Source organism: Protopterus annectens, chromosome 3.part0, assembly GCF_019279795.1.
Source record: "Protopterus annectens isolate FY-2018-M chromosome 3.part0, PAN1.0, whole genome shotgun sequence".
Taxonomy (NCBI): Eukaryota; Metazoa; Chordata; order Ceratodontiformes; family Protopteridae; genus Protopterus; species Protopterus annectens.
The window spans coordinates 751,017,832-751,089,920 of NC_056731.1; the positions used below are offsets into that span (position 1 = coordinate 751,017,832).

Below are 72,089 nucleotides of genomic sequence, written 5' to 3' on the forward strand. Positions count from 1 at the left end.
AAGATCTTTAATCAGTTCAACGTCAAGGAAAGAAATTCTGTCAGTTTTGAATTCCCACGTAAATTCTAAAAAGTTTGTGAATTTGGTGATATGCTCAACAAATAAATGGGCTGAAAGTTTATCACCCTTCCAAAGGATGAAAATATTTTCCAAATAATGAGTGTACCATGCAGCCCTCTTTTGGAAAACATGGTCCTTAAAAAGGAATTGTTTCCCCCAATAGGCCATCACAGTATTGGCATAAGTGGCCTCACAGGGAGAGCCCATGGCAACACCTGATTTCTGTAGATAAAAGTCTTTATTAAACAAAAAATAGTTGTTATTAAGCACCAGCTCCAACAGATAAATCACTAAATCAATACAGGAGCCATCCACACGTTGTTCAAGCAAAAAATCTCTAATCCATTCACAACCGGTGTCCTGAGGAATAACCGTATATAAATCACGGGCATCGATTGTGAGAAAGTTAAAGTTCTCAGAAAAAGGAAGATCATTCATAGCCCCTAAAAATGCCCATGAATCTTTACAGATCTGGGTTTCATTTCTCATAGCTTCTTTAAGCTTAGTGTTCACAAATTTAGCACATCCATATGTAATGGATTTTTAAGGGCTATGAATGATCTTCCTTTTTCTGAGAACTTTAACTTTCTCACAGTCGATGTCCGTGATTTATATACGGTTATTCCTCAGGACACACCGGTTGTGAATGGATTAGAGATTTTTTGCTTGAACAACATGTAGATGGCTCCTGTATTGATTTAGTGATTTATCTGTTGGAGCTGCTGCTTAATAACAACTATTTTTTGTTTAATAAAGACTTTTATCTACAGAAATTGGGTGTAGCCATGGGCTCTCCCTGTGGGGTCACTTTTGCCAATACTGTGATGGCCTATTGGGAGAAACAATTCTTTTTTAAAGACCATATTTTCCAGGAGAGGGCCGCAAGGTACACTCGTTATTTGGATGATATTTCCATCCTTTGGAAGGGTGATAAACTTTCAGCCCATTTATTTGCTGAGCATATCAACAAATTCACACATTTTTTAGAATTTACGTGGGAATTCAAAACTGATAAAATTTCTTTCCTTGACATTGAACTGAGATCTTTCTTTGAATAGGTACATTTCGAAGATTTTTAGAAAATCTACTTATTTGAATTTCCTTCATTTTTCCAGTTGCCATCCTTTCTCCTAGAAGAGAGGGGTGGTCAAGGGCCAACTTGTCTGGGCTGCAAGGATGGTTTCTTTGGAATGTGATTTTATGGATGAATGCAACCTACTGAAGGAAATGTTTATTAAACGGGGATATCCCAGCAAATAAGTGGATGATCTTATTGATGAAGTCCTTTTTAAAAGATCAAAGGGTTTTTTTAAACCTTTATTGGCCTGTAGTGATGGTTTTAGCACTGTTGAATTAGTTGATGTTCATTTGAATATTAACACTGACCATTTAGATAATAAGTGTGATGAACAAACAACAAGTTCTAACAGTTTAGTACCTGACTCTAACCAACTGTATGCTTTCTCTGATGCTGATATAGCGAAATTGAGTTTTATTACTACATTTTCTGTTGATGCCCCTTTATTGAGATCAATTATTTCTAAGAATTGGTGCTTTCTGTTAGATGACAATTCGATTAGAAATAGTGTGGATGATTCTCCTTTTGTGGTATTTAGGAAAGGTAGGAACCTGAAGGCCTTTCTTGAAAATGGAACTTTAAAATGCCACTTACCGCATTGTGGCATATTTAAATGTGAGGCTTGTCACTGGTGCAAATATATTAATGTTGTCAATTCCTTTGTCATAAATGGCAAAAAATATTACATCAAAGGCAAATGCAATTGTAATACTAGAGGGGTTGTTTATTTGAGTTCCTGTCTGAATTGCCCTGCTTTTTATTTGGGTAGAATGGAAAGACCCCCCCTCAAAAATAGAATTTATGAACATATGTATGCATTTGAAAAAATGAATTTGAATAATGCCTTGGCTATACACATTAATGTCTTTCCTAAGCATGAGTTTAGGTTTCTTGTCATTGAAAAAATATTGGACAATATTAGGGGTGGGCCAATAGATTGGAAGTTAGATGAAAAAGATCTCATTTGGCAACTGAAATTGAATAACTTAGTACCCCCGGGCTTGAATGATTCTGTTTCTATCAAAAGTATCCTTAAATTGAGGGCTCTGATTAGATAAAATATGTTTTCATACATTTTTATATGTTTTCATACATTTATATAATATATTTATTAATTGATGTTTTTTATTATTTAAATATATATTTTTTTTGAATAGAGTGTGTATACTTGTATTGTACTATGCATGTGCTTTTAGCACTTTAATTTGAGGCTTGGTTTATGTATTTAATTAGGAAATTATGTCATGACTTGAAAGCCTATATAAGGGTGTTTGTATTTTCTTGATTTGTCTGATGAAGTTTGCTAATTTCAGTAAACAAAAGCGATTACTTTTATTTTTGGATTCAGTGTGTTTTTTCTCCTTTTACATCCGTATACTGAAAAAGATAATGAGACATTGCAGGGGGAGGCGTATGATAATTAGCCATGTGCCAGCAGTAAGTACTTAGCACAGTTGATCGACTCATAGAAGCATTTCACTGCATAAATCCATACTGCTGGCTTTGGTAATTAATTAATTTGGCCACAAACTTAAGGTAAATCCATTACTTTCAATGGGGAGGTTGTATTAGAGGTAAGCGTTAGGGAGTTTAGCAGGTAGATAGTGTTGGGGGGTTGTATACATGTGTATGTGTGTGTGTGTGTGTGTGTGTGTGTGTGTGTGTGTGTGTGTGTGTGTGTGTGTGTGTGTGTGTGTGTGTGTGACTGCCACATGTGTGCCTGCTTGGGTGGTTGTACTAGGGGGGATTAGTGAGGAGATAGACATGCTAGTGGTGTGTGTGTGTGTGTGTGTGTGTGTGTGTGTGTGTGTGTGTGTGTGTGTGTGTGTGTGTGTGTATGAGTGTGATCCTATGAGGTGGGATTCAATGTAAGGTGAGTTTTTGTGCATGCGTATGTGCATCTCTGCTATACCTAAACTCCCCTTGACTAAAGAGTAAATCATGAAGTACTGGGAGACACAAGACACCAGGGACTGTTAAAGAAATCTCTAAGTTACTTCAAAAATTAATAGAACAACTGGTTGTACAGTATAAAAACTGTATGGAGGGGACACTAGACACCAGGGTCAGTCTTGAATATGACCCTAATCTACTTACAAAGGTAATATAGCATGGACTTTGTGGCACAATGCATGGAATAACAAGAGGGTTGTTAATTCACAAATATTCCGTATAAAGCTGAGGAAGTGCTAGATGACATCAGGATGTCTTTTTCAATATTACTTTAATCCACTTAAAGAGTTAAAAGAGCAACAGGTCTTGCCTCGCAGTGCATTTGCTAAGGTGACTTATCATTTGTGACATATGAGGAGTGTGGAAATATAAGAGGCCACATCAGGGATGTTCTTTAAATCTGATACAGGTAAGAGGTATGTTGGTATGTCCATATGTGTGTTAGTCTGTGTCTGTGTTTGAATATATGTACGTATGTATGTATTGGGTGGAATGAATGAGGGGGTGCTTGTGTAACATGATGCACTGGCCACCATTGTAAATGCATGCATATGTGTATGTATGGGGCGGAATGAATGAGGGGGTACCTGTGTAACATGATGAACTAGCCACCATTTTGAATGCATGTATATATGCATGTATTGGGTGGAATGAATGAAGGGGTACCTGTGTAACATGATGCACCAGCCACCAGCTGTGATTATTGTAAAGACAGCAGAAAAGCGCCTGCCAATTTTTGCAGTAATAACCAAGCAATTCATAGACATGCAAGTTAGCTGATGAGGTCTTTCCTCATTGTGGCTAATTTTTTTTTTTTTTTTGTGATCAAGCAAATAGGGCCTTTTTGCCACAACTTTACTGCTCAAAGCAAGGTTTGTTTCTTTCTGATTCCTGGCTTTAATGATGACTGGAAATTTGGCTAGGGATATTACACATATGAAGCCTTGTATAATTCTGAAATCAAACCAGGCCTAATGAATGAATTGTAGTGGAATGTGAATGCTATGTAGACATACATATTAGGAATAAATCAAGAATAAAGAGAAGCTAACTTCAATTTGTAGGAAAAGAATAGACAGCAGGGGAGATAAAACATGGTATAATTGAAATTGGTAGACATGGTTATGGGAGATGAAGGACTATCAATTGTAGAAGTTTCCAGTATTGTATAGTAGCCATACCTCTTAACCTCTTAGAGCAAGAAATCTGTACAAAGCCATAAATAAAAGTGGGACAAAGCCCCCAAAATAGGGACCATCTTTAAATATTACTCTTACTAACTTAGAAAGTTGATAGAAAAATAGGTTTTGCATTAGTATGAATTTTCTGAAGGGTATGAATTTTCTGAAGGATATGAAGTATGAAACTCAACTGTCTGTCATTATTTTCTAACTTCACTCTTTTATGATTTACCACTAATTTGCCAGAAAACCACAATTTTATGAAAAGCAGACCAAAAATATATGGCCAAAATCTGGACATTCTGTGAAAGTCTGTACAGCTGAAAGGTATAGTAACACTGTGGTATTCACAACATAAAATCTGGGTGATGCAAGGGCCAATGCTTTCTATATGGATATTTGTAGAACTGTGCTACCTCTTGGAAAAATGGCCTTGGTCAGATGAGATGCTTAATGCATCTCTTATTCAAACATAACCACAGAGTGTTATTATGTGACTACCCAAGGAAGCAAAAAATATGTTTACTTAATTATTCATGTCTGTAGTGATGCCTGTATTATTCGGTACATTTCCTAGTATAGCTCTGTTCGTAACATTGCAGTTTCAAAACCAAGAGAAGACCCAAATCAGTCCCAAGTATCTACTGAGTACCAAATGATAAACCATTTCATGATTTCATGTTCTTTCAGTTTGGTTGGTTCTAAATCACAGATTTTTTTTTTGTAGTCCTAGTAATACACTCGATTTTAAATGTTTTCATTATTCTTTATTCCTTTTACAATAAACGTAAATTAGTTTTTTTTTATAGCAATAATGTAAACAAAGCTACTGAATAGCCACTGTTTGAAATGTATTGGTAGTTCTTGTAACTCAAATAACCACTGATTTTGGCAGTGGGTATGCCCTTGGTAATAATGTCATCATGTGAGCACCAGTACAATTTCTGAAGACTAAAAACATTTCCACATCCCAGAAAATCCCAAAAATTGATCAGAAAATGATGACATTAAATTACAGAATATGACAGTATTCAGAATTCATCGTGTACTTTTTGTTTTTAGGAAGTATACCTGAGTGCACTCATCTAAAACTTAAAAGCCTGCATAAGCCAACTGTAATGACGATGACTTATGAGAATAAGTACATTTTCTGAAGACAAATCATTTTCATTTGACACAAATCTGGAAGTGATTAAAATTACAGAATATAATAAAAATCATGATTTCTTTTGTGTATCTGTTGAGTTTTATAATAGAGCTCAGTCCTTAAAAAAGAAAAGTGCATAATCTTGATCGTAAGTGCAGCATCCAGGAAATAACAGAGCTGATCGTTAGTATAACGATATTATAATTGGCACCCATTAATAATTTTGAGTTTGTGTATGTAGTGATACACTGTTCTAAAAAGGTACAAAGGACAGGACAACATTTCAGTCAGCTTATCATAAGTGATATCTTACCTGCATTTGCACGCATAAAATGACATACTGCTCAACAACATATACTCATCAGACTTATGGATTATTCTAATTTAAATAAAAGCAGGTCTGAACGCATTCATTAAAGATGGGACCCATGTTACAATTCATAGGAAACTTTTCATCAGTTTTATGTGAAGACAGATGTCTGTGTCTCTTTTGTCAAATCACATGGCTGTGGCACTCTTCAGCCTATATCATTAAAATGATGAGGTACAGAATTCTTCACAAGATGTCTTTGTTTCAAAGCGGTTCTCATTGCCACCACAACCTCCATACCAGAACCTTTTGCACTGAATTTGGTACCTATCATAGTACCACATTAAGCTGTATTCTTGGCAGGGCCCTTCATCAAGATCCATCTGGCAGATATCTTGAAGGAGAAAGAGAAGAATAGAGAAGAGAATTATTAACTAGCAAAATGCCACATTTTATAAACAAATTACAGATTCTGAACTAACGTGCAACAGTAGTCGTACACAATTAGAACAACAGCTGAACTAACAGGATCTTATCCACACCCACCTTCCACCTTTGCTGTATGATACTCTGGATATCAAACTATAAATGAAAACAGATGAAAAACATTATGTTGGAATCTAACCATACAACAGCCCTGGATAAACTATGATTTCCCTGTAATGCCCACTCTGTCAGGCATTATTGATTGACTGATTGATTACATTCTGTGCTAATCTCTAGGCTTTTCTTGTTACATATATAGGATCCAGTGCACATAAAAATGCAACTGCATTGCAGCCCACAGAATTACTAATGAGGAGCACATCTGTCTGTGACATTTCTGAACACAATATCCATTTCTTAAACACATCTGTGCATAACTTAGTATAAAATAATACAGTCTACCACTGCTGATATTCGAAAGTTCTGTTTACTCCAGACAGATTTAGGCATAGTCCTGACTTGCAAATGACAACACTGAATGCAGGAAACAGCAGTTTAACTGTAGCTCCATGCAATGAATGGAAGTTAATATGCTAACAAGGGCTCTAAGCATGGTCAGTAAGGGCCAAGAGAGGCAGGCTGGAAGTCTGCAAGGCAAAGACAGAAAGGTAAAGAAGATAGTCATCAGACACCCTTCATAATGGATGTCAGTAATAACCTGCTCACCAGTACACGGGACATCAAAGCCAGATGGAACGAGTACTTTTAGCAGCTTCTGGATGATGAAAACCTCACAGACAATGTACTGACCCAGACACAGCCTATGATGAAAGAAGGGAAGCCCAATCTAGAAAAACAATGAACAGCACTAAGGAAAATGAAAGCAGCAGGTTCAGATGAAGTCATGGCAGATATGATCAAGATGTGGGGTAAGATAAGGGAGAAATGGCTCTTAAGGATACTCATAGGAGTATGAAGAGAGAGGCTTATCCTGGACGACTGGAGAGCCAATGTACATGACAAAAAGTTGCCATTCACAACTGTGGACAATATAGAAGTATCAAACGTCTCTTACACTGCATGAAAGTTCAGAAGAGGTTGATTGATAAATAAATACACAGAGTAGTAGAAAGTACGAAGGGAGATGAGCAGTTCAGATTCAGATCAGGATGCAGCACAACCACACCTTTATTTGCAGTGAGACAGATAGATGAAAAGAAGCTAGAGATGAGGAATGAGACCATCTGAGCATTCATAGACATGAAGAAAGCATATGATAAGCAGCCACGACACATGACTTGGACAGACTGGTGATGGTTTAAAGTCTAGGAAACACTGGTAGAATTAGTGCAAACTACATAAAATAAACAAAAGTCTAAACAGTGTTTGGCCTCACAGAGGGATTCCCAGTGGGTATACATCAGGATTCATCTCAGAAGCCACTGCTACTCTTACTGGTGAAGGGCTACATTAACAAACAGGTCAGGGGGGACAGTTCAACAAAGCTGCTGTGCAGATGATGTGGCAGTACAGGCAGACTTTGAACAAGAATGTCTGTAAATGATGCAGGAAGAGAATGCAAAACTAAAGGCCCATGGGATGAAAGTGAGGACATTAAGACAGTTGTCATGGCAGCAAAAGAGAGAAATCAGAAGATGAAAAATGGATGGAAAACTAGTGGAAGAATTTAACAGCTTCAGGTATCTGGGAGGGGTGGTTGAAGAAGGGAAATCTAAATGAGGAGGTCAAAAGTAGAATCAGAAGGCACATGCCCAACACTAATGGAAGCAAACATGGCAGACTGTTACTGTAAAATATTACATCTGATAGCTATGCATAAACATTTTGTAACCAAGTCCCCAATGCTGCTACTTAGCAGAAATTCAGAGAATTACACTAATGCACTGAAGAGTGTTATTCTACTATTAAGGACTTAAATACAACTAATTGCTAAACTTAGTAACATCGCTTTGCCAATGTGAATATAGAGGGTTATAATGATGGAATCTTTGTGATAGCAAAAGCTTCCATATTCAGAAGTATGTATGCCTTTTTAATTCTTATGTCATGGCAAAAGATGCAGATATATTCCAGACATGTTCTGCATCTTCCACCACAAACAGAAATTCTGTACCAATCAGTAATGGAAGACCAGCATGGTGCCATATTCCAAAATCTTACTGCCTAATGCCTGTAAAATCCCGCATTTAGTAGCTATACATAAAAGACCAATTCCCTGCCAGAAATATGAGACCCATACAACATAAAACAAACTTATTTATAAGCAGAAACTGAGATAGTAGAAATTTGCTGTGACTCAACATCATTAAGACATTTTGTGAGCTAGGGAAGACATGATGGAGTGGTCCATCCAACAACCCTTGAGATATAGATATATGGGATTGCTTGATTTTTATTGAGTGTGTGAGTGGTCAAGAACTGTTTGGTTGATGCATACAGTTGACTAAGCAGATGATTGATATGGTTGGGAGACTGCACAATTCCTAGGATTGAGGAATATGCCCTTACCTTATATATATATATATATATATATATATATATATATATATATATTAACAGTGGTGTGGGGAACATGGGGAGGGCTTTCCCCTACAAAAAAAAAAAAAAAGAAAAATAATATTTTTTGTGTTTTTTTTAATGAAGATTTTGCATGCACCAAGATTTTGAGGTTGATAGTTTGGCAGCATCTATATCACATTGTCGAATTATAACAATGTCGAATAGCTAAAATGTCGAAAGTGACGTTCATCAAAACTGTTCTTGTGGGGGGCTGTGCACCCCACACCTCCCCCCACTAATTATATATACCAACTCCGAGATCGCACTACAGTGAGGAAAGGGCAAAACTTCTGATCCTCACTGTACCGCGATCCCACAAAAAACTTTTCGCTGAATGGCACTTTCAACATTTTAGCCTTCAACATTGTCATAATTCGACAATGTGATAGGAACCCATTTGGCAATTGACATTTGTGCTTTCAGTTATATATCATACATCCATATATGCACTAATTGGAAGACTGCAGTATAACAGTGTAGGGAAGTACATGAGATACTATAACCTCAGACTTTTTATATATTACTTTGTTCCACACTTACCATCCTGCTATTCTGAGGATCGCAGCTATGATTTTCTTTTCTTTTTTTTTTTTTTTTTTCAAAACAAGTTTATTGTTTTAACATATAAGAGAAATATCATAACAATTTTATACAAATAATTAAAAATAGGTATTATTATAATATTCAACAATACAACTAAAGTATTTACAAAGACATCCACTACAATCAGATCAATTAATTAAACTAAAATACTGTGCTATTGAAATTAGAATTTTTTTAACAAATTTTGTAAATTATCCCATACAATAAAATGTGATGTTTTTCTAGTTGTTCTCATTCTAATTGTGCTTATTTCCATATGACACATTATATTCATAACATTTTTAAATTCATTGAACGAAGGAGGTGTATCTGAAATCCAATTTCTAGTTATTATTTTCCTAGCCACTGCTAGGATAGACCATAACAAGGAAAGCTTGACCTTTTTAACACTTTGAGGTACAGGTGTGTTGAATAATATAAGAGACTTAGAAATAATGAAATTATCTGTAAAAAGAGCCTGCAAAAATTCATTAATTGACTTCCAGTATTCTTTCAACTTCATACAGTCATAAAACATATGAGCCCAGTCAGCATTAATTTCTACATTACATCTCTTACATAGATTATCTTTATTATTAATTTTATTCATCATCAAAGGTGTATAAAAAGATCTATGTAAAAATTTCCATGTATAAAGTCTCCAGACAATGGAAGATGTAGTTCTATAAGCAGATTCCAATATATATTGTTTATCTTGTTGAGTTGGTGGGTCCCCATTAATAGAGGTGAAATAATTCCAGTATGAATCTGCATTGTAAAAAGTTTCTTGTCTGATAATTTTATGTATATATGAAAGTTTACCTTTATCAGAAACTTTATGCAGCTATGATTTTCTGAAGGAGTGTGTTTTAGTTTTCTTCTAGCAGTTCTAAAACATTCTTAGAGTCATTGAGTGTGTGAGTATATATATATATATATATATATGTGTGTGTGTGTGTGTGTGTGTGCTTGTGGGACTACTTTTTTTGTTCGAAATTACATTATTTCGAACAAGAAAAGTACGGCCCCACTTTTGTGAAAGTGCACTTCAGTGAAAGTGCACTTTCGCGAAAGCTGATTCACCGAAGCACGATACGGTGGAGATAAGGAAATATATTCTTTTCCCCACTGTAGTGCGATCGTGGAGTTGGTATATTTAAGTAGCGGGGGTGCAGGGGGGCTTGGGCCCCTGTAAAACATTGTTTTTTGTTTATTTTGTATATTTGTTTACGCAGTTTAGAGGGAGATCAGAGAGAAGAACTGGGTGGACTAAAGCAGAAAGTAGCTAATGTGCTGGATTGATGATCTGGGAAAGTTATTTTTGAGTGGAAGGACTGAAACAAGTCTTGGTGTTCTTGCCACCTTTATATACATATGGATTTTCAAACAAATCACATGGATAAGGGGTCAGGAGGTACGCAAAATGTTTGTGAAAAATACACGTGAAGAAGGTAAAGAGGTAAGACTGGTAAAGGGGGCTAAGGATGCAGTGGCAGGGGAATGGGGAATGCTAGACCTCAGAAAACTATGCAACAGATATTAACATTGCCAGAAAGCTGAGCGGGATAAATAGAGATGGAGATGTGTTAGCTGAGATGGGTATTGTGAGAAGACAGTAGTGCTCACAGTGATGCAAGTAGCTGAAAGTATATGGATAAAGTTGGAAATGTGGGCTCAATAATACAGATAACCTACTCATGTTGTGGGCATGAGACTTTGCCAGGAAGTTTTGGGATGGAATTAGGAACATCTGGGATAAAGTAAATAAGCTTGAAGCCACACAGCTTTTATTTGTCCTTTTAGAGTAAATGAAGACTACTAGAGATGGTTACTACAAAAAGAAGTGAGATAATAGTGAGATGGATGAAGAGGTTAGTAGCAATGGGATGAGAATGTATGGAGATGGAGGAAGCTAGTGTGGCTGAGGCAAAGTGTGGGTAGGGGAAACTTCTAAGAAAATGTTAGATATCAGGGAAAACAAATGAAGAAATGGGGAATGACCATACAGAATGAAAGCTTTAAGTAGGAGAGGGGTTGAAGGAAAATAAGAGAATCCAGGTAGCTATGATGTAATGGGTAAATAGTGATAGAAATGGGTGAGCTTTGTGACCATTACCAGGTGTCACAGCCTAATATAAGCTACAAAGGACTATATGATACACTCATAAAATGCTTTTGTTTGGAAGGGAGAGTAAAGCTCATTTGGCTAAACTTTGCTTTATGAAGATTTAGACAAGATTAGAGATAGAAGTGTCATAAGTGATGGTGCCAGGTATTATAGTTGTGGAGTATCATAGAATAAATTTAATATAACACTGTTCCATATTTATTTATAATCTGTATTTACCTGAGTATGTATTTTCTCCTTTATATTTTATGTTTAAATTACTTATGGCACATCAATAGATTATGCCAAATTCTATTTTGTACAGGGCATATTTTTATTTAATGCATTTAATTTAATTTTTTTTGTATATTATATATTTTATATACTTTGTATATGTTATTTTGTCACCATTAAAAGTGCAACTTATGCTCTAAAAGGAGCTCTTAATGCACCTTATTTTTTTGTGTTGCTGCAATATGTTAATAGGTATGATTTAGAAAAAAAATGCACCTAAGACTGCTAGTTGACCTTTAAGGATTTATATGCAGTTCAACAATGAAGCTGTCCACGCTATACTGTCTTTATCAGTACAGAGAAATCTGATGGAGTCATGTTTCAGTAGAAAATGCCCATATTTAGTAAAATTATGTATTGTTTGCACATCTAATGTAAAGACAAATTTGTACATATTCATTATGGATATACACTCCATTTCCTGGCATGATAAGATGTCATATAGCCAGCCATAATGGAAATTGACTATAATGCAACCATGCATATTTGTTATCTCCATGTAGTTGTTTATTTTCAGCATATATATAGATTAATTTTAGGACCTATCTAGCTTTTTATACTAAAAACTTCTGCTGAACATAATTTGGTAGTGTGATTAAATTTTAATTCCTGGTATAAAATACAGACATACAACCAGAGGTGTAGCCAGCTAGTCTTGTGCCCACTGCAGTCTGTCCACTCAATTTGGCACCCCCAAAACTTTAAGCCAAGGGAAAAAAAAGACTCATCTACTTTTACCCTGAGGCAAACTGTCTGCTACAGTTTATACCACACACTGAGCACTATAGCGCTTCAGTTGTGACCACAAATGTAGTACCAGTACCACACACTGAGCACTACAACGCTTCAGTTGTGACCACAAATGTAGTACCAGTACCACACACTGAGCACAACAACGCTTCAGTTGTGACCACAAATGTAGTACCAGTACTACACACTGAGCACTACAGCGCTTCATTTGTGACCACAAATGTAGTACCAGTACCACACACTGAGCACTACAACGCTTCAGTTGTGACCACAAATGTAGTACCAGTACCACACACTGAGCACAACAGCGCTTCAGTTGTGACCACAAATGTAGTACCAGTACCTTCTCTGTATCTCAGCTATGCTTCAGCTTACAACTCTCTCCAGAAATATATTCCCATTTTGGCCTTGTCAGCAAAGCATTTTTGAATGTCATTCAACGGTAAATATAAATGACAATTATATAACTACACAGTTTTATTTCTTACCAAATTTCAACTAATTTCACATAAGTTCTGTATATATTTATTTATTTATACATAACTTAAAAAGGTGGTGCAGAATTGTCCTTAGTTTAAAATAAACATTATGCACTCATATAAAAACTGCCACACTGTACTGATAAGTCTAAAGCAAATGCTATGAAATGTTTCCAGAAAAGAGCTAGCAATTAATTTTTTCTGAACCAAAATTACTTTGTTCCATATTTAATGACTGTTACTTTATTAATGGAAAATACGGTAATGTGTACATAATACAGCAGAAATATACACATAAATAAATGCTACAGAATTTGTTTAGTTACTCAAAAAAGAGGACTCTGGCATCTCACGTTTTCCGTGCTGTTCTTTGTGGTGGAAATATTGCAGCACTGGCAGTGGTAGTAGTGAGTTTTTGTTGCATGCTCATATGTACTGCTGTTTGTCTTTGTACCTCGGTTGGCACACATACACACACAGCTGAGACCTCGGCAGAGCAAACGTATACATTTTTGTTAGATCCTTTTTCTTAGGAAATGGTGGCAACATAGCTGGAAGGTATCATTAAAAGACAAAGATTTGTATATGCAATGGGCAGATAGCTGTGATCACATGGTACATTTCTTCATTATGAACTACCCGCCTTACTATGTACGGAAGCTACATGTACCACTTTTCTTTTTATAGATCAGAAAGCACTCAATTTTTGATAGACCTGTTAAATTTTGTTTTGAATATAAATGTTTTCTACTACAAGGGGGAATGTTACTTGCAGAAGAGAAATACAGGCATGGGGCTAGTTTTGCCCCTACGTATGCCAATTTAAATATGGGAATTTGAATCCCATGTGGTAAATAATATCCATGTTAATTTATTTTATAACAATATTGTCTACTGGAAATGCTACTGCTGAGTGTGGTGTGGAACTAATGAAGTCCTCAAGGAATTCTGTATGATTCTAAGCAGTAATTGTTTTGGTCTTTCATTAACATGTACTTGCGATTTCTTTACTTGTAACTTCCTTGATGTTACAGTTATGAAATTGTTGGATGGAAGTCATTTAACAAATGTATAAACAGAAAACTTTGTCATAAAAATTTTCTACACAACAGCAGTTGCCACCCTTCCCATATGATTAAAAATATTCCCTTTTGTGAGGCACGTTGTGCACACAGAATTTGTAGTCAGGAAACAGAATTTTGGAAGGAGATGGATGCACTGAATAACATGTTCCTGCATATGGAGCTTTTCTCCATGGCCATCCACAGACAAGATGCTCATGCTAAACCCAGGTAGACTATCCTGGTAAACAAAAGTAAAATAAATAAACTAAATCTGCAGATATTAGCCAGGCAACAGGTAGGGTTAAGACAATGACAAGGTCACAACTTTACTATATAAAAACAGGAGCCACTCAAGTACATTCAATCAGACCCACAGATTTCCTTACTAGATATGACTCAAATACTAGAAGTTTAAAGGTATGTCTTCAGAATTTCTGGCATATTCCTACTAATGATGAGTTTTATGGTAATAATCATGGATGATAAGGTTACTTTTCTTTCATAAAAGGGAAATCTCTCTGACATTTTTCTGGCTATGAGAAAGTAGGAAAACCAATGCAAAACAGAGAAATATTACAGCTAACATTTTAGTAGGATGTTTCCCTTGTGGCCATTGTACCCACTGTCAATCTGCTTGCAAAACATTTTTTTTAACTTTTGTCATTTCAACCAAGCCGTGTGATATATGGTCTTTCATTAACTGCAAGACCAGATGGATTATCCTTGCTGTTTGTGTGGTTCATTTCACTTTGTACAAACATCCATTTAGTTTAAACAGAGTATTTCTCCACATATGAGTGATATTAATGGTAAGAGGGAATGCAGTGCACTCTATAGATACAAAATGGTACATCTGAATGCTATATGCATGAATATTGGAATTAACATCCTTAAGTGTTCTGACTTAGCAAGAAGCATGACATTTTAGATGAAAAGGAAAAAACACTGGATATTCAATCTAAGAGCTATGTATGCCCCAGGTCTGAATTACTATATTTAAAAATAAATTAAATATGTTTTGAGACAGCTGCATCTCTGCTTGTTAGGAACTTTGATTTTATTAAGTCTTTACAATTATTATCCAAGTTGTAGGATGAGTGGGACTAACCAGAACTGACCAATAGAGGTCAGCATTTAAATGGTATTTTTTTCAGCCTTAGCTACAGAGTGAACTGCTGGGAGTTTTGTTTATCCTCCATTTTAAACTGTAATTTAGTGAAGTTACTTGTTTATATTTATGACTTTTTTGATAACTATCTGCACAACAATTTAGTTATAAATTGTTTGCTAGTTTGTATTGATTATTGTTGAGTGCATCTGTTAAGGTTGGGTGAATTCAGTTGATGTATATAATCATTAGGTACATGGGTGAAGTATTAATACTCATGCATGTTTTGTACTAGATAAGCTTTGAAAAAGTCAGCAGGGGTGAAAATGTGCAGTCTGCAGACTCATTCGTGTTCAATAAAGGTTTTTTGGGGGGACAAATTTTATAATTATTTATAAATATGGACATGTTTTTGGTGTTTTATCTGTCTGTCTAGCTATCTGTGTGTGTGTGTATGTGGGGGTGCCACATCCTATGTATGGAAAAATGTAAAGAATGTAAAATATACCTTTAAAATTGGCAGAGATAACTGTGCTTGTAAGAGTTATCACAATTCTATCAGTTGTATTAGTTAGATAATGAGACACCATCTGCATATTCTGTATGGTATAAAAAGAGTTTGTCTATTTGAAGAAAAGGAAATATATTAATCTTACTTTTCACATGGGGTAAACCAGGGGCTTTGCACAAAGGTCAGAGATTTGTGGAATCCAAGCCAATTAGCTAGGCTTAAAAATGGCCTGTAAGGGCAGCTAGTCTACTACTTGCCTATGAATGGAAGTTTGGGGAAGTAAGTTAAAGTTAGTGCTGAAAGTTTTTTTTGCATTTAGTGTGTGTGTGTGTGTGTGTGTGTGTGTGTGTGTGTGTGTGTGTGTGTGTGTGTGTGTGTGTGTGTGTGTGTGTGTGTGAGTCAGACATTAGAATTTTACACACCGTCATTTTACTATTTGTTCAATACCTTTATTAAATTATCAATTAAGGCATAGGCAAACAAAAATTGGCATGTTTCCAGTTATATACATTATATATCACATTCTTTTTCTAACTATAGCCAGTCCAAAATTACAAAAGTTGCTGAATTTTTGACTTCCTTTAAACCTCACTCCTCCTCCTTCTGAACATTGCTCTACAAGTATTGTTTCCACAACTTCTATGTACTTCTTTGTAATTTGCTCCTTCCGTTTTCTAAAGATCCATCTTCCAGTTCTTTTATTTCTGTTAAAATACTGAACAATTCAAATACAATTGGTTTACACACTGATTTCCATCTTCTAGTAACTGATTTTTGGCAGCCACCATAATTAAACTTAATAAGACCTTGCTATGTCTAGGCAATTCAGATCATGTATCCCAGCTCAAAAGAATAATTTCCCTAGTTACTCCAATTTGCTCAACCAATATTTCTGACAGAGTACTCTGTAGGTAACTTTTAAAGTCTGCCAACTCATTAAACTCCCGGAACATATGTTCCCAGTTACTTCCTTTTTTTTTTTCATCACGCCTCCAACATTTCCTTTAACTTAAGGAAAAATTCTTTGGATTCTGCTTAGGGTATAAAAACACCTGCTCCCAGTATCTTATTGATTCTTTTGACAGGTTGTAGCCAATAAATTTCAGCCCCCACTTTCCAATTCTTTGTACCCTAATTGCAGTCATCCTTACTGGCAAAATCTTATTTCTCCATTCTCATGTTGGATTAGTTTAGAATACTTTCTGCTAATTTATGAATGTGATATTCTGTATGGCTGTTATTCTCCTTAAAGATCTGCATCTAAAATCCCAGTGTCTCATTTCTTAAATTTCCCACTGCACATCATTGTCCCTTTCCACTTTGAATTATAGCATTCTGCTTGTGGTATGTAAATGAGCGTTAGTTGTGTAGCTCTAAAATTTCCCTTCAAATCAGGTAATCCTAAACCACCTTGTTCTAATGGAAGGATCACTCTATCCCACTTAACCATTGCCCTTTTCCCATCCAGATAAATTCCTTCAACTCTTTATATTTATTGTCCACACAACATCTCATCTGGTTGATAAAAATATGTCTAATCTGGATATAAAACTAAACAGACTAAAACATTTTCACTGCTTGTTTCTTACTATCCATATCCATAAACATGAACTTCCAATTTCTCAGTTTTTGCATTTCTTTTTGTTTTGTCTCTTCCCGCATATTCTTAGCTGCCATAACAGAAGTGTTTTAAATTCATACTCCTAAGTACTTCTTCTTTTCATGTCCCCATAAATATGGACATTGGTGAACCAATTCATGTGTGGGTACACAATTTACAGTTATAGCCTTTGTTTTTTCATCACCAATTTTGTATCATAAAAAGACTTGAAACTGTCTCAACATATTCCACAACACTAAAATGTCCTTTTATGGATTTAGTAAGTACAAAATAAAATTGTCTGCAAATAAAGCCAGCCTTTCTTGATTACCATACCAAATATATACTTGAATTTCTGAGCCCCTTATTTTCTTTGCAATGACTCTAAAACGCAAACAACAAAGGAGAAAGATAAAACCCCTGCCTGATTCCTCTGTTCAAACACAACTTACTGTATCAGAGAGAAATTGTCCCACTTTAATTCTTTCCTCTGATCTCTCTTATAGCTTCCTAATTAACTTTATTATTTATATCGGGGAATAAAAATACTTCCATAGCCCTACTCATAAAATCCCAGCTTACTCTGTCGAATGATTTCTCTGCATCAAGCCCCACCAACAGCAGCATTATTTTTTATATGCTGCTTCCCTCTGGATCATCATCATTTTATTAATGTTGTCAAAAGTTTGCCTTCTCTCCAGAAAGCCACATTGAGCTACATCAATCAGTTTTGGCAACACCTTTGTCATTTTAAGCTAGTATAGAAATAAACACTTTGCAATCATGGTTTAAAATTAAAATAGGTTTATATGAAGCTGGGCCTTTATCTTTTTTAGGTATTAGAGTCACCACACCATTCTTTCAAGATGTTGGTACTTCTCCTCCTTTAAAAATATTGTTAAACAAAACCTTCCAAATCTTTTATCACTTTCTTCCATCCTAATTTCCAGATTTCCACAGGATTACCATCTTTTCCTGGAGATTTTCCTGCAGATTGATTATGTATCACTATTTTTATCTCATTTCCTCCTATCTTAGCTAACTGTTAAGCCTTATCTACCTCTAACCTTGATATACCTAAGTCTTTCATAAATATTTCCATTTGTGCTCTTTCTTGACTTCCATACTTCTCTGCTTTATACAAATTGTCATAAGATTTCTGAAATATCACTAATACCATAGCAGGATATCTGGTTATAGCCTCTCCAAGTATGGTGACAACACTTTCAACTTTCTGATGCATAAGTTGGTTTGCTAAATGTTTTTGTGCTCTGTAATTGCTTAACAGCAGTCATTCTAAACTCATGCATATTATCCAGATACTCCCTTATCTTCTCTTTAGCACTCTGCAGTTGTGGCTCTTCCTGTTGTATGAGTCTCCCTTTATTGTGCAATACTTTAACTTCTGTCAGTTCTTCTAAATAATTCCTATTAATCCTTAACCATATCAGTTTTTTTATATCTACTCTATTTTTAATCTCTATTTTCACTTTATCCCACTCCGTAGATATAACTTCTGAAGAAATTTCTATTTTCCATAATAATGCTAGAATAATTTCCACTACCCATTCTTTAGCTGAAGTAGAGCAATATTCACAATTTCCTCTGACTTTGAATATTTTGCGCCCCCCCCCCCACCTATTTCTGTCTTTCTCTGGAATTCTTGAGGAAAGAAATTATTGAGAGGTATGATAGGCACATGGTTGTCAGCTATTACTGATATGGGTTATGCTTTGTAAAACTGGAAGTATTCTGGAAAATCTTTAGGACTGCATTCACTGAATGATAGACATTTGAGTTTTAGACTTCATATCCTTCATAAAATGCATGTTAATGCAACGCCTGTTTTTAGCAACTTTCTAAGTTTATAAAAACAATATATCTGAAGTAGTTACTTCATTTGTTCTGCAACCTGTGGGTCTCGGATTTGACCGGCAGCTTTCCAAGCTTCAAGATCCAAGCTCCTAGCTCCTCCCCTCTACCCACAATCCCCTGTCACCACCACACTACCTCAGATCGTTTTTGTCACGGCTTGAATAACAAGCGTCTTGAGAAGAGCTCCTGAGCTTAGACAGGAAAGTGAATAATTTTTTTCAAGAGATTTTCTTAAAACTTTAATAAGTTAAAAAGAATATTTAGTGTGTTTCTCTGCCCTTTTTTGTTTTTGGGATTGCATTTTTATTCAGTTAAACCTTCCCCTAGGTGTTTGGGCATGTGAGTGTGTGAGTTAGCAAAATGGCCGAAGGCCATAAAGCTATTTTTTCAAATTGCACTGGGTGTGGCCATAAGCTTTCCCCAGCTGATGGCCACACTCAGTGCGTTATATGCCTAGGGGTTGTCCATTTTCAGACTGCCAGGTTTGCACAGCCTTCAACCCCCGGGCTGTGAGGGGACAGGAGGAACAGGCTTATTCTGGCGGGATTGCTTCCCCCGGAGGAGACCTCTTCCTCCTCTCCCTCCAAGGTGCAGGCTGCCCAGGTAGCTTCGGCACCCCTGATTCCCTTGAGTATGAAGGAAGTTCAGTCTTCTCCTTCTAGGGAAAAGCACAGGAAGAAGCACAGACACAAGAGGCGAGCCAAGCCTCATCCCTCGGCTCCGCCTTCAAAAATTGTTAAATCACCTCCGAGGGTGTCCGGACCTTCTTCTTCTCGGCTCCGATCTCCTTCTTTCTCACGGAAGCAGGAGGAGGAGCTCCTATCACCCTCGAGGTTGTCAAGGCGGCCCTCCAGGCCTGCCTTTATGACCTCCTTTAGATCTACTAGGTCTCTCTCCGATGCCGATAAGGATAGGATGATGTGTCGGTTTTTGCAGACCCAAATGCAGATGGGGGTGCTCCTGCCCCTCCCTCCACAGGGGGGGAGTGCAGCTTCAATATTTGCCCCGATTTCTCCTTCTTCAACCCGGATCCGGGTTTTGGATTCTTCGGATCCAGACCCTTTCTGAGCCGGGGTTTTGTCGGTGCCGGTGGCCCAAGCCTTCTCGACGCCGACCATACCCTCGAGTATCTCAGATCCGAGCGCTTGGGGCCATGGGCCGGGCGTCGGATCCGTGGGAGCGGGTGCATCTTTGGTGCCACCTATGTTGGAGAGCACCTCCCTTTTGGATCCGATGGCTTCGGCTCCAACCGCAATCCCTATCTCGGAGCCAAGGAGACTGCTCTTGGGGCCGGAAGAGAGTAGTTCTCCCTCAGCATTCGAGGTAGTGGAGAGGGTACTGTCAAGGTCTTCCAGGTCCCTGACTCAGGCTTTGGATCCCTCCGCTCCCCCATTGCATAAGGGTCTAACTTCCATCATCCTTCCATCGGGACAGCCTGCTCAGACCCTCCAGTTGGTTCCCTCGGAGGAACAAGAGGCCATTGACGAGCCCTCTTCTGACAGTCCCACAGAAGAGGTGCCTCATAAACGGACGTGTAAAATGAGGCACATGGACTCCCCCGAGTCCGTCACCGCAGACTTAGAGGAAAGGGAAGGTTCCCCAAGGTCACCCCCCGAGGATGTCTCCTTTGGAGACATCATGGAAATCTTGTGTATTGGGGGGGGGGTGGTCTGCCCAAAAACCTTCCTCGGATGAGTCCGTATTTCTGGAGGCATTTGAAGCGGGCCCATCTACCTCCTGGGTGTCCCCACCAGCAGATCCCCTGGTAGATCTCCTGACTACCAGGGCTTGGCAGGCTCCTGACACCATGGAGCCTATCCCACGCCGACCGGATAAAATCTTTAGCCCCCGTTCAGACAGGCAGGCTTGGGCCAAAGGGTCTCCAGTTGATGCCATGTTGGTGGCTGCTGCCACTAAGAGAGAACTCTCCCAGGAGAGCTCCATGGTCCACCCACCAGACAAGGAGTCCCGGGCACTGGACCGTATAGGGAAGCGGACCTTTGCTTCAGCAACCTTCTCTGTGAGGGCGCTGAATTATATGGCACATGTCATCAGGCTGCAACTGGATTTGATCAAGGAATACACTGCAGCTCCACCTGAGTCCATGTCGGTCGAGGACAAAACCGTGTTCTCGACATGTATGGCCACTCTCAAGTCCATTTCAAATACGTTCATGCGGCTACTGTCTTATGCTATGGAGGGATCCGCAAGGGCCAGCAGGGCAGGTGTTGTCTTGAGACATCACGCCTGGCTCTGTCTTTGTAATTTTGCGGAACCTTTCAAGGTGTCCTTCGCGAATGCACCTTTTGACGGCTCTTTGCTTTTTGGCAAGACCGTACACGATACACTAGTCGAAAGCGAGAAGGATGGGAAGACGCTGTCTGCCATCGGAGTCCGCTTCTCGAGCCCCCAACGTTCCTTCTCAAGGAATTAGAGGGGGCAAAAGAAGCTGTGGTTCCGCAAGTCTCAGCAATCCTATCCAGCTTCAGACTCCGCGCCCTCCAGAGGCAGAGGAGGGCAGGGTGGATGCCGGCCCAGAGGCAGAGGGGGACCGCATAACTTCGGGTCTAGGGAGCCTTTCTCCTAGAGACCCGCTCAGCAGCCCTGAGGGCTTACCCGACTGTCCAGCTCTGGAGGCAGTCGGGGGGGCATTTAACAAAGCACCTGTCAATGTGGGAGTCCATCACAAATGATCGATGGGTGCTCCGAATTATATCAAGAGGCTACAAAATTTCCTTCCTATTAAATCCTCCCTCAGGTGGTCACCTCCCCGATGTCCCACCCAATCAAAGAGAGGCGGCGACCGTAGAGATTTCAAATTTGTTAGAAAAAAGAGCCATCCAGCGGGTCCCCCCAGACCAATCCGGATTGGGCTACTACTCAAGGTTCTTTTTAGTGCCAAAAAAGATGGGGGACCTCAGGCCCATTCTAGACTTGTCCGCCCTGAACATGTTTGTCCCCAAAGAAAAATTCCGGATGGTCACTCTACAATCTATTCTCCCTTTAATGCAGGAGAAAGACTGGATGTGCTCAATAAACCTCAAGGACGCGTACTACCACATCCTAAAGGACAGGTAGTCCAGGAGGTTCCCCTGCTTCCCGCTAGGGGCCAGTCATTACCAGTTCAGGGTCCTTCCGTTCGGACTCACCTCAGCCCCCAGGGTTTTCACCAAAGTCATGGCAGTGGTTGCGGCCCACCTGAGGCTTCAGGGCATAAGGGTCTTTCCGTACCTAGACGACTGGCTCCTCACAGCATCCAACAGGCATCAACTTTTTACCGTGAGAGACTATGTGCTGTCTCTTGCCGACAGCTTGGGCATCTCAGTCAACATACCGAAATCCTTTCTTCATCCTGTGCAAGCATTAGATTTCATAGGAGCCAGGCTAAATTCCCGATCTTCTCGGGCCTTCTTGACCTCGGACAGGCTGTCCAGCCTCTCACTCCAGGTTTTGGCTCTTCTTCGCACCAAAGCTCCACCGGCAGAGTTAGTCCTGAGAGCACTAGGCTCGATGGCAGCGGCTATCGGCCTCTCTCTCCATGCTCTCTTAAGGATGCGTATATTACAGTGGACACTCCAAGTTCAATGGTCACTATTACGCCACCCATTGAACACTCCTATCCCCCTGAGCAGAGTTTGCAGAGAATCCCTCCTTCGGTGGCTTCACTCCCCAGAACTCAGGCAAGGGAGTCCCTTTGTGATCCCCCCCAGCTCATGTTTGGGGGTGTTAATCCCCTATTTACACTTTCTTTGATTTTTTAGCTAAGAGGTTGAAAGGTATAGAGGCGCTGAGTAGTAGATTGCTCAAGAGCTCACATCAACCACATCCATACGCGAAGGCAGTAAATGAGGTCTGAGGTATGTTAGGGGATACAGCATTATGGGTAAGGGAGGGCCTTGAGAGTTATAGTGACCATGAGCTTTAAAAGGCAGCCGAGTCAGATCCAAGGTTCGGATTCGAACCCCAATTGTTGAGGAATGAATGAAAATTGACAACATCAGATCTATTGTTTTCATGAACATACATGAGTAAGGCATAACTGTGTAGCAGATTCAATAAAAAAGTGGTGAAATCACAACATTAGTAAGATATACCATACAGCAGGAAGTACTAGACAGTTTTTAAAAATTACCCTGGTCATATAAAAAACAATTCTAGATTATATAAGGTACACAATTAGTTATGTTTTATATTAAATTATTCATTTCTAACAATGAAATCACCTTGATGTCAAACAATGATTTGAAAAAAATGGTAGTGTTATTTAATCACATCAGAAACTGAAAAGAAAATTTGTAGTAGCACATTATTGACAAACAATGAAATGGTTATCCAGCTGCAAACTACAATGAATAAACCTGCAGAAAAGTTTATTGCAGACTTCACTCTAAGCAAAGACATATGTCAAATGTGCTATAGAGGTAAGCATGGCTATTCTCTGTATAACTACAGATGTTGAAACTGTTGCCATGGGTAAATTAACAAAAAAAAAATAAAAAACTCAAATTCAGTGGGACAAGACAGCAGCATACCTGCTTGTTTCTTATATAAAATTAAGGAACATTTAACAAAACACATATCAATGACATTAAATAAAATGTTAGCATATTGACATGTTGCTCATCTATGGCATTAAGCCATAGTGGTACAGTGGTACCAGTTCATGGGGAGGTGGGTTACACACAATTTGTTTTAAATACTTCCCCCTTATGCCTACCAAGCACTAACCTCTCCTATTGGTCTTTGGCCCATTTTTTTCCCCTGTGAGGTGAGAAACAACCAGATAGGCTATTATCCCAGGTATGCATAAAAGGAGTTTGATCCCTTCACCCAACCAGTATCTGTATTAGATCACTTGCCAAGGTTGCCCTCATCCTAGCAGTCTGAGGGACTGGCTTCATTACTCACAGAAAGGGTCCACCTGCATTTGAAGAAAGATCTTAATTGTCCCCTGTATGAGGAAACATGTGGCAACCCTGGAAACCTATGTTACACACATGGATAATTCTAATTATTATCTAACCAGATCCCTCATGACTCGTGACACACTGCCATGTATATCCCAGTTCCAGCCATAGTGGCGGTCATTGCTTAGTGCACTCATGCACCTGTTATAACCTTATAGAGCAGTGGGTCAATCTTCCTCCCACCATCTGACATATGAGAAAACAACTGCAGATACCCACTCTCATTTTCCTTCTCCTACTACTACAGTGCTCAAGATGCCCCCTTGAACCTGGGTCATATGGGTCATTATCAGGGATTTATCCTTCTATACCACAGAGTCTGCTAGTTAGACCTAAAAAAAAAAGTTAGACCCTTCAGCCTGACTAGAATTCTGTTTAAAACTGTGGAGAATCATAATGAGAGCCAAAATGATAGTAGGGACCTACTTCTCTTAGTTACGGATCACTATGGGTTTATCATGGGGATATTCTGCCCTCCTATAGCCTTACATAGGCCTGTCACATCATCAATGGGACTATCAAACTTAGCAATAATTTTGTTTGATTTAAGCTCCAGTCTTCTTTTATTTTTGCACCCTTAAAATTACCACAGATTGTGCTTCCACTGCTACCGTTGTGATGCAGAGAGGCTCTCCTACTCTACATTAAACTGCACAAAATTGGGATCCACAAGAGCAGCCACCATTTTATGTATTCCTGGGCTCCACAGTGTCTCTACTTACCAGGCCAAAACGTTTACAGGCTAAGCAGCGCAGAATGAATAAACCAGTTATTTCTGAAGCATGGAGTAGCATAAATAATCAGAGAAGGACAAAAGGAAACAAATGAACGGTGACCAGACTTTTTGTATAGAAATTACTGATTTTACTTATTCTAAACCTGGATACTAGTTTAGCTCTTAATCAGTCTGACTTTTAGAGTTTTAGCTTTGCCTCAGGTTAAAAATGGACCTTAAGAGTAATGTCTTAGAAATATACTTCTCATCCTCCATAGCAACTTTATGCAGTTTTTTTCATTCCTTCTATGCCAGTGGCCTTTAAATATGTAAAAACTTTATTTTATTTTATTTATTTATTTATTTTGCTATGTGCTCATAGAGATTCATCATAAGAGAACGGAAACGTACTTTGGGGGAATCCTCAGGAAGTTTCTCTGGGCCCCAAACAAGCCCAAGAGGGGAGTACTGCACACTATAGCATTAGATTTGGGAAACAATTAATTTACTTCCCTTCCCATTAAAGATGAGATTCAAAGACTGTTAATGCACAAAAAAAGAAACAAGATGCTTCCTCTATGCTTTTATTGGGTCTCAGTTCCCTGAAGCTGCAACCACATGAAACAAATCAAAGATTCAGCTGATGAGACAAACAAGACTTCCCTTCTCCTCCACCTCCTGCCTTCCAGGTAGCTGAATTTGATAACTTGTTCTGTTGTTTTGCCTTATATTTCAGGTTTAAGATTCTTCTGACCCCCCCCCCCCATTTTCTGCCATGATCACTGTCTTGCCTGTGCCAAGTTTGATTCCATCTGCTTTCAGTTTTGCATTTCAGCATCATATCATTTGTGGATGTTCCTGTTCAGAGTCTGCTTGCAATGCTGCATCATCTGTATAATGCAACCTTTTTGATCTATCCTCTCTGAGCCATTTGCTAATGTAGTCTGTCACCACTATGAAAAGCAGTGGGCTCATAGATGAGACCTGATGCACACCCACTCCCACCGAGAACCTCTCTGTGAGTCTTATTTAATTGTTAGATCCACGTACATAGCCCGCTCTAATTCTACCAAAGTTTCCAGGACTTCAGACTCTTTCAGGACTGCCCAAATCAGCTTCCTTGAGAGCTTGTCATATGGTTTCTCAAGGACTTGGAATGACCAAACGGATTCCTTCTTTGTTCTCAGCTTCTTCTCCACTATGTATTTCACTGAAAACATCTGGTTGATTGTGTTCCATCCTTATCTGAATCTGAGATGCTTATCTCCCATATTACTTTCTACTCCTCTGCATATTTATCAGTCACCACCTCCAGCACTTACATGCAGTGTAACAGCAGTCTGATACCTCTGCATTGCCTGCACTTGTGAATATCCCATTTGGTCTTGTGTGCTAGCAGTGGGATTCTTATCCTTCAGTCATCTGGATACACATCTCTATCTCCCTATGTACTGTGATGGGGTCCCTCAGGAGCTACTTCTCCACTGCATGTCTTGATCTTATCTGCAGAGACTTTATTTGAGCCTGCTGCTTTCTCTGACTTCATCTACGGTGGTTCTCCTTACTCTTTCAATGCAGACTGTGTAGGTAGCATTTCAGGTTCTGTACAGTTTTCTTGATTCAGAAGCTTGTTGATGTCCTCTGGACTGTTGAGTAGAATGTTACTGGCATCGCCTTTCATAAGCTTTCTTTTAAAATAGACAGTAAGTGTTCTATTTTGTCTCTTTGTGACTAAATTCTAGACCATTTCTAGGTTATGATGGTTGATATTTATGTTCCTGTGTTTTGTTTTGTTGAAACTCAACTATAAAAATAAATATTAAACTACAGAACACTGAAGCCACAAAATATTGTTTACAAAACAATGCAGGGAATACAAATAAATGCAGTTTGCAGCTATAATTAAGGGGCTCCACCCAGGAGCGGCCTTAGGTCAGCTGATACCCTAGGCAAAAGGGCTCTACGGTGCCCCCACCATACCACCTGGTGCTCCCATCCTGGTCTACCTACACCAAATAAATACTGGAAAAGCACCCCTGCTATAGCGGCGCCTTAGGTGGCTGCCTAGTTGGCCTATGCCTAAGGCCTGCTATGGCTCCACCCCATACACTGATCTCTAAATATATTAACTCCGACACTGAACAGACTTGGAGTAAAGAGAACCATTGCTTTAAAAAAAAAACTCAGTTTTTCTCTTTAAGCTGCTTGACCTCACTGACATTAGTCAAAACACAACACAGTATGTGTAACACAACAGGATGTGAAAAATCAGTCATCAACAGTTTCCAGCTTTGCTGAAAATGACTCGGCACATCAAGTGTTAATGAAATGAGTCACAGCATAATTTCAGATTACTGGTTCTAGTATGAGCAAGAGAGGTTTTAAAAGTAATATGAAAAAGTGGTAAACATACCTCTCAACCTCTTAGTGCAAGATATCTGGACAAAACCCAACAAAGTGGGGTACAAAGGACCAAATATAGGGACATATTTTAAATATTGCTCTTATACACTTAGAAAGTTGCTAGCCTGGCAGTGTTTGTTTTAAAGTAAATTTTATGAAAGATTTGAAGTCTGAAACTCAAATGTGTGTCATTATTTAGTGACCTCAATCCTCAGATCATTCCAGTGATTTGCCAGAAAACCACAAATTTTACTAGGAACAGACCAAAAATATGAGCCAAAAATCTGGACATTCTGTGAATATCTGGACAGTTGAGAGGTGTGGTGGTAAACTGGGCATCTCATTATACAGTTACTGAGTAATATATGCATGAATAGGATAGTAAATGAACTTTAATTAGTTTAAGGATAGTACCTTCACAGTATGATTAATTATTAATAACTAACAGTAGTAAGTGAGAAAGGAATAGGAGTAGCTTTAGAAGTTCAGTTAACTTAAATGACACCACTGGGCTTAACTATCAACAGGAAAGGATTGCAGTCGTGTTGAAAATCAGATTTTTTTCATACAGCTATGTTCTTACACACACACACACACACACACACACACACACACACACACACACACACACACACACACATATATATATATATATATTTTTTTTTTTTTTTCAAGAAAACCTTCCGTTAATCCTTGACTATGTGTTTTGAGTCATTTGTAAATCATTTAAATGATGACTTTGCAATGCGTAGGCTGTGTAGACATCTTGCAAGCTGCAGTATACATACTTCTCAACTGTCCAGATTTTTGCAGAATGCCTGGAATTTTGTCTCATATTTTTGGTCTGTCTTTCATACGATTTGTGGTACTTTGGAAAGTCCTGAGAACTGAAGTCACTAATAATGACAAATAGTTGTGCTTCAGACTTGATATCCTTCAGAAAATGAATACTAACAGAAAGCTTGTTATTCTAGCAACTTTCTAAGTTTATGTGAACAATAATTAAAATATGTTCCAGATTTTGGGCCTTTATACACCCATTATTTTTGGTTTTGTCCAGATTTCTTGCACTAGTTGGTTGACAGGTATAATGTCCCCATTCACTCCCTAATTCTAAACCCACTACCTGCCCCATTAACCCTAACCCCCTACTTAAATATCACTCCCAATCATTGCCTGAAATGCTAAGCTACTCTTAGACCCCTTTCTCCTTCCTCTAAGTGCTGGACCGACCTTGTTCAAACTCAGCTACTGCCTTCAGGTAAGGTGCAGCAGCTCTACTCTCTCCCCAAGGCTGCTGCAACTCGTCTGAACACATATTAGAGTCAAGCACAAGGTTCAGCCTGTGTAAACTACAAGAGGCCCACATCCCTGGCTTCAACACAGTGGTGTTTGACCACCTGGGACATCTGGCACTTTATAGTAAACTTTAGGAGACTGCGTAAAATCCAAAACAAGGCACTTTGGAAAGACAATCCAGCACTCGACCAGGTTTAAAACAAACTTTAATTACCAAATAAACAACAACAGAAGATAAACGCATTAACGTATCACAACATTTTCGTCTCCACTTGAGACTTCTTCAGATGAAAAATAGCAGTAGAAAATGCATTCATTTACACAAAAAAGCCCCTACGAGTTACCAATAAAACAACTTTCCCAATTATTCAACAAAAAATAAATCAAGCTTAAATAAACTTTTTTTTAAAATGTATTAAAAAATTGTATATAAATAACTAATACATTTGACCTCATATATATACATAAATATAACTATACACACACACACACACACACACAGGTTTTTATATATATATATATATATATATATATATATATATATATATATATATGTATGTAGGTTCATAGGTAGGTACTAGGTTATCAGCCTTAGGGTCTATACAAGCCTAGCCAAAAAGGTATCATGGCTTTCGCCACCCAAGAAAATTATTTTCCTGTGCCCCTGTCGATCAGAGCCACAGAGGTGATCCCCGGGGTGAATTTCCTATTTCCCATGCAATCATCAAGATTTTTCTTGAAGAGTGCTAATGAGGAGCTTTGTTTGATATAGATAGGTAGTTTGTTCCAGAGTATGGGAAGTCTCTGGGAGAGGAATCTATCCCTCCAGCATGTTCTGTTTATTGTGGTGATAAGGTTAGGTCCCTAGAGCATGTTGCTCGGAGAGATTGGGATTTCTTTAAGTAGAGCATGTCCAACAGCTCTAGGTTTGACATAGCTTTGTATGCTAGGCAGAGATTGCCTCTGAGTAGGCGATATGCGATGGAGTAAAGCTGGAGTTTTTTGAGACAGTCTGCGTAGGGCATCTGTTTGAAGCCAGTAATCCTCTTTGTGAGTTATTTCTGCAGCCTTTCCAGTTGTTGTAGATGTCTTGTGAGGTACATACCAAAAGGGGCATTGTACTCTATAATGGGTCTAATGAGTGATGAGTAGAGGGGAACAATGACCTCTTTTTTCCTGAATGAGAAACCTTTTGTGATGAGGTGTGCCACGTAGAAGGATTTCCTGACTACTGTGGCAATGTGATTATCAAAGGAGAGACTACTGTCCACCTGTGTCCCAAGGTCTCTTATCACACTTTCGGTGTTAAGTAGACTACCACCTATGTGGTAGCTCATGGGTACAGATTTTTTACCAAAGGGGATGACAATGCACTTTTTGGCATTGAGTTTGAGGCCATGACTTTGACACCAGGCATCTGTCTCAGTGAGGCTCTTTTGTAGGATGTTCACATTGTTAGGAGTTTCAATTATGGCTTTTAATTTGCAGTCATCTGCAAACTTCATTAGCTAATGACCTTCTGTGTTAGCCTGTACTTCAGAAAAGTAGATACCAAACAGGAGAGGACCCAGGATTGAACCCTTTGGTACTCCACTTGTCACTGGTCTGAAGTCGGATTTGGAATCTGCTACTTTCACAGTGTGGGTTCTGTCAGTGAGCCAGTTGGCAACTCATCTTGTGACAGGGATTTATACCTAGTTTAGTGAGTTTATCTAGAAATGCAGAGTGGGGGATGGCCTCAAAAGCCTTGGCAAGATCTAGATAGGCTGTGTGAACAACCTTACCCTTATCTACAGCTTTGGTGACGACTTCAAAGAAGTCAGTCGGGTTTAGGAGACATGATCTGCCTTCTACAAACCTGAACTGGGTGGGATCCAAAGTTTGGAGATTACCAATGTCTTTGTTTATAAGTTCCCATGATGATACATTCCATGGCCTTGCAGACCAAGCTCATTAGGCTAATGGGGTGGTAGTTCCCGGGGTCCATGGTGGCTCCCCCTTTGTGGAGTGGGATAACCGTCACTGTGCACCATTCAGTCGGCACAAAGCCTGAGGTGAGGCTATGATTGAATATGGTGCTTAGGTGGGGTGCCAGTTCATTCTGTAGTTCATGTAGAACACAGTCTGGGATATCAGGCCCCATGGATGCTGTGTTCTTGGCTTTGGAGAGTGTGTTTTTTACCTGTGCAGCCGTGATTACAGGAACTTTACATTCTTCTGGTATATAGATATGGGCCCTTTAGGGTGTGAGGGGGGGTAAAGTTAGCACTGAACCTGTCTGCCAGGATGTTGGCAGTATCAGTTGGTTCTGTATATTTAGTGCCATTGTGCTTTATTTCAGAGCAGATCTGAGTGTTGCCACTGAGATTCTTGACATAGCTATAGAATGCTTTGAGGTTGTCTTTAGAATCAGTGGCAATTTTGTTTTCATAACTAGCTTTGGAGGATTTTATGAGGGATCTCAGCTTCTTACTGAGGCTGACTAGGGAGTTCTTCCAGTCATGGTATTTTACTCTTTTTTTTTAAACAGTTTCTTTCTTTTGTTGTTGAATTTGTTTATGGCAGGGGACCACCAGATTGACTTCCTTTTTTTGGAGGCTATCATCTTGGTTCTGTTAGGGATAGCACGATCCATGCACTCATGTCAGTGCTTATAAAGTGCATTTGTGTAGGATTCAGCAGTCATACCTCTATTGTCTGTCTCCATGGGTATTGTGAAGAAGCGTGGAGCTGGCTTTGGAGAAATTTTTTACCGTGGTTTACCTAATGGGTGTGGGATGTGGATGTCTAAGCTGATTAGCTTGTGGTCGGATCTGACCAACGAGGATTTGACCTCTGGTGTGGAACACCGGTTGCCCATGTTGGTAATGACCAGGTCTAGGATATTGCTGCCCCTGGTGGGGGTGTGGATAAATTGATCCAAGGCATTGGAATTTATGAATTCCAGAAAACGTTGAGCAAAAGAGTTGGTACATGAACAGTTTTCCAAGTTAATGGTCGGGTAGTTGAAATTGCCCATTATTAGGGTGTTGGGTTGTACCCTAATGTTTTCCAGTGTATCAGTAAATGAGCAGTGGGAATCCTGGGGTCATGGTGGGGGATCGGTAGAAAGTTACAATTTGGATTGCGGTCTTGCCCAGAGTTAGTTGCACTTGGATAATCTCGGATGCATTATGCTGAGCAACTAGCCTGGAGGTGTGGATGTCCATAATGAATATGGACACGCCTCCACCCTTAGTATTTTGGTCCAGGTTAGGTGGACGAAAGGTGTGGTATGAATTATAGCCTAGTAATGCAGGGTGCTCTCTGGAGCCTTGAACCAGGTGTCTGTCACTGAACAGATGTCGATGTGCTCCATTTTAAGGAGTGCCTCGAGTGAATGCATTTTTAGGTGTAGAATTCTAGCATTGAGTAGCATTACCCTCAGATTTTGCTTGCTTGTACCTGTTACGGTGGTGAATTTGTCATTTAAACCTAGCCTAAAAAGGCACATAGGGGTGGCAAGAGCCTTAGCCAGTATCCAGAATCCCAAGGGTGACAGGTACAGGCCATCTCTGGCAAAGCATTGTATATATATATATATATATATATATATATATATATATATATATATATATATATATATATATATTTCATAATTTTCAAAAATACTTTAAATTATAACATCTAAAACATTCAAAGGTCAAAAGCAAGGCACAAATAGTCCAACTATACTTTGTCTCCATCTAGTGTCCAAACCTATAACAACATCAAATGTTCTAATTCCCATAGGATCTTAGGAGGTTACTAGGCTAATGGCCTTGGGGCCCTTACAAGCCTAGCCAAGAGTATCTCCAAAAGAAACCTTAGTCAGCACCTTTAGCCCCTGTCAATAAGGGACACAGGTGGAACCCTGGGACAAATTTGTGGTTTACCATCCACTAATCAAGGCTGCGCTTGAAGAGTGTCAGCAAGGTGCTCTATTTGACATGTATGAGAGGTCTATTCCAGAGACAGGGCAGCCTCTGGGAAATAAACCTGTGTCTCTAGCAGGTTTTGTTGATGTTGCATATTAGATTCAGGCCTTTCGAGCCGGTAATGCATGAGGAGTTAGACTTACGGATATGAAGCATCTCTAGTAGGGCAGGGTCCATGACTGCCTTGTAAGCAAGACAAATATAAACACGCCTAAAATATAAATTAATCTAAAAAAATGAAACTATCTCATGACGAAGTGACACTATGAAACAAAAAAAATCAACAAAACTATATAAATATAGTGGATAATAAAGGGCAAAAATCATAACCTACCAGGTCTATGTTCCAATATATAAATATAAATATACAAAATGAAAGGCAAAAATCATAACCTAGCAGTTCTAAGTTTCAAAACAGGGGCAAGAGAGACTGTTTCATTTAGTCCTGGTTATGTATTGGCTTCTAAAATAATCTGCCAATACACCTCTTTGTATTCAATTTTAGTCTCCCATGATCCTCATCTAACGTCAACTGGTACTTCTAATATGAAAAATAAAAACTTAGCAAATTCACACACCGGGGTGTATTTAAACAAAGCATTCTTTTGATTCTTAGTTCTTATTTTGTAACTATGCTAATATATTCTTTTTCTAAGTTTCCTTTCTGTCTTACCAACATAAAATGCATCACACAATGCAATATACACAACCTCACTAGCATTACAAGTACTAAAAGTCTTGCCTATGATATATTTGTCTCTACTGTCTACATAAATACCTTCAGCATTAATAACCTAAGGACACTGTGGGCAAGATCCATATTTAAAAGTACCCACTTTTTTCTGCCAATTATGATTAATATCAATCTGATTATGATCTAATAAGTCCTTAATATTAGGACCCTTCCTAAAAATACATTTGAGGGGTTTATCAAAAATAACACCCAAATTAAATAAACTTGCGAATTTTGTCCATTCTTTCTCAATAATGTTCTTAATAATATGTGCATCACCAGTAAAATCTGTCACAAATGCACTTTTTCATCTACTATAAATTATCTTTCTTTATTTACATTAATATTGATAGAAGAATGGGAATAGTTTCAAATATGTTTGCAGATTTTTTCTTCCTACCATTAACCATTTCATGCTGAAATTCATATACAAGTCTTTCAGGGAAGCCTTTCTCCCGAAACATACCTTCCATAAATTCACATTCACATTTAAAATCTAGGTCATCCTACTCACCCTTACATATTGACCCTTAACAGTACTCTTCTTTTGGTGGTAAGGATATGCACTTGTAAAAAATAAAGATATGAATTAGAAAAGGTCTCCTTTTTATAGACCTTAGACCTAAATCTCCCATTGTTCTTATAAATAGTCACATCCAAATTATTCATCCTATCATAATTAATTTCATGTAAATTTCAAAAAGGTAGTAGAATTAGAAATATAATTAAAATAAATCTTTAAATCTCTCTTCAGTATCAACCCAAAACAAACAGATGTCATCCAAAAAAGTTTATATAAATTCCAACAACCTACATATTCTGAATTCAATATATACTTCTATTCCCAAATGGATAAAATAATATTACCATAACTGGGTGTGCATCTTGCACCCATGGCTACCCCACTTATTTGTTGAAAAAATTCCCCTTTCGAAGTATATAAAATTCCTTCTCAAAACAATCTCAATACTCTCTAGGCAGGTACGAAAATCATTATTTGTAAGCCCTCCTTTTGCCATTAATGCTTCCTCAAACTGTTCCATCCCTTGTTCATGGGGTATGGAAGTAAATAAATCCACTATATCTACTGTAATAAAAATCATTTTATCATTATATAGATTCTGTTTAACACTCTTCAAGAAGTTCCATGAATCTGTCAAAATGTTTGTGCCTTCCATTGATATATTTTTAAGTTTAAAATCCAGAAACTTAGCTAAAGGGGAAGTTATAGACCCTTCAATTGATACAATAGGCCTAAGTGCTGGAGCCAGTAAATCTTTATGCACTTTAGGGATGCCAAAAATCGAGGGGACACAAGGTTTCTCATTATTTAAAAATGTATATGTCTCCAAATCATTTAACACCTCATATAATAAACCTTTTACCTCCAAATAGATTCTTCTATAGGCAATATTAATTTAATTTTTGACACCCTAACATATTTATTAACATCCTGTAAAATATCCATCATCTTAGCTTCATTTGTAATAACATCCATAAATACTGATCCCTTACCCTTATCGGGCTTCATCACCCTCAAGAACTTATTCTTTCTAATCTCCTCAAGTAACCCTCTCTCATCATTACTTAAATTAAAAAAAAACTTTATTCTGCTGGATCCCTTCTCTTAACTCTTTTTCCGCCAGTACTTCAAAGTTCTTTAATTGATTGTGTAAGGGGGATTATATGTACTTTTCCTCTTCAAAATATTACTATTACTAGGCTCCATATTATGTCCATCAAACATTAATTCTAAATTCTTTTTATGCAGAAATAACATCAATAATAACTCTACTGATACTGCATTCTCTTCTAGGGATAAATTTAAAACCTTTAGAAAATAAATTAAAAACCTTTAGAAAATAAATTAAAAACCTTTAGAAAATAAATTAAAATGGGGTCCATTAATATTCAATTTGCTATAATTATAAATATTATAACCATTAAAACTTAATGTAAAACCATCCTTAATAATTACACTAACTGTAGACATGCCTGCATCTATCATTATCTCTCTTTGCCCCTCTCCACTGGTTGTAATTGTAATAAATGGGTTGTTTGTTTTTCAGCCTCGCCAACCTTTGAAAAGTGGGAAATTCTAAAGGGTCATTCAAATCAAAAGAACCTGCATATTCATTAGACTCTCTTATTTCCCTTCTCTCCTGCTGTTGGCCTCTATTATAATTACTAATAAAATTAAAAGAACAGTCTGTTCTTTCATTAACACCATCCCATTTCCTCTGGTAGTTCATAAAGGCCTTGAGTTTAGGATAGCTATGATGTTCCTCATATTTTATCCTATCCCTATCCAATTTCCTATTTTTCCTATTGAAAATAATTTTACACTTATCGATCTTGCCCCTTAACTCAAAATATTTGTTTGTCTCCTGCTTAACAGTGAACATCAAATCATTTACTGTACACTGGTTGATACGTTCAATCTGCTCAAATAGTGTCGACATATCCCTTTCATTTTGCTTAATGATAGATCTCATAATTTCATTTCCACACTTATCAAAAATAATGAAAACTGTTTATGAAATTTAGAGCCATCTTCAAGATTATTATGGTGCTTGCACACACACATACACACACACACACACACACACACACACACACACACACACACACACACACACACACACACACACACAACCATTTTGGTGCAATCCCTAAATTAATGCACTCTTTCAAATAAGCAGTATCCAAACCCAAAGTTCAATACTTAAGCATAATATTGTGTAGCTTTTATATATTATTAGAATACGTGTCCACATAACCAGCATCAATAACTTGCTCATGCACATTAAAATAATACGTCTTAGTAAACAATACACCAAAATCATAGTCTCTTTCATTGTGAGCATTATTTAAATAACAGTCACCTTGTCTCTGATTAATCTGTTCACTGGCAAGTCTTTCCCCTTCTCCACAGTTCAATCACTGCTGCTATTAAGCAAAATGTTAGGAAACCCTTTGGTATCTCTTTCACTGTTCAAACTATACCCTTGTTGAGAACAAATGCCATTATCATTACTATATCCACACTTACTCTGTCCGCCATTGCCTCCTTCTGAACACACCTCCTAATTACCAGACAATGAAATACTGGGGGGGCAGAGGAACCCATAGAATGGCAAATTGGAGTGATTAAATCAATGAGCTGAGTAAGCTGACCAACCAGTTTTCTTATATCGCGGACATCTCCGCCTCTTGCTTTCACAATCCCCGGTGAAACAAGAAATCCTTCTGTATCCTTAACATCATGACCAGTAACCAAAAGGTAAAAAAAAACATGCCCAGAATAACACAAACACATAAAATCCAAAAGAAGGTGCTTTGGAAAGACAATCCAGCACTCAACCAGAGTTAAAACAAACTTTAATTACTAAATAAACAAAAACTGAATATAAATGTTTTAACATATCACCATGTTTTCATCCCCAGTTAAGACTTCTTCAGATGTTAAAACAGCAGTAGAAAATGCATCCATTTATACAAAAAAAGCCCCTACAAACTACCAATAAAACAACTTTCCCAATCATTCAATAAAAATTTAAGCAAGCTTAAATAAACTATTTTTAAAATATATATTATATTAAAAAATTGTATATAAAAAAACTAATAAACTTGTATTCATATATACTCATATATACGTAAATATAACTATATATAACTATATATATATATATATATATATATATACACACATAGATTTTCACATTTTTTCAAAAATTCTTTATAACATTTAAAACATTCAAATATCAAAAGCAAGGTACATCTATTCCAATTACAAAATGAAAGGCAAAAATCATAACCTAACAGCTCTAAGTTTCAATTTGGGGGCACAAGAGACTGTTTCATTTAGTATAGGAGATTGCAGTTTTATAATCACTCCTTGCGAATGTTTTCACCTATTTTATCTCCATTTGGTAATACGTATTTTTAAAACATGTTACATTTTTGATTTTTTCTTATTTTGGGTACATGAATTACAAAGATGTTAGATTAGGTCCGAAAGCAAATACTTATTTTGTGGTGTATCTGTTTGTTTTATGCCTTCCCTATTAAAACAAATATATATATATTTTTTAGAAATCTTGACAAAACATGCTTGCAGCTGTATATGTCTCTGAAGAGAGGGTTTGTTTTCTGCTTACAGTTTATATATATATATATATATAGATATATATATATATATATATATATATATATATATATATATAGTCAATGCATTATGTGGCTAAAATTTTGTTTATATAGTGCATTCTGAAAGATGAGGGAAGTTGCAGTTTAAATGTGTTGTGTTTTCCATGAAAAGCACTTAATGAGGAAAAGATTACGATTGTTTACTTTGTCAAGAAGGTATCTGAAGTGAACTGGGATTTTATAAAAACAGAATAAATGTGCCAGGAGTTATGCATGAATATTCTCATTATTCATAAGTTCTGTAGTATGTTTGGTTGTTTTCATTTATGTAATTCACATCATTGCATACTACATCTTACTGCCTTGCGTATGATGCCTATACCCTTAGACTATGGTTCTCGCAGTCTTTTTAAATATATACTATGTTCGTGGGTATCTTTTTGAGTTGTTATGGGTCTTCTCTGGTGACTTTTCAGTTTATTAAGATGTAAATTTGTTATGTCATAACTATAAATCTACTCTACGGGTTATCATTATGATATTTTCATGCTATAAAAAGTTCTTCCTCGTAAATCAACTTGTAATTAAATGAAGCCCTTCATCTGATACCTAACCGTGCAACTTATTGTTTTCTGAGAAGGCTTATGTATAGCCATACCACAATAACATTTTAAAAGAAAGCAGTTTGTAAGACAAAATAATCAGTGCTTTATTTAAGGGTCAATTCGGTGCAGAGATTCATGGTGACATGAATCATTTTGGACTGAAAATTTGAAGAATTTGTAGTGCAAAGTTTGACAAATACTGCAAGAAATGTATTATTTTAAACTATATTTTCTGAAATATTAATGAGCAGCTGGGGATACATCAGTGACTTTTTCTGAATTTCTTACAATCTGTGAATTGTGAAAACTTTTATAAGAATAAAGCAAACTTTTGACACATACTTCTTTATAATATGGGTGTTAATGCTGGCACATATCTGTTGTATTAGACATGAGAAGCTTTTGGTAAAATGTTTTTTTCTTGTGAACAATGGGAAATGATGTAAACATGATGGTTATTCAGAAATGTGTTAACAGGTCATCAGATGTTTTTCTTCTGTGTGACGCCAGATCACAATATTTTATTAATCAAAGTAAATTTGTTATAGATTTAATATGTGAGCGAGTTTACCTTTGGCTGTTCTGCTGACTGTATCCATTAAATCCCAACCAGTGCCGTTTATGTAGTCTGAATAATCCTGTTTATATCCCGCATTTGTTTCAGGTGGGATCATTGCCTCTTCATTATTGTACTCGTATGGAATTGATGGAATGGATGCTTGATCTGCCTCATATTCTATTTCCCCTTCTTCATTTGGAGGTGCTGTGATTTCTTCAAAATATTCTTCACTGCAGATAGTATTGAAACACAAAAACAGAAACTACTGTTATTACCATGTAAAGCATTAATATTAGAAAATTAAAGCAACATTTTATGTCAATTAGTATATCTGACAACATGCCTGCTAAACCCAAAATATGTAGAAAGTGCATCTGAAGAAATAATAGACTTTCAACATTTCCACTACACACTGTGGTTCATGGTCCCTTGTATACACACATATGTTCATGGTTTTATGTATGCGTGTGTGTGTGTGTGTGTGTGTGTGTGTGTGTGTGTGTGTGTGTGTGTGTGTGTGTGTGTGTGTGTGTGTGTTTGTTTGTGTTTGTGTGTATGCATATGTTGCACCTATATATATATATATATATATATATATATATATATATTTATATATATATATATATATATATATATATATATATATGGGTCTGTGTGTGTATTTGCATATATATATATATATATATATATATATATATATATATATATATATATATATATATATATATATGTGCTTGTATGTTAAGTATATGTTGCACCTGTGTAAATGTGGGTGTATGTGTGTGTGTATACTGCACATGTGGTTTTTGTGTGTGCAGTCAGTCAGGTTTGTTTAAATGTCACTTCTCAATAGACTAGGAGCCTACGAAAATTCCTGTCTTGAGCAGACCAACACTGAAGTTAAACTTAATTTTTTCATTAACATTTTACCCAAATTTGGAATTCTCTTCTATTACTGTTTTAGTCTGCTGAACACCTTCATGAAATAAATATGTACTGTATATATAAAATTTTGAACTGCAAATGGTCGAGAACATAAGATCAAAGTTTTGAAACTTCAAAATTGTAATAAAAAAAAAATAATTTTTTTTATGTTTTAGCAGGGGGGCAAGCTCCCTTGTATCCCCCCATAACCCCTGCTAAATAAATATACCAACTCTGAGATCACACTGCAATGAGGAATATGGTAAATTTCCCTTTCTGTGCTGTACAGTGATCTCCAGTCAAAATGTTTAAAGTTTCAAAACTTTGATCTTATGGTCTCGGTCACTTGCAGTTCGAAGTTTTGAAACTTTCAGTTTGTGAAGGGAATCCATATATATATATATATATATATATATATATATATATATATATATATATATATATATATATATATACGGTTCCCTATTAGAATCCTGAAACACTATAAGCCTGAAAGTCAAAATCCTGAAAACTAATGACTGAAAATGCAAAATCTCGAAAATGCAAAATCCTGAAAGTCAAAATCCTGAAAACACAAATAATGCTAATATGTCACTATAAAGACACTAATATCTACCAACTGACCCTGACCCTAACCCTAACCCTAAGGTCCGTCACTATCGCACACTCACCTGACCCGCCCTAACCCTAACTCACTTAAACCGCCCCTAACCCCAATATTTGTCACTATTGCATACATGCCTAACCTGCACCCTAACCCTAACTCACTTATACCGCCCGTAACCCTAACATAAAACCAACCGCACACTTACCTGGACCCAACGCATGACCTAACACCACAGGGCTAACAATAGCAAAGCCACAATGACGTCAGTATGTCCATTTTGTGTTTTCAGGATTTTGACTTTCAGGATTTTGCATTTTCGAGATTTTGCATTTTCAGTCATTAGTTTTCAGGATTTTGACTTTCAGGCTTATAGTGTTTCAGGATTCTAATAGGAAACCATATACACATACATACATACATATTTAAATGCTACTGCCCCCCAAAAACTTTCCAACTATCAAAAAATGTTCTATAAAAATAAATACTTTTTATAAAATATGTATTTTCTATCATACTGGTAAGGTAAAACATAGCATGTCACAAAATACAAGTCAAACAGAAACAGTCAGTTGCTGCATAACTACTGTCCTTTGACATTTAAAGGGGAAATTGCACAGCTTATTACAGCATCCAGGACCAAGGAGGTAATTGTTCCACTGTACCCAGCTCTAATCAGACCAGTCATCAAGTACAATTCACTCTTTGGCATGTACCTGACCAGGCACTTAAAATGGCTTGAGAGACCACAGAGGTTACTCACAAAAGGAATACAGGGTATAAACAAGTCCTTTGCAGACCTTCTCAAAGCCCTATCCCTTTACTTGGTCTCCTACAGCCTGCTGTGCAGTAATCTATGTGTAGCCTTCAAGGCATCCTCTGATCCAACACTGATGGATTTGTTGCACATCAGCAACACAAATGGCATCCGACATCATCAGACATACCTATTCTAAGGAGCTAAATCTCCTCTGTGACATACACAGGACATGTTGGATGGACAGATATGTGTCTCAAAGATTACCTTATAATAACAGGCTTCTCATGCATCTGAAGCAAAGCTCATCCTTAACCCTATTCAAATCTAACATGGACCAATGTCAAACAGTGAAAACACTGAGAGCAGGATTTGCAAAACTCTCCTTGTAGCTTATAGCAGGTTTACACTAAACCCTCATTCTAATGCTGTGTTTCATGAAAAAAGCACCATTCAATGTCACTTTAAATAATTACTAAAGATGTTCTGCATTCTGTGGTAAACAGCTACAAGTTTTGTCTAATTGCCTGATACTATAGTGATACCAGAAAGACTGCATGGTAGGGTCTGTAGCTCTGAAAATCGACAGGAAGCATGGATAATAAAAGCCATACAACCACAAAGCATTATGACTGACGTTTCAATCATAATCAAATGGCTGTGTGTTTGATAAAAGGATGTCAAGGTTTTCACAGCAAGAATGGAAGAGAAATTCTTAAACTGAATCTTGATGTCCATTTCAAGAACATACAGCTAATTTGATTCTGACCTGAGAGACCTGTCATAATCTCTTGTGTTGTACATGGAGCTATTACTGACCATACCAGTTACAAATAGAGAATAAAAGGAGTGCTAAATGTTTGATATCTTTGAAAGATGTAATACATTTTGTGTTGCTACATAATTTTTGTAAGCATTTAGCTGCTCCAGTGCACTGCAAAATGAAGAGAAAAGAGTGTGACATGTTTTATACGCTGTTATAATATACTTAGTGTTGCTTCACAGACAAAGGCCAGAAGTAAAGTATATTCTTTTCTTGCAGCAGCTTTAAAAGCTGTAGCATCATTTGTGCTGTCACACACAACAAAACAGAAGTGTGGTAACTTAGCTTTTCAAGCTACTTTACTTTTCTGCTGCCCTTTTTTACTGACTGCTGTTTATGCTCTATCCCAATACAAGAGCATAACACTGGTAAAGGTGCTTTCCTAAATTTGAAGCACCTGCCTTATGTCAGAAAAGCTGCTTAACAAGACTGTTTTTATCCTGATTTCAGACAGTAAATGCAGAACTTTGTGAATCTTGCTCTAACTACACCAACTGCAAACTGCGTCAGGCATGGTATACACATAAAGATAATTATAAGACCTGTTTGTGTCAGGCCTGGTGTACACATAAGGGGAAAGAGACATCTGCATAATGTTTGTGCCAGACCCAATATACACATAAAGGAAATGTTACACAGGCATACCGTGTGTGTCTGTAATGGTATAAACATAAAGGAAATGATAGTCTGTACACTGTTTTTGTCAGGCCTGGTATACACATAAAGGAAATGACAGGCCTGTATACTGTTTGTGTCAGGCCTGGTATACACATAAAGGAAATGACAGGCCTGTACACTGTTTGTGTCAGGCCTGCTATACACATAAAGGAAATGCCAGGCCTATACACGGTTTGTGTCAGGCCTGGTATATACATAAACAAGGTGACCAACAGTCCCAGTTTTTCTAGGACAGTCCTGGTTTGAAAGTCTCTGTCCTGGAATCCCAAACATTGTCTTTGGAACTCAGAAATGTCCCAGTTTAGACCACTCAGTCTGAATGGTGACCTGGCTTCCAGGGGCAGCCAGTCCCACTGCTTTCCCATCCTCAGCAGCTCTGGGGACTTTGCAATTTTTTGGGGATATCATTGGGTATGGGGTAAGGTCGGATGCCTTCACCCTGGCAGGAGCCTTCCATGCTCTGCCACCATCTGTCAGTTACTCCCTCCAGGACTTCTGTTGTGGGGTGCTCTGCTTGACTCCCCCATGTCAAGTGACTCTGCCACCTCCATGTCTCCTGCAGGCTATAAAATCATGCCAGATTGCTCATGCCAACTCACCTTCTCAGGGGAGCTTCCCTCTGATCCCGTCCATCTCTCTGGAAGTCCCTCAGCGGTTGAGGAGCAGATCCACTCTCATGAGGGCTTCAGAGTCCCCTGCTTTCCCATCTAGAGCAGGTCTGGGGACTTTGAGATCTTTCAAGGATTCTGTCAGTTATAAGGTCATGTTGGATGCCTTCACCCCAGCAGGAGCTCTCCAGGCCCCTCCGCCATGGTGCTTCTTCAAGGACTTCCATCATGGAGAGCTCTGCCTGATCCCTTTCACCCAGGCAGGAGCTCTCCAAGTCCTGCTGCTATCTGCCAGTCGCTCCCTTAAGGACTTCTGCTATGGGGAGCTCTGCCTGACCCCTCCCCCACCCAGTCCTGCCACTATCTGCCTTTCTATCCTTCCAGACTTACTTCCCAGAGGCATGGTCCATACCCCTAACCCAGGTGGGAACTACCCTGTTCCAGTCACTTTCCACCTCTCCCTTCCAGACTTCCATTGGGATGGACCCCCTACAGGCTTAAACTACTACCCAGCAGAAAGAGCTCTTTTCCAGGGTTACATATCGCCTGACTGTTGCCAAATCATGCAATGTTGCACATGCTCTTGGAGCCACACAGGGGATCTTCCCAGCCTCATGGAACTCTGCTGGGCCACAAAGCCTCAGACAGTCCCTCATCCAGACTTCTGTGACACTGGTTCCCCTTTGCCTTGAACCTAGGGCTTTCAACCTCACAGGGGAGATAGTGCTGGGTCCCCCATCCCTGTGCATTTTGCAGCATACCTCAGTCTCTCTCCCCCATGGTGCCAGGCACTGACAAATGTGCATCTCTTTGAGCCTTCTGGCATGTGGCCTCCTGCCTGCTGGGTGGTGCCATTCACAGAGTGGCATCCCCATGGTGCTGGGTGAAGGATGGAAGGCCAACCTGCCAGCCCCAATGTGAGATGAAATGGTGGCTCTATCTCCACTCCCATGGGGGCCAGGAGAATGGGATTGCAGACCTGGCTTCTTGGGGTGGCCCTCAAGTGCCCCAGTTTGGGTCTGGTAACAAAATGGTTACCTTGCACATAAAGGAAATGACAGGCCTGTACACTGTTTGTGCCAGGCCTGGTACACACTTAAAGGAAATGAGAGGCCTGTACACTGCTTGTGTCAGGCCTGGTATACACATAAAGGAAATGATAGGCCTGTACACTGTTTGTGTCAGGCCTGGTATACATATAAAGGAAATGACAGGCCTTTACACTGTTTTTGTCAGGCCTGGTATACACATAAAGGAGATGATAAGCCTGTACATTGTTTGTGTCAGGCCTGGTATACACATAAAGGAAATGATAGGCCTGTACACTGTGTCAAGCCTGTCATACACATAAAAGAAATGAGAGGTCTGTACATTGTTTGTGTCAGGCCTGGTATACACATAAAGGAAATGATAGGCCTGTACACTGTTTGTGTCAGGCATAGTATACACATAAAGGAAATTATAGGCCTGTACATTGTTTGTGTCAGACCTGGTATACACATAAGGGGACTGGGATACCCGTATACTGCTTGTGTCAGGCATGGTATATGCATAAAAAAATTGATCGGCCTATACACTATTTGTGTCAGGCCTGGTATACTCATAAAGCAAATGATAGACCTGTATACTGCTTGTGTCAGGCCTAATATACACATGAAGCAAATGATAAGCCTGTACACTGTTTTTGTAAGTCCTGGTATACACATAAGGGGAAGGAGATACCTGTACACTGTTTGTGTCAGGCCTGGTATACACATAAAATAAATGATAGGCTTGTACACTGTTTCTGTCAGGCCTGGTATACACATAAGGGGAATGGGATATCTGTATACTGCTTGTGTCAGGCCTGGTATACACATAAAGGAAATGATAGGCTTGTACACTGTTTTTTGTGTCAAGCCTGGTATAGACACATAAAGGAAATGATAGGTCTGTACACTGTGTCAGGCCTGGTATACACATAAAGGAAATGATAGGCCTATGTACTGGTTGTGCCAGGCCCTGTATACACATAATGGGAAAGGTACACCTGTATATTTTTTGTGTCAGGCACGGTATACACAAAATGGGAAAGGTATGCCTGTATACTGCTTGTGCCTGGCAGGGTATACACATAATGGGAATGGTACACCTGTATACTGTTTGTGCCAGGTACGGCGTACACATTATGGGAATGGTACACCTGTATACTGCTTGTGCCAGGGATGGTATACACATAATGGGAATGGTACACCTGCATACTGCTTGTGCCAGGGATGGTATACACATAATGGGAATGGTACACCCGTATACTGCTTGTGCCAGGGATGGTATACACATAATGGGAATGGTACACCCGTATACTGCTTGTGCCAGGCATGGTATACACATAATGGGAATGGTACACCTGTATACTGTTTGTGTCAATGTCATCCATATTCACTTAAACACAAATATCCTTTGCAGCTAAATGCAAGCTTTTCTGAATTCCCGCCTAAGTCTTTGACATACATGGCAGCTAGCAATGCCAGAAAGGCTTAAAACATTTACCAATCCTTGTCTTGTCCTTCCCTTTAGAAAGCTGTGTAGTCATACCAGATTTTTCAATATCAGAGTTGGTCATAATAAATTAATAGTACCGGGACATGGCCACTGCAAAGCAGAGAGGGTGGATGGGAGACAAATTGACACACAAAATGCTAGTTCTGAGATTTTTCCTCATATTCTTTTCCTTCTGGGGAAAGTGGATTTGATGATTTGGCTGCAATAAAATCAACTGACTGGATTAAATTTGAACTATGTATGGTTCTACATCTAAAACAGTTGTCACAGTACAAGAAACATTTCAATAGACATGATATATACTTTTTTAAATTACAATTAAATTGGTTTAACAAAGCATATGATTCACAAACAGAACAGTTTAGAACAGTTTACATTTCAGTTTGTCCGCTCTCTTCATTCAAGGAAATCACTGGCCTTCTTCTGCATTCTTCCTGCAAATCTGGAGGAGGATATTTGTTCATTCCACCTAAAAAGAGTTATAAATGTTTATTCGCCTTTAGCTGCTGCAAGCATATTATTTGTATAGATACAGTGTAATTTATATAAAATGTCTGAAATATTCTGGTAGAACCAGCACAAAAAGCACACATGGCAGTGTACGGAAATTCTGAACAGATGTTACTATGCATTTTTTGTTTCAAACATAAACATGCATGAAATAGTTAAAAACAGGAAATACAGAAACTGCCATTCTGTTTATATGTGTCACTGATCTTAGATACAAACATATCTGGATATAGACATAAATAACCAATATGCTTTCTACACTAAAGGTTAGGGGAATTATGGCGTTCTACTTTGCATCTTGATGTATTTAAATTTGATTACAAAATAATGAAAATAAATGCATGCATACAGAAAATTTGCTCTGTTTTTTTTTTAAATGGTTTTCATTAAGATATGTGTTTAAGCTTGGACTTATCTTAAACAGGGAAAATGCTACTGTCTCAAAAGTATTTCAGAGCAGATGATTTAAAAGTAAGTGAACTTTCTGGGGATTGCAGAAAGAATTTATAGAAATCACATCTTGGTATGCTAGCCTTCAGCCTTCCCACCTCTGAAAAACATGTTGGTTAACTGGCTACCCTAAACTAACCATATTATATTTACCATTGCTTTAATGGTCCAAATTATGGCAGAAAATTATCTGAGAAGGATTAGTTCACTTCTCATGAATAAACACAATATACTTTTAAAATGTATGCAGCTATTTATTTTCAGTTCTGCTAACATTTGACTCAGACATTTGTGTAAGTGTTAGTCAGGAAAAAAGCTTTAATGATGGACTGAAAAGATTGAAAATTAAACCAAAATACGCAGCGGAAACCCACAAAGACACAGAGAGTGCATGCCAAACTATATGTGGTGAATAACTGGAGGACACAACTGAACCCTGCACTTTGAATCTGTTTAGTTTGCTCAACACAAATCTTCCCACTTTAGAAGCCATCACACAGGAAGCTCACACCTCTATATAGAATTGGCTAAATAAATATATGTTACTGTTAAACCCCAACAAACCTAAACAAATCTTATTCCTTCTGGAAAACATAAATTAAACAACACTGACCTTAATATCATCTCCTCGAGCAAAACACAAATTGAAAACTTCACCAATACAAAATGTATTTATTTAACATTTGTTTACCCGGAAAGTCTGACTTGGAACAAGACAATTTTCAGTGGAGGCCCAAAGAGAAATGCTCCAGATGCATGTCTTTGTAATGTGGGAGGAAACTGGAGCACCCAGAGGAAATCCCACGAATGCAGGGAGGACAAGCAGACTCCACAAAGAAGGCACCCCAGCCAAGAATCAAATTAAAGAACTGCTTGCTATGAGGCGACAATGCAAACTGCAGTGTCCAGTTACTTGGACGGATTACAACTACTTGGAGTTATCATAGATAAGTTAAAATTTGATCTGCACATTGACACTGTAGTTAGAAAGACACTGCAAACTAAGGTGTCTTTAAAGAGCAAAGCACTTGCTAAGTGATCATAGTATTAAAAAAAACTGCCACCTCCCTTCTCCTTCCTACTCTCCTATGTCAGTATTCACAAATCTTAACTCTTCAACCAAACACAAAGTAGAAAGCATCTACAATAACATTAGCAACTTTGCCTGTAGCCACCCAAGCCACTCCGATCACTGCACGGTGCTCAAGACCTTCATATGGCTTGAACTTCAACACCTTACCGTCTCTCAGCTGCTCACAACACACAAAATACTTCACCATCCTCTTAAAACACCCTTGCTGAAAAATCTCATTCAATGGCATGTACAAAGCAGAACCCTAAGATCCTTAGGACTTTGATTTTTGTTTGTAAATCTAATAATTATTACAGTGACTCTTTGTTGTCTGTCACAATCTCCATGGCATGGAAATTCAAATCCACTGTAAAATATCATCTGACAACTTATAAACTATTTGGCCTATCACACCTACCGTTTGAAGTATTCAGTTCTACCTCTGTTCACTATGGATACTAGACAAGTGTATTAACATAGTATTTTTGTTCTACTCACAGTATCTTGAAAACATGAATTTCCTAAATCTGATATAAATATCGCTCTGCGGGCTCACTTCGCTCCCCTCCCTACACCCAATTTCCACCCACCCCCAGGGGTCCTACTTCCTAGACCACACCTCTTCCTCCTCCACTACCTCCCAAACACACCCCTTCCTCTTTCATCACTATCCAAACACATATCTTCCTTTCCCCACTTCAATCCTATCATACCTCGTGTTCTTTCATCTTACTCTTCATAAACACTCTTCTCTCTATCCTTCCTCCCTACACACTGTTCTGTTACCCATTTCCACTAATTATTCCCTATCACATCTCCCTTCCATCCATAATTGACACCACCCATTCTCCCACCTCCTCCCAATACAGTTCAAGCTTCTACCTTCAAATTGCCAATATCTACTCATAAAATGAAGAATCAACACATCCCACCCTTTATCACACTCTTACTAATACTCTCACTACTACCTTCTCTAATGCTCACTCATCTACTCACCTTCTTTGAAAACCCACTAGACCCACTCCAAAACTATCCCAAGAAGGAAACCATCTCACCAAACTCACATCTACAACTTACACATGCTAGTATAACATTCTCGCCTAACTACATACTTCCTAAATTTCATAGAACACAACACACAAAATATAATAACCTATACCCCAGGAAATGTCTATTTCATTATAGTAGAATCCATAACCTACACTATCTAAACCTACTACGCTCTTTAAAAGATGGTGACATCCACCCTAACCCAGGGCCTCCAACTTCTCCTTCTTTTCCCCTCAACTCCAAAATATATCCTACCCAAACATTTTCCAAACAATCTAACTCCCTTTCTATTGCTCATCTTAATATATGCAGTATAAACAATAAAGTGACCCAACTACAAGCACTAACTGAAATCTACTCCTTTGATATACTCTGCTTAACGGAAACTTGGTTAAAACCTACAACCAAAGACAATGAGATCATCCCACCTGGATATAATATCCTAAGACTCGACCAAACTTCTAAAAAAGGTGTAGGAGTTGCTATCCTATATAAAACTAGCCTACATTTTACCACCCATAACTGCAAACCACCTCTATCTCCAAACTTCTTATTAACAATTCCAAATCCATCTGTATCATTTGTATGTATATACCCCCTGGTAACAACATAGCAACCATAGAAAATATACTTTGCTGGCTATCCTAAAACCTACCTCAAGAAACTATCATTCTAGGTGATACAAATATTGACTGGACCTGCTTCTGCAGCAACCTCCCCTCAAACCATATAAACCTATATGGGTATTCCCAAACTATTACCTCCCCTACCAGGATAAATAAATCCAACAAGAAATCTAGTCTATTAGACTGGATTCTCATTAACCGTCTTCCTCATACTTATGACTCAGGAACTCTCCCGGATGATTTAAGTGACCACTCCCTTACCTATATCATCAGACATAAAACCAACTTTCCCTCTCCTACATCCACTATAAACATCAGATCTAAAAAGATCTTTAACTCTGAACTGTTCCAGATGGAACTAAAAGCATGTAACTGGTCACCATTACAAAATTTACCCTTAGACGAAGCCGTTAGTTACTTTAACTCCAAATTCCTTGCCATCCTGAACCACCATGCCCCTACCAGACAAATTAGAACAAAAAACAAACATGCTCCATGGCTCTCTAAAGAAACCAAACAAAAAATCAAAGCTAGAAACAAACATTGGGCAATATGGAGAAATACTCGAAGTCCTATACACCAACAAACCTTCAGACAACTAAGAAACCAAACTAAAAAAACTATAATATCAGATAAAAAAAGCTACTACCTACTATCCCAACAAGCCAATCAAATCAAGCCACAGAAATTTTGGTCCAGTATCAACCAACTACTTCACCCAGGACAATCCATCACTCCTAACCCTCAAAATACTGAACACAAAACACCAATAAACATAGCCAATGATTTTAACACATTCTTCACTGACACTATACAAACACTAGCTAGCCAGCTCTCACCTAATAACTTCACTTTACCTACTAATAAAGCAAACTCTTCCCCTTCTTTTCAACTTCAATCCATCCCTACATCATATGTGCTTACCCTTCTTCAGAAATTGAAACCATGCTCTCCCTCAGAAGACCAACTACCTGCTGAACTAGCCGCTAAAGCTATTGCCTACCCAATATCTATCCTGATCAACAGAACTATTACCGAAAGTTATATCCCTACTATATGGAAAATTTCCCATATTATCCCCCTCCACAAAGGTGGCGAATCTACTGAACTCCCCAACTATCGACCCATTGCCCTCCTCTCACCTCTGGCAAAGATCATGGAAAAATGCATTCACAAACAACTACTTCAGCATTTAACACAAAATAACTTACTAGCCAACTGTCAGCATGGTTTTAGACCTTCACATAGTACCTCCACTGCCCTTCTTTCCTTTACAGATATAATCAACAAACACCGCAATCTAAACAAACTCTCTTCTGCCCTATTTATTGATCTGTCTAAAGCTTTTGACATGGTGAATCACCAAATTCTCATCACTATAATAAAATCCCTGTCACTTGATACATCCTCCATAAAGTGGTTCCAGTCTTACCTTGACAAAAGACAGCAGGCCGTACTATGGCACAAGTCTCTCTCTACCCACTTGCCAGTCAACCTTGGTGTCCCCCAAGGATCCATCCTTGGACCTCTACTTTTTTCCATTTTCATCAATGACCTTCACCTTGCCATCCCCCAAGCCACATGCATACAATATGCAGATGATTGCACACTGATATGCTCAGCCTCCTCCTCTTCTAACCTTCTATACCTTACCCAACAAGTCTTCAACACAGTAGAGCAATGGTTCACACATAGATGCTGTCTCTTAAACTCCAAAAAGACTAAACTCCTTCTTTTCTCTCCTACTAGTAAATCCCCCCCATTGGATTTCTCAGTTACTTCCACCAACAGAACTATTATATCCCCTGAACCTACCACCAAACTATTAGAAGTCACCATTGACAATAAACTAAACTTTGATATGCATATAAACAATACTATAAAATCTGTCAATAAAAAATTAGGCTCTCTATATCTGATAAAATCATTTCTCCTACCTTCAGCTCGGACCACAATAGCACACACACATCTAATATCTCCTCTTCTATATGCCTCACCTATTTTTACTAAACTATCTAAAAATAATCTCAGCAAACTGGAAATGTCCTATAATAACAACGCCAGATTTGCTACAGGCAACCCTTTTAGAACCCATCATTGCCTCAATTTAAAACAGCTAGGTTGGCTTGAACTACAGAACCTAATTATATTCCATCAACTAACTATAGCTCACAAAACCCTTTACACACCATCCAAAACATCTATTCTTTCCACACTAATCCCTCCCTATAAAAACCTAGATTCCCTAAGGTCTTCACAGAAACTCCTAGCACATACTACCAAAACAAACAACAAGGCTGGTGACTCTCTCTTTTCTAATACAGTAGGTAAAGCCTGGAATCTTCTACCAAACGAAATGTCTACGCTTCTCTCACTCTCCTGTTTCAAAAACAGTCTGAAAGTACATCTCAAAACTTACTGGCTATGCCCATGCTCCAAACCTGACTAGCTCTATAGTCACTATATACTCTGATCTTTCCCTTACCTTCCATTCATATAAAAAAAAAAAAAAACTCTTAATTCCAAAACTAGTTCTACTATCTGTCTCTAAAACTCATATTCATTATTTACTTTGTTCACTATCATTGTATTCTACAATTCAATATTTGGGATGTTAACTGCATCTACTGTTAAGCCTGGATTCTATACTGTTATTTTATTTTGATTGCTATGAGAACCTGTAAGTAGTACTGTAAATAGCTTTTTTGTCTTCTATTTTCATAGATAGAAATGTGTTAAATTCGTTGTATTACCTAGGAGCTTTTCTCCCCGGGCCTCTACTGAAAATGGACATGTATCCAGTTAGACTAGCCCAGTAAACAAATGTAAAATAAAATAAAATAAATAAATAAAATAGTAAATAATATCTGTTGACCGTTTGCTTTGGAATACTTTGTAAATAAATTTTGTTGACTGTTTTTATTTTGAATTGTCAAAAATATATTTCTATTCTTCTTTTGGAACTTTTCTCCCTGGGCCTCCACTGAAAATGGGAATTTCAGTTCCCAGAAGGAACTTCCCATTGAATAAAAATAAATGATAAATAAAATGAAATTGTTAAGAAGACTGCATCTTCTTCTATTTATATCACAATCGCTAATGAACTGGACATACTCACTGAAAACTTCCATAAGTCTCAACAGGTAAACATTCAAGAAAATGAATCCCTTCTACAGAAAACAAATATTGAATACCCAAACTATTCTTTGGTTTCTTGTGGATGTTATACTAAAATAAGACTGAAAGGTGTTTGTCAAGATACATAACAGCTGGAGTACAAAGTAAGCGGTACACAGTATACTGAGGAAATGGAATGGATGTTAAGATTATATCATCTAAAGTACAGAGCGTATTGCCTGGGTTTTGTGCTAGAGATACTAAAAAGCACTGTACAAAATAAGCTGGGCCAGCAGCTGAAAACCAGCAATCAGATTAGCCAATTACTTTCCAGTGACACTGAACAGACATTGTCAAAGGAGTCCTACTAGCTCCTCTCAGACGCAGTCTCCCCCCTGGCCACCTTAACTACCTCTGTAAATGTGTGGTAGTCCAAAGCAGGACACGGACACTCCTGCTTCAACCTCTGGAGCACAGACTCTAATGTATCTCACTTTGAAGGCAGCCTGGGTTTCTGTTACAAAAGAACAAACAAATGTGAAGCTCATTCACCTACAAACTCCTTAAATCTTAAAACTGCTCTTCTTAAGAACACAAGTTGTCATAACTGACATATAAACTGTCGCTCCCTTTCCTTTTCTTGCTGATAACACACTTGATGCCTCCCATAAATTCTGCTCTTCAATAAAAGCCTTCAGTTTTGATGCTGTGAAACAGACCACCATCCAAAGTATGCAATTTCTCTGACTTAAGCATCTCTACTAATTTCTTTATTCCTGAAAAAAAAAAAACTTTGAAATTCTTGTGAATGTTTGCATTGCAACACATTCTAAACTGAACTCCTAAATGTTGTCTTGTTTTCACTCAAATATATATATATATATATATATATATATATATATATATATATATATATATATATTTATCTTATATTTGTTTATGGACCCTTCTAAGATCGTTAGAGTGCTGGTGCAAGCATCTATGCAAGGTCCATTTTCTAACTTCATAATGTTACACTGACGTTTATACTCATGCAGACAAGTAATAATACTTATTACAACTGCAAATAATGAGCCTACTCACCTATTTTGCAAATGATAAATAAATTTATATGAATATGACGTAAGCCTGTTTATTTTATTCTTACGTCTTCAAAACCTGAAACATTATTGTAACAGATCAATCAATAAATATGCCCACTGAGTAAATTCATAGACTCATTTGTGTGTGTGTGTGTGTGTGTGTGTGTGTGTGTGTGTGTGTGTGTGTGTGCGCGCGCTGATGGAATTTTTGTCTGGTGTATAATGTGATATATCTTGTACAGTAAGTTTAGACCATTCAATGTAAACGTTACTGAAAAGTAATTTAAAACAGCACCTGGTATTCAGAGGTGGTATGACCATAAGCATCTCTTAAAAATCATTTAAAATGTGTATATCATTGAAACTAAGTCTGCTGGTTGGTCATACCCATCCTGAAATGCTATTTTAGTTCAAAATATTCAAGCCTTACCTCTCAGTTATCAATGCTTTGATACTTAGAATGGCTGTTATAAATATATCTGTTGTTCAGTTTATAAATGTGCATATACTTTTTATAAGGCCAACCACTACATTCAATTTTAGAATGATATACACACTTTTAAGTGATTTTTAGGGATGTCTACCACTCTGAATATTCCTAAGATCATGAGATTTCTCAGATGATAACCAGCATTTGGTCTGGGCAGTACTTGGATAGTGTACTGCCTGGGAATATCAAATACTGTTTTAAGTGATTTTCAATAAAGTATTTATTCAGATAATTTTTAGAATAGGATGTGCACTATTTAATCACATGATTCTTTTATCAATGTTAGGTCTAAAGAAATCCAAATTAGTACATGATGAACGTCCTTAGAAAAAAAATGGAGTTCTGAAGAAGTCCAAGTTAGTACATGGACGGAAGTGCTCAAGTGTTGAAATAAATGGATTATTTTTGAAAGTCATCTGTAGACTATTGAAAATTTTTTTTTTGTTTATAAGCCAATTGAATCTCTAGATTACCTTTTTGCCTTTTTGATTAAGCAGGCTACTTTCTTCTGCAAGTTAAGTTGGATATACAATCATAAACTTTACAAAACAGCCTTTAAAACTTTAAAATACCAATATGTGTGTATACACGCATACATATCTCTATCTATCTATCAGTTCCATTAGTTTCATTGACTGTCATTAAGGCCAACATCTGTTTTGTCAACACATTTTGTCGAAACACTTTGATCAAAAAAACAGCTGGTCAACAGTTGTGCAAAATCGCAGTACCAGGGAGGAGAACTATCTCCTTTTCCCAGTATTGTGCAATCTTGGAGTTAGAATATATAAGTAGCAGAGGATATAGGGGGCACACCCCCCAAACACACATATAAGGGCTGCAGGGGACTTAACCCTTGCAAAAAATTGTTTTAAAGTTGCATGCTTTGAGGTTATGCAATTCGACATTTAGGTGTTTTGCTGTTTTAAAGTCTTCACATGGTCAACTTTTCAGAAAGACGACTTTCATATGGCTGAGATCATATGATCGACTTTTGAAAAGCTGTCCATGTGGAACCGCTATCTCCGTACAGTGCGAAATGGGAAATTTTCATTCTTCCACACTGTAGTGCAATCTCAGAGTTGGTATATTTAAGTTACGGGGGGGGGGCAGAGCCCCCTACAGAGGGTGCAGGGGGGCCATAGCCCCCCCTTCAAACAGGTAACTGTTTGTTGTGTGTTTTCTGTTTATTTTACATGGTTGGCTTTTCGAAAGTCGATCATATGGTCTCGGCCATATGAAAGTCGACTTTCTGAACAATCGACCATGTAAAGTAAACCCAGATATATATATATATATATATATATATATATATATATATATATATATATATATATATATATATATATATATATATATGTGTGTGTGTGTGTGTGTGTGTGTGTGTTTATGTATATGTAACTATAGTTAATTGATTTCAGTTGTCCAGCTTGAAAACTACTGTCCTTCAAGAATCTAGATTGCAATAATCCTATGTTGATATTTGCTACCACATACACACACACATTTATATATATATATATATATATATATATATATATATATATATATATATATATATATATATGTTGATTGCACGTGGATATATATATTTTTTTCTTCAGGAAGTAGAATTTACAATTTTTGTTCAGTTGTGGGGAGTAAAGCTCAGTTAAATCAAGTATGGTTACTGAACTTGTGTTATAAATTCTTAAGGTTATGTGTTTTTTTAAGTAGCACTACATAGAAGCTCTGTATTGTTTGATTTGCATCTCAAATAGCAACATGACCAAAGTTTGCAGCACATGTTTAACAGCAAAAAGTGCAAATGGTAAGCTGTAAATCACTCACAAGAGAGGCAAACAGGCAACTGAGACTTACTAAACAACTAAAAAAAAAATTTTTTTTGTGGGGGGGGGGGTGTCAAGTTGATCTGTTTTACTGATAGAGGAAACTTTGACCCCCTGCATTTCTGCTCTGTTTCTCTCTCTCCATCTCACTAACATGTTATAGCCAACACCTTATCTGACCTTGTAAACAGACACTGCTCTGTGGAGTTTACAAGGTAAGTGGGGGGGGGTGGAAAAAGTATGTGAAATGCACACACAGCTATGAACAATTTAGAATCCCTAAACCACCTACTGCTTATCTTTGGAGTGTGAAAGGAAAATGGAACACGTGGAGAAAACCCATGCAAGATACAAAGAGGACATGCAGACTCTGCTCAGAAGACACCTCAGTGGAGAACCAAACTGGCGAACCTCTTGCTGTGGTGTAGCAGCACTATCCATTGCAGCACTTTGCTGCCCTACCTGCATACTAATACTAAGACTACTGTGATGTAAATTGGGGTAGGGGGATTCTCTGAGACACAACAGTGTCAGACTTGCTTTAGAGTTGGAGAAAACTGCATACATGCGTTCACATTTTAGAGTGACAACTACAAGTTTGTTGAACAGCAGTCTTGCTCCTGTGTTGAATATTTAGTCACAGTATGCAGCTATTTTCTTATGCGGTTGATACCCAACCTTATTGACATACATTACTGCATTTTTTTTCCTGTACATATTTTACAAAAATGTTAATAAACATAGGTGTAATAAACACAATATTCAGTTTCAGTACTTTTCTGAGCAATCTGCTAGTCCACTAAATCACTGCATGAGACTTATTGTAAAAGCTGCATTTAATTGGAGCAGCCAAACCCTAACCATAAATATTGCATATTATATTATTTTATTAACTGCTAGTCTTGATTTGTTCATCTTTCTAATATTTTATAGTATTTACTATAAATGTAACTAAGTGGTATAGAAATTGTTACTGCTGTTACTCATGTAATTCCATTTTTCTTCATATTATAGTAATTGTTCTGTATTAATAATATCAGGCTGTGTAAGCAGAAATAACTATATCCTTTTACTGATGACAGATAAACTTGAAAAATATAAAATAATTGTTCCACTTACTTTTAAGGAGATTAAAAAATGTCTGCACAAATCTCTCTGCAAACTGCATTTCAGGTTCCAGAACTGCACCCAAATGGATAAAATGCTGTTCTCGTGGTGTGCTTGAGAGCTCATAGAGCTCAGAATTACTGAAATCTTTTCCAATAGCTAAAGTGAATATGGAATATCCCAAACAGCGATATTGCAGAGACATTTCTCTTAGTTTTTTTTTATCCCAAGAGCTTGTCTTGCCACTAACAACAGCAAAAATAACCTTCAATGTCTTTGGGTTTTGAACCTTGTTGAAAATATTAGTGACTGTCCACTCAATTGCGTGACCGATTGCTGATGCACCCTGTAAATGATTCACTTTGGTTTGAAGATGTCTTTTCATCAAGTTGCCATTCCTGTAAGTAAGGAAATCAAACTCTAGTTTCACGGCTGCTTGGCCTCTTTGAGGGGCGTACCGCAGAGGGCTGTGCTGTACCAGTGCAATTCTGGCCCCTCGCCTTGCTGTTTGAGGTGCAGGTGAGATGGGCAGTTGATCAATAATTTTGCCTATGAAATCTGTTGCAGTTTTTAGCTGGCCTGTGTTTATATTTTGGGAACTATCGAGCACAAATGCCAAATCCATGTCAACATCAAAAGGCCCAGGAGCAGTTTCACATTCCATGTCACCAACACAAGGATCTGAAAAAAGAAAGGAAGCAGACAAACACTGTAGTTATTTTTTCACTAAAGTCAAAGTTTCTGATTTTGTTTGTAGATATTATTGGATATACATCTAAGGAAACTATATGAAGTGAACACAAAAAAAAAAAAAAAGCAATCAAATTTCCTTAAAGACAAAAGCAAAATGTTTTCTCAGTTATTCAGCTTCCGAGGACTTTCTGTGACTATCCTTGCCTGAAATGCTGTTCTTCATTTTTCCCATAGATAGATAGGAGTAGGGATGTCTGGGACCACTACCATGAAGATGCAGCTCTGGTGAGTGTTTCTTGTAGCTACTCCCATATTTCCATTGAGACAGAGTTATGCAAATCCATCCATCTCTTTGAATTCACATATTTGCATGTGCCCAGCCTTTGTTTATTAATAATATATGGATTCATTATTTAATTCTATTTATAATCTTTCCTGTATTTAAAACATATATCTTATGAGTACATTAGTTTTACTGCTATTATTATAGGGTTCTATATTTGTATAACTGAAAAATATAATAAAAGCATATTTTTGTATACTTTTTATCAATCTGCTACCAACCATTTGAATTTCCCAAGTTGGTTGGCAATTTTTCTCTATAGAGTTAGTGCTGGTAATGGGAGATCATTATGTCGGTGGCCCCTGGGGATGTAAGTAATGGCCTAGGTCCTACCTCTAGCAGCTGAAGAGCATTTGATTTATAACAGTGTAGTGATGGCGAACTTTTTGGGCTCAGCGTGTCAAAAATTTGGAAAATGCCTAACTTGACTCTGCTGGTGTGTCACCCCCTCCCAAAAAAATTAAATAATAAAGGAATAAATAAAACTAAAACAGCATAGCTCTCAATACATCAGGGATAAATCTTAACAGAATCAGGAGCAAATCCAGAAATAAGAGACATGGACAGTTTTAAACTACTAGTATTACTAATGTGAGACACTGACAGAAAAAATGAACATGAATTAATATACATTTTCTGAAGTAAAATAAGTCTATAAATCTAATTATTGTCATTATTAAGTATAAAAAGTCACGAGTTTTAGGAGGGATTAAGAGGGACAGTTGAGAGGAATGTAAAACAGCATACACTTAGAAATGCAGACTACTTGCACTTTGCAACCGTGTAACCACAAAGACAAAACACTGTCAGCACTGCCCTTTGCAGACTGTATTGAGGCAGCCTTCCGAAACAGTCTTTGAGGTTAATAACTTCCTTACCTCTGCAGCGGTGTTGTTGAACTGGCTCCTGGTACAAAATAATTCAATTCACAGCAATGAATGCAAAAGCAGTTTCTTTGGTGACTCGGGTGTTGGTGAACACTGGTGTGTCACCCAAAATGTCGTGGCGTGTCTCCTTTGATACATATCATAGGTTTGCCATCACTGTACTAGGGTCTGATCTGCCTCCACACCAATCCAAACACACGCACATGCACACACATACACATTTACACATACATACACACACGCGCACACACATATACATACACACACACACACACTCGCTGGAAAGCTACTTCAGATTTGCAGAGCGCAGTACCTGTCTCATATGCTACATGCTCTACTTCATTTCACCATAGAAGTCAGAATCATTGCAGACAAGGTCAGAACCCCCACCCCCATGATAGGTGACCTTGTCTGATGATAGCTACTCACTCCTACTTTGGTTGACCATCCAGTGTGCCCGGGCTGCAAATAAATCCTGACATGTTCGGGTTGTAATTAGAGCTTTATTTAATCTTGATTAAAATAAAAATTTGAATGCACTATGTCTGTTTTAAAAAAAAAAAAAAGGTTTTGCATAATAATGGTTGGTTGCTCTTCTAAACAGCATTTGCTGTTTACAGAGTATTATGATTAGTTTAGCTTGTACATTTTTACTTGATTTTTCAGAAAAGTTTCATGATTCTGAGATGTATGCAGGTAGCTGTGTGTGTAACCTATATCTGCTTGTTGTGAATAAGGTAATGACAGGCAGGTTGTAAGACGCAGATCTAATATTTTTCTTGGAAAAACAGTAAGTTAATTAGGAAGACTTGGAGAAGGCCCTAGGCTTGTAGCATAGGAACAACATTGGCTATATAACTGGACTCATAGAATGATCACACATTGAATTTACTTTTATGTAAGGATTGTGGAAGGCAGGGAGGAATAGGAGTAAACACTGAGGCCAGTGCTTTTCAAAGCCTTTATAAGTGATATTGAAGTATTAGAAGCAATGTTTGCTAATAGTATATAGTTATACTACAGAGTTTATTAATAGGAAAGTACAGAATAAACTAACAGAGGCCTGGTGAGACTAAATGAATGATCTAAAAGAAAGCCACATCCAGCACCAGGCAACCCAGGCAACTGACTTAAGGCCCTATACTGGCTTGGGGGGGAGGGGGGGGGGGCTCAGACACAACATTAATTGAAAAAAATAGTACATTTTCCTGCTCTACTCAAGGTTTTCCTGATTTAGTCAACATTTTAAAAAGTCCTCTTTGCTTCAGTGTCAATACTGTGCTATGCTACTTTAAGGGGACATGGGCATGGTTGCTTTCAGCAATACCACATTGCTTTGTGGTTTTCAGACTCAGCCAGTGAGACAAGCAATAAGTGAACAGACATGCACACACTGTGATCTTACACCTGTTGCAGCATGAGCTTTAATTTCACAGCAGGCAACAGATGAGCGCATTGTGCTGCAGCAGGAATGGATTTAATTTCACAGCCACTCAGCCAGTGAGACAAGCAAACAGGCATGCATACATGCACAGAGATCATGCACCTGTTTTCATGTGAAATTTGATTTCACAGCAGGCAACAGATAAATATATTGTGCAGCAACAGGAATGGATCTAATTTGATAGCAACAGATGTGCATAGGAATAGAGGCAGGTGCGACAAGCAGAGAATTTGCAGCATTACAACAGGCAGAGAATTTCACTTGCAGTGTGTGTGTGTAAAATGCCTCATTTGGAGAGGTCAGCTTAGTTAGGTGACTTGTTCAGATTCAAACCCTGTACCTTAACTACAAGCACCAAGAACTGTAATCCTCTACACCAACCATCTTTGAACTTTTTCCTTTGGTAAATTACTGAGGATTACAGTCAGTGTTAGTTATTACAGTTTGACAGTTTTTGAGTTTCACAGCATACATGTTGATGCAAAACCTGTTTTGATACTGTTTAAAGCATTTAACTAATCTGATTTTATTTGTCTTCACTTTGCAGAACATCTCTGATTTTGCCTCATATTTATTTCATCTCCTTGAGTAAGTCACTTAACCAGATACTGCTTTGGGGCAGCTGGCAATTTGGGCGAAGCTCCTCAATGGTCCCCTTGACTGTGAACCTAAGAACATTACCTCTGAGCTAGAGTACTTATGGTATAAAGGAAGGAAACTGATTGTAGTAAGCAGGAGCATCATTGCATGAACCATGTTCTGTGGATGTGAGCCTTAGTTTCCTTAATGTTGACGTGGTGTTTATTATTTAGCTGCAAATGAATTGGACAGCATGAAGTCTATTAGTATAATGTTAATATTTTAATAATTAATACATTTTAATTTAATTAATTTATTTTTTGCAGGCACACAATTACCTGCAAAAATGCACTATGTTTGGGTTACAAGTTTGTCTAGCACTTAGTGTAGATGAGTAAGGCTATGTGCTGTTAAGGAGCTGCTTCCTGTAGTACGTGGTTTGATTCCCTCAGCCTTCATTTGGCTGTCCCAGGTTGCTAGCAAATGCATTACACATCTGTCTTTAGAACTCTTGCACCCTTTATATAGACTGTAATTAATACTTTACAATGTGCTATTCAAGTAAGAATCTCAGCACTTCTCTTGTAGTTTAATGGGTTGTCAAATGCATTTCTGCCATATGTGAATTTCAAGGGAAGAAAAGTTTATTGTTTCTTGTGCTAAATCTGTTATCAATGTGAGTTTTTTTTTTTTTTTTTTTTTTTTTTGCTTTAAGAAATTGTTGTCAGTGTTTTTTTTTTTTCTGTAAAACTTGAAATAAGAGTTTTAAATGAAATCCAAATCTATGTGATAACTGCAAAAGCAAGAAAATAGTATGTACATTGACAGGGTTGAAGTATGTTTATGGTAATGGTGGAGAGAAAGCCAAATATTAATATGCTGGTGGGGGCCTGATTCATTACCCTGCATAGAGCCTCCCTTTGTCCATGATGTGGCTCTATTGACTCTGGAGGTGTATTCTGCAAGAATACAGAATTATTACTCATTCAAGTGGGTCAGACCTGTAATGAGTGATTTCAGAATGGATACCTATTCTTAATGATAGAGAAGATATAGGAAGATATCAAAAATGAGATGTAGGTGTCCTACAAGCATGTAAAACACCTCATACAAAAAAAAAACAAAAAAAAAAAAACAAAACAAACAAAAAAAACAGTACATTAAATGTAATATTTCTGAGTTTTATGACTTGTGGGTTTTTGAACAAAAGCTGTTGCTGTATTTATATTGCTTGTAATTGTTTTGATTTATTCATGGGATTAAAGAATTAATTGATTCATTAATAGGCCTGGATTGAGTAATATAGTCTAATCATGTTGCATTTTAGTAACATGTTTTTGCAGTACCGTCTTATAGCCTCTAGCAACTGCAAAGGGGTTGATGTTTGTCTGGTCATATAGTCTGCTTTATTTGGAGTGATGATCAGAAAAAGTACAGTTTTGTACCTACCATAAATGTAGATGTTCGAGGATCCACATTGCTGCAGTCCTAACTATTGGGTAGTCCGCTGTCCAGTCGGCCCGAATACCAAAGTATATGGCTGACGTCGGTCACGGTGCATTAGACTGACGTCAGTACGACAGGGTACTAATGCGCATGACCGACGTCATATCCTCAGTCTTTTCTTGCCCCAGATGTCAGAAGACCCTAAAAAGACAAGGCCAAAACCAAAACACCAAACATACCTGCACCAAAAATATATACAATATATACAAAGGTACCAGAATATAACCTCACCAACACAACCACCCCTAAACACAGAGGGAAGGAGGAGGGTAAATTGGACTGCAGCAATGTGGATCCTCGAACATCTACATTTATGGTAGGTACAAAACTGTACTATGTTCTTCATTCCACATTGCTGCAGTCCTAACTATTGGGTAGAATCCCAAAGCAGAGGTAAGGGAGGCTGGCAAATCATAAGGAAGCAGGAGCTGATAACATGCCTTGCAAAATAGCTGTGGCAAAACCAGCCCTAGACTTAGAGTAGAGAGGAAGGTGGTAATGCTTAGAGAAAGTATGCACTGAACTCCAAGTAGCTGCCTCCAAAATATCCTTAGTTGCCACCCCTTAGAAATGCTGTTGAAGTGGCAGTAGCCCTAGTGGAATGAGGCCTAATCCCAGCTGGAATCTCTTTGCCATGATGGGAATAACAAAATGCAATGCAAAACCCAATCCACCTAGAAATAGTTTGTTTTGACACAGGCTTGCCCTGCGAACTCAAAGCAAAAGAAACAAACAACTGCTGAGACTGCCTAAAATCCTTAGTCCTGCTTAAATAATAACGCAATTGCCTGTGTACATCTAAAGTGTGCAAAATCTTTTCCCTTTATTTTGGGGATCTGCATAAAAAGTAGGCAAATGAATAGTTTGGTTTAAAGCCACACTAGAAACCACCTTAGGCATAAAGGAAGGATTAGTACGTAATGATACCCTATCCTTATGAAAAATCAAAAAAAGGCTCAACCGCCATAAGGGCCTGCAACTCAGAAACCCTTCTAGCAGAAGTAATGGCCAACAAAAAAGCAGTCTTCCATGACAAGTATTTCAGTTCAGCAGTAGCCGCAGGCTCAAAAGGTTGTAGAGTAAGTTTCTCCAACACAAAATTGAGGTCCCAAGCAGGAGTAGGAGCTCTACGGGGGGTCTTATATTCTTTGCCCTCTAAGAAATTGCTTGAACAAAGGATGTGAAAACAATGGTGGATCACAATCATAGTGAGCTGAAATTGCTGCAGCATGAATCTTAATAGAAGAGAAAGACAAACCTTTGTCCAATAACTCAGTAAGATATTGAAGAGCCACACTCAAATTAGGCTCAGAAATCTCCAATTTTTGCTGCAGTCCAAAACAAAAATCTCTTCCATTTTTCTCATACCCTTTCCTTGTACTAGGTCTTCTGGCTTCCATAATCACATTTAAAACTTGTTGAGGAAGCTGAGACCTGCTGTCCTTCAAAACAGAATATGCCAGGCTGTTAGATGAAGAGAGTGAAGCTTGACATTGAGCAGACGACCGTCCCTCTGAGACAACAGGTGTGGAATCAAGGGTAAAGGCCATGGAGGCTTCCTTACCAGACTCCTCAGTAATGGGTACCAGTGCTGCCGAGGCCAATCTGGAGCTATTAAAATCATCCTTGGCTTGTCTTGTCTGACCTTTAGAAGCACCTTTGGGAGAAGAGGCAGAGGTGGAAAAGCATACACATGAAGATTTTTCCAACTGAAAGAAAGAGCATCCACTTTCCAAGCCGTGTGATGAAATCCGTTCGTGCAAAACTTTGGCAGCTGGTGGTTTAGTGGAGAAGCGAACAGATCTATGTCTGGAGTTCCCCATGACACTGTCAATGTTTGAAATACATGAAGATCCAGTTTCCACTCGTGGGGATCCATGATTTGTCTGCTTAACACATCTGCTAAGGAGTTCTGTGCTCCGGCAGAAACCTTGCCTGAAGAGTTAGTTGCAAAGTGAGCGCAGTCTCCCATAAAATCATTGCTTGTCTGCACAATGGGTAAGAATGTGTTCCCCTTGTTTGTTGATGTACCACATGACAGTTGTGTTGTCTGTTAGAATCAACACCTGCCCTGGAAGAAGTAACTCCTTGAAAGCCATTAATGCAAACTGGACTGCTAACATCTCTTTCATGTTGATATGTAGATGCTGTAGTCTGGCAGGCCACTTGTCTTGTATCCACTTTCCATTTAGATGAGCTCCCCAAGCAATATCTGAGGCATCTGTCGTTAGAATCTGATTTGCCTCTGGCCGGGTCACAGAGAGTCCCTTGTTTAGGTGACATTCCTGAGCCCACCACAAAAATTCCTTTTGAATGCAAGGTATTATTTGAATGACAGTGTCCAAATCCTGGCAGTGCTGTGTCCACAGATTTTTGAGATACCATTGTAGCTTCCTCATATGCAGTTTGGCATTGGGAAGCACCAGAATACAAGATGCCATGAACCCTAAGGCTTGAAGGACTGTCCTTGCAGTCAGCCGGACTGAAGAGATAGGTGATGGAAGTAACTGGAAAGATTCTTTTGTTTGTCCGGGGTTAAAAGGCCATCTGGGCTGCTGTATTCAGTCTCACACCCAGAAAGCACATGTCTTGAGAGGGTACTAGACTGGACTTTATTTCGTTCACAGAATACCCTAGGCATCTTAGCACTGCTATGACATATTCCAAATGCTGTAGAAGGTCTTCCTTTTCTTGAGCCAGAATCAGGCAGTCGTCCAAGTAAGGATAGATTTGAATTCCTTTTAGCCTGAAGTAAGCTATCACTGAAGCCAGAACCTTTGTGAATACTCTGGGCGCAGTAGATAAGCCAAAGGGCAATGCAGAGAACTGATAATGAGAATTTCCAGCTCGAAAACGCAGATACTTCCTGCAACTTAGTCTTATTGGCACATGAAGGTAAGCTTCCTTTAGATCTAAAGTTACCATCCAGTGATCTTTGCCCAGCAGAGGTAAAAGTTGTTGTAACGTCAACATTTTGAACTTGGGAATGTCCAGATAAGTGTTGAGGATAGATAAATCCAAAATTGGTCTCCACGTGTTCCCCTTTTTGGTACTAGGAACAGGCGAGAATAAAATCCTAGGCCCCTTTCTGGCACAGGAACTGACTGAATAGCCCCTATTTGGAGCAACAGAGAAATTTGCTTGTGAGCCTCTGTTCTTTGTAGAGGAGGAATGTCTGGCATGCCTTTGAAAGGAGGCAAGGTATGGAAATAAAACCTGTAACCGTGGTGAATGATATCCAGAACCCATCTGTCTTGGGTAATTAAATCCCAATTTTCTTTGAAAAGAGACAGCCTTCCTCCCAAAGGTGCTGCCAGGCGAGAATGTACTGGCAGCTGAAAAGGCAGGTCATTGGGTCTGCTTACGAAAGGACTGACCCCTGCCCTCACCAGAAGTCTGAGCAGGTGAACTCCTGTCCTAGGCCTAAAAGAACCTTGAGCTCTGCCTCTACCACGCCTAGACCTACCCCTAGACTGGGAATCATAAGCAGGATAAGTCCACCCTTAGCAGGCCAATTTCTACTAAACTGGGAGGCTGCACCTGCAAAAAATCCTTAACAGTTTGCATAGACTTAGCCTTGTCCTCCATTTTCTTTAAAACTGCTTCCACAGGCGAACCAAACAACACATCAGACTGTAAAGGAGCATCCAAAATCCTTGTCTTAACATGCTCAGCTACGTTCTGATCCCTCAACCAGGCATGCCTACGAAGAACAGAACCAGTAGCAGCCACCCTCGAGGAGGCCTGCACAGCATCAAAACCACACTGCAAGGAATGCTTACCCACCTGTTCAGAAACATGAACTAAATCCTGCAATTCTTTACACTCAATACCTTCAGCCAGAGCATCCACCTTAGACTTCAATTGTGAAAGGAGATAATTCTGATATTTTAACATATGAAACTGACAATTCAACGCCCTCATGGCTAAAGTGGAAGAAGTATACACTTTCTTTCCCCATCTATCCAAAGCCCTTGCCTCTTTATCAGGAGGAACAGGATTTTTAACCACAGAAGCCTTCACACCTTTAGGCCCCTGAGAGACAGTTTCTGGGTCTGCCCTAGGACTCTTTAAAGATACTTATGGGCTTCAGGCACCCTATAGTACCTATCCGGTTTAACTGGGGCAGGAGGCAAAGAGTCAGGATTCAGGGAAGCCTCTGCAAAAACATCTTCTACCACATTCAGAACAGGAGGTATAGCTAAAGGCCTATGCTGGGGTAAAACAAGAATTCTCTAAGCCTCTTCCTGGAATCAGAGAAATCTTGACCTTCCCATTTAAAATGCTCCCTCATGGAATGCAGAGTCTCTGAAAATGAAAAATCCTCAGGAGGCGAAGCTGAAGGAGTAGAATCATCCACATCAGAATCAGAATAAGGAGGATACTCCTGCAAGTCTTCAAAAGACTCAGAAGCCTCCGAACATTGCTCAAAACTCTCAAACTCAGGTTCCACCCTAGGCCTCTTATCAGGAGGGGGCATAGAACCTCTAATCATTGTAATCAAATCCTCTGCCATTTTTAGCATATGCTTCTTAGGCAAAGACCCTGAAACACTCGGAGAAACCCCCACTGAAGATAAAGCAGGCCTGCCTCTTAAAGAAGCCTTAGAAACAGAAGGCGAGGCCCTAACCACCTTAGGAAGAGAGGGAAGAACAGCCACCTGAGAAGCCCCTTCAGGCTGGCCTACTTTCCTGAGATACATCCTGTAACAGTAAAGTTTCTCCCTGAGACTCCAAAGAAACTCCTGGCAGAACCTCCGGCTCCACTGAGTTTTCTAAAGAACCGACGTCCGGGACTGTCGGTTCTTCCACTCTAGGCTTCCCTGCTTTGTCCTTGCGCTTTTTGGCTGAAGCGGGCGTCGGAGCATCCGACGGCATTTTATAATTACAACGCTTCCCAAACACTAACCTGGCACAGTCTAACCTTCTCTTAATAGTGCGTTTGTTAAACCTAGCACAAGAGCGGCATCCAACAACGCCGTGCTCAGGCCCTAAACAAGGTATACACAAAGTATGGTAATCCCTATGAGGTATCTGTTTCCCACAAGAAATACAGTTATTCACTTTTTCTGACATCCGGTTAAATACTGAGGCAAGAAAAAACCAAAATATTCCCCAACGGGGTACTTAGCCAACTTTGATTCGGTCTGAAACTCTGACTTCAGAAACTTTCAGAACGCCAACCTGCACTCGCAAAAACTGCTTCTGCATCGGACCATGCGGCAAAAAAGACTGAGGATATGACGTCGGTCATGCGCATTAGTACCCTGACGTACTGACGTCAGTCTAATGCGCCGTGACCGACGTCAGCCATATACTTTGGTATTCGGGCCGACTGGACAGCGGACTACCCAATAGTTAGGACTGCAGCAATGTGGAATGAAGAACATGTCTGATCTTCAGTAACCAGTATATGTAGTTATTTTTGCATATTACTGTGATAAAGTCTTCTGTACAAGATTGGATTGTAAAGGATTTCTGCATTTGGTTTAAAACTGTTACTCAGGCAGTTAATGCAGAGGGCTGACACTCCTACTTGTTTGTGGGCTGCTTCCTGTGGCAAGGATGCAGGGTTTGGATCCTTCTACCTTCATTTACCTACCATATGATATTGAACAACTCAGTTAACCAGACAGTACTTTGGAGCAATTTGGGAATTTGAGCTAATCTGGTCTCCAGGACTGCATGCCTAGTAACTTTGAAGCTGTTGTCGCTGTTTGCCCCTATTGCATATTTGATCTGCTTCAGGAAATTTTATGGGAATATCACCAGCACACCATTTTTTAAATGCAACATGGGTAATTTATTCTTTAAAGTTAACAGGCACTGCATTTGCAGGTGAAGCACTGAAATGCAAAGTTGTTCACCGGCAGCAACATCTGCATTACTGATAGTTCTTGTTAATGTGCAATTATTCAGATGACTTTTACTTCTGTAAAGATTATGCGTATTGACTTAGCATATGTTAATTAGGTTATTAATATTTCTTATACTCTCATAAGTACGCATCCGTTTAAACTGTGCTACTTCTAAATGGATCTTATGGTCTGATCTTTTAATGCTGTTCATCGAAGCTACCAATAAAATACATGAAAGTTATTTCCTCATAGCAGTAAGGGTTGTACATCATTAACAAAGTAACTATAACTGCTGGTGATGGAGGGGATTCTGTGGATAAAACTACCTTATGCACTTATCTAGTCATTTTTAAACAGTCTTTAATCTGGTTTTGCAGGGCTAGTGTGTGTGTGTGTGTGTGTGTGTGTGTGTGTGTGTGTGTGAGACTTTGGTCGTTATTAATAATTTTTTGACACAGACATTTGAGAAGGATGTACTCAACAATGTAACTATAATTGCTGGGTTTGGGAGATGTCTGTCAATAAAAATGACTACACCTGCTGAGTTGGTAAAGTTAAAAAGTCATTAGTCTATCTTTGGAGGACTAGTGTGCATTCATATATGGCAAATTTGAATACTTTACTGTTGCATTTTAACCACAATCAGACATGTGATATATACACAATTAGTTTAGCGGCCATAATTGTTGAGTATAGATATTGTTCGGAAACATTCGGTATGCAGTTGCAGCTGCTTAATTGGTAGACTGCATTCTGCTGGTATTACTACAGTATTGGAAAATATATATATAAATATATATATATATATATATATATATATATATATATATATATATATATATATATATATGTGTTCTTGGGTTATTACTAGGCTAATAGTCCAAACAGGCCCTTTTAAGCTTAGCCATGTATTCCCATATGTAAATGACAGGATACATTACCTAGGGACCTATAGCTGTGTTTTGATGGCGGAACATTTACAAGCTACCTTTCTCCTATAGGGGGATAGGTGTAAGTCCACTGGTAAATTTTTGATTCCCTATCCAATGGTTCAGGCTACATCTGAACAGGGTGAGGAACACATTTTGTTGCAAAGCAGGGATAGTCTCTAAGACACATCTGTTCCTCCAACATGTTCTGTTTGTGTTACACAGGATGTTTAGGTCACTGGATCAGCTGTTTCTAAGTCTGTAAGACTCAGCACATGATCAGATGATGCCTTAAAAGCCAGGCACAGATGACCTCTCAGCAGTCTGTAGGAGACGGAGTATAAAGATAAGGTTTTGTGGCAGTCTATGTATTTCATATGGTTTACAGATTGTATTCTTTTTGTAAGGAACCTGTCTTTTTTAGTGATTACATATGCCTGGTGAGGTAGCATTGCACTCTATGTTTAGTCTAATGAGGGCTGATTACAGCAGGATAAGGATACCTTTTGATCTGGATGTCATACCCTAGAATGGGTTGCACACTATAGAATGATTTCTTTACAACAGTGGACACACGGTGGTAAACCCCAGGGGAAGCTGACTTTCCAAAAATTATTACTATTATCTATTTTTGGCATTCAGTTTTAGACCATGTCTCTGGCACTAATTATTACTTTACAACAATAACTCCTGCAGGATATTAGTGTCTTTGGGAGACTCTGTAATGGTGCTGAGCTTGCATACATCTGCACACTTTGCCAACCAGAGTCTTTTAATGCTTCCTTTGTTGTCCTCAAAGTAGAGGAGAAAAGTAATGGCCCCAACATGAAGCCCTAAGGGACTCTCCTGGTGACTGGATTTTTTTTGTGGTGGTAGAGTCACTTATCCTGTCCTTCTGTGTCCTGTCTGTGAGCCAGTTTGCTATCCAAGGGGTGACACAGTGGTTTACTCCTAGTTTTGTTACTTTTTTGACAATACTTGAATGATGAATAGTGTTGAATGCCTTGCCAGGTTAAGGCAGAGTGTACCATACTGAACTTATCTGTAGATTTGGTGACTTTCTGACTTTGGTGACTTTCTCAAAGAAGTCTACCAGATTAAGCAGGCATGATATGCCCTTGACAAATACAAACTGTGCTGGATCCAGTGTCTCAAGATTTTAGAGGTCTTTTTTTATAATATCTGTAATAAATTCTTTCAATAGCCTTTCATATGAGACTAGTCAAACATATGCGTCTGTAACAACACAGGTCAGGATATGGCCCACCCATGCATAGGGGGTAACTGTTAAATTCCTCCACTCCCTAGGTATGAAGCCAGTTTGGAGGCCAAGGGTGAACAATGATCATAGATTACCAGATAGGTCACATTTCATGGTGCTCAGGAGGCAACTTGGGATGTTATCAAGGCTCATAGATACAGTATTTATATATTTTTTTGCTTTGGAGGGCAAACTGAGGACCTTTTTGCTGGGGATAGCCAGGGAGTTAAAGGTGAGGGTATCTTTGAAGGGTATCAAGGGGACAGTGTGGTGAAAGTGGAGTTAAATTTGTCTGCTAGTAGGTTTTCTATATCCTTTGGCTGTTTATAGGTGATTTGACTTACAAGTAGTTTAGCGCACTGTTGTGTGTTACCTTTGAAGTTCTGTACATAGCTGAAGAAGGTTTTATGGTTGTCTGTTGCCTTTGAAGCTATCTTTATCTCAAATTTGGCTTGGTATTTGATAAGACTACTATATGGATGTCTGACAAATCATTGAAAAAGACGTATTGAACAGCAACTGATCGAGCACAACTTATTGATCAGCATCCGATCGATAAACCAAACCAAACAAAACAAAAGAACAAACCTTGTTTTTTGTAGGTGGGTCCCTTCACTTCCCATAGCCCCTGCTAATTATACATACCATCTCTGAGATCTCACTAAAGTGAGGAAAAGGTAAATCCCTGATTCCCTCTGTTAGTGATCTTGCACAAAACACCTGCTGACAATTTCAGTCAACTCATTTTTGATCAGCTGTGTTAGCAGTTTTCCGGATTTGACAAGTTGCCATTCAACAACTTGTCAGTAACCCATATATGCATATATATGATCTAATTATCACTTTATCTAATCATAAGTGGTGTAGAAAGTGAATTAGTCACAACTGATCTAATGATATTCTCCAGTATAGTTTACCAGTTGTTAACACTGATAATAAGGAAAGGATTTTTGATCAAACAATATTGTTTTTCTTGTAGATTTAATAGTAATATTGCAGATTGCTTAATCACAGTATGCGGGACTGTGGGTGTGTGTGTGTGTGTGTGTGTGTGTGTGTGTGTGTGTGTGTGTGTGTGTGTGTGTGTGTGTGCGTGTGTGCGTGTGTTGCTTGCACATGTGCTTGCAATGCCACAAAGGGGGAAGGCATTGTTCTGCTATTAAATGCTGACCTCCGGTTGAAAAAAAGCGAGAAATACAGAAGGGTGAAAAAAAAAATAACTTTATTTATTTATTTATTTATTTTTTGCAGGGAGGCACTCCTCCCCACCCCTAAAACTTATATATACCAATTCCACCATTGCACCAACTCAGATGAGGGAGAAATCTCCCAATAAAAGTGAATAATTGCCTGCACATACTTAGAAACAGCACCAGCAATGATTTCTTATGGAAAACTGTTCAATGCTGTGTCTTTCGCCTTGCTTTGTTTGTGCTACTGACACTTAAACAATTCAACCTCGAGAAAGTATAGTGGAGCCAGAAGGCATAGCATACATTAGCATGCTCTTCACCTACTAGGGGTAGGACCAAGACCATTATTCAGAATAACTCTGTTCGCCAACTAGATGATGGTCTCCCAAGATCAGATCTTACTTTAAGGAGAAAAAATGGCTTACTGACTGAGGAGAAACGCTGATGGTTGGAGGGCAGCAAGGATAAACAGCTTACAAAAATATACTTTTATTTTTTCAACAATACAAATAAGTCAACCTACATAATAAAATAACAGCAAACTTAATACACTCACTAGGCATAATATATACTTTTAAATATCGCAAAGACTATAAATCATATTAAATTATGATTCCACATCTCACTGATAAACTGTA

General features: G+C 38.3%; 1 protein-coding gene across 1 annotated transcript; it reads right to left on the bottom strand.

Annotated features, from left to right (window-relative positions):
- Positions 1-5,017: 5,017 nt before the first annotated feature.
- On the bottom strand, positions 5,018-57,447 carry LOC122796539 (collagen alpha-6(VI) chain-like). Its single transcript, XM_044065099.1, has 4 exons — positions 56,772-57,447; positions 45,802-45,895; positions 38,504-38,721; positions 5,018-6,123 (listed from the first exon to the last, which is right to left on the bottom strand). Exons 1-4 carry the CDS (start codon positions 57,421-57,423, stop codon positions 5,951-5,953), a joined length of 1,137 nt encoding a protein of 378 aa, XP_043921034.1. The 5' UTR covers positions 57,424-57,447; the 3' UTR covers positions 5,018-5,950.
- Between the last annotated feature and the right edge of the window lie 14,642 nt (positions 57,448-72,089).

Coding starts and splice junctions, on each gene's coding strand:
- LOC122796539 (XM_044065099.1), bottom strand. CDS start 57,423: ATGGAATGTGAAACTGCTCCTGGGCCTTTTGATGTTGACATGGATTTG. Junction 45,896..56,771: donor ATTTTTTAATCTCCTTAAAA/GTAAGTGGAACA, acceptor AACTCTTTTTAG/GTGGAATGAACAAATATCCT. Junction 38,722..45,801: donor GAGAGCGGACAAACTGAAAT/GTAAACTGTTCT, acceptor TACTATCTGCAG/TGAAGAATATTTTGAAGAAA.